This window comes from Leptosomus discolor, chromosome Z (genome assembly GCF_034619465.1).
Source record: "Leptosomus discolor isolate bLepDis1 chromosome Z, bLepDis1.hap2, whole genome shotgun sequence".
Lineage (NCBI taxonomy): Eukaryota > Metazoa > Chordata > Aves > Leptosomiformes > Leptosomidae > Leptosomus > Leptosomus discolor.
The window spans coordinates 46398919-46471007 of NC_141419.1; the positions used below are offsets into that span (position 1 = coordinate 46398919).

Below are 72089 nucleotides of genomic sequence, written 5' to 3' on the forward strand. Positions count from 1 at the left end.
GGTGTCTTAAATGGGCTTCCTTTTTCCTTTATAGCAAGATAGGTCTATCTGTATTAACAAAATATGCCGTAGCAAGTTCTTACCTTTCTGCTATTGCTGTCTACAATGAATACATTTGGATACAAATTACTCAGTTATTATGCAGAATGCATAACTGATACTTTGTTAAGTTGGCCAGATTCGAACTTACTAAAATAACAGAATTTTTTTTGCTAACAGGGTTAGATTTATGCAATGGCAAGGAAGCAGTACTCAGATTCATCCAAAATCTGGATGAGGAGGGACTCTTTGACCATTGACCCTCTCTATCTCAGGTCAAGGAACAAGCAGGGAGATGGACCCAGACAGGCAGAGCGGGTGCCACTCCTCCCTCTCTCCCTGTCCAAGGCCTCACAGGCAGAGGAGCATGACCGCTAGGTCACTGTGCATATATAAAGGTAAAGGCTGGTAGCTGCTTTCTTTACCTCACAACCCATCTGTCCTTACCAAGTGACACCTGTCGTCTGTGGCCTTTATCTGCATCTTAAGTCTGCTCATCTCATCATATATTACCTTGGATCTTTTTGCATTTCAAATTCTCTCTCTTTTTTCCCCAGCAATTCCAGGGTCAGTCTTTTCACACGTAGTATGATTTTTCTTCTGAAAACACTAAAGTATTTTTGAGTACCTGCCTGTGCTTGGATGCTGCTGCCCTGTGGAGGAAAACACTTCTGATGGCAGCAGATCTTGGACTATGGGTTTTTCCTCTCCTGACTCTGGTCATCTTCAGTTTTCACAAACTCAGGAAGGGACACTTTCCAAGCATCACCAGCTGAATGTCAGTTAGATTCACTGACCTTTCATGTGCCTTTTAATCATACAGCTCCTGTGTCAGTGGCAGACCAGGCTGCTTTTAATTAAGTCTGTGAGGTATGGCACCACCACAAATATGAGGCTCTAGCCCACCTAGAAAATCCAGCATAGCATTTTTTGCTTTGCAGGAAGAGAAGAGGGTATGATGTGCTACACAGTGAAAATGTCCAGTGATCCACATTACATTGGCCTGAAACAAAGATGTACTTTTTACCCAGCCTGAACAGCAGAAGCATGTAAGAGCATTTGTAAAACATCTCTTTGGCACTTCACATTGCAAGTAATGTGTGATTAGTACTCATACGCAATAAAGAAAAATGTAACTTGTGCTAGAAGCGAATAGGCCTCTTGGGTTGTACCTACAACACCGCACTATAAAGAAATGTATTGACAACTACTGAAGTATTAAAGATTTTAAGTGAAGGCTAAATTTCCTTAGCCCAATTCTGAAACATTTCTGCCCATAGCAAGTCTTCCTACTACAAGCCCATTGGCTCAGACAAAAGGCTCTGCCTGGCATATGGGACCTTCCTTTCCTGCAGCAGAACTGAACAAGGTCATCTGATCTCTAGCATCTGGAAAACATTTTTTTGTTGTTTGTTTTCAGCAGTTAAGGAGCACTTTCAACAAGAGCTACAATGGATAAGGTGAGAGACATGGAAGTTCATGCTAGGTCAGCTTTAAAAATAGAGGCATGCATTAGGTTTCAGATAGAAGGTCGGAATTCAAGGCATTAAAAGTAAACTTCCTAGTATGTAAAGAGAAAAGGATGCACATTTTTGTAAGACAAAACCAGTTCAGTATTCTAACTTTTGGATGAGGTTTAATCAGTTTCTCAGTTCAGTGTTTCAGAAGTATATTATCTGCCTGATTCATTTTACTTGTTTATTTCGGTCTGCCTGAAAGCCTATTACATGGTCATCTTCTGTAGAACAAAACACAACGTCAAACTGAATCTATTAAAATTATGCCCTCCCCAAAGTAGTCCATTGAGAATTGTAGTAAAATCATGTATAGAGTGAGCCCTAGAGAAAAATATTTACTGCTCTGGTAATGCCCTCTCTATTGGTGAGAAAAATGTGAATGGTGAGGCATATACAGCAGTTAACAGTTTTGTGCTGTGGAAGTCCAAAGTAGCAGGTAGCTTTAAAATCAGAGAGAGCTGATAGATTTCTAATCATTCAAAATCCTCTTTGGCATAGCAACTGCCTGAAATTTACACAACATCTGCAACAGGAAGGAAGCCAAGGAAAAGGACTTCATAAACTGCCATGCATATATACACTGCCTCTCTGTGCAGTTTAATTGATTGCCCATTCTTTCAGTGTTACTCAGTTCCTCTGTGATTTTTCAGAATTATTTTCATCTCACATCCACATTACTGCTTTTATTCCCTATGAGGGCATGTCACAGATTACATTGTTAAAGCAATAACGTTGCCACAAAAACCTTTGCTAGATCTTGCATCTTGTGCTGCGAACCTGTGTTAAGCTACCTCGTAGCAATGTAACCACATTATCACACAACTCAGCAGAGATAGCTGAGTTTTGCAGTCGTGGCTTTGCAGTCCCAGCTGAACTCTCTGTTGACTTTAATATATCTGGCTAGATCTGCATTGTATTTTAAAACTACCCTTGACACTGGGCTTACAGCCAGATTTACTTGCTAGCTATGCTACATACCTGAGATAGTGTCCTTTGCACCGACTCTGTAGTAATTCTGCTGATACTGCTGGGGGGAGGACTTTGCAGATGCGTACTTTGCACTTCAGAGTTGTGCCAACTGCAATGTGGACTTGCCTCAGCACCCCACATTTGGCACAGCCACTTCCATTTATCTCATCTTTGGATGAGACAGGAAGGAACATTGTCTTAACATCACACAAAATCCTCTCTAAGAGATGTCTGTATTTCTGCTGCAGTTACCTATAACGGTAATGTGTGTATGGAGCAGTGGAGTCTGGGCATTCTGCATGTCAAACTGACCCTAAGATCAGATGACCCAAGCGTTTTGCTCATATGTGAGCTAATTAGCTTACAACTGTGTTGATGCTGTATGTTCAAATGACAGACAGGTTTTAGCAGCACTATGGGTGGATATAGGTATGACTGGCAAAGAGCTCCTGGAGTTTCCTGGAAGAACAAAGCCGTTTTCACCTGGTCAGTTTTGCTTCCTTGCAAGGTTTGGAAATGAGTTAATACTAATAAGGTTTTTAGCTTTGCTTCCAACGTCATCTGTCCATGTCGCGCCTTTTATCAAGAATTATCAGACTATTTTATATCTTTATTTTTAAGATTGCCCACTACCTCATGATATCTGAAAGTAAAAAGTGCATTATTGAGACAAATTTCTGTCCACCATCTGATTTTGCAGCTTGATAGGTATTTTAAAGCTCCACTGTTAATAATCAAGTCAATACCACATCACTTAGGCTGAATTTTGATATCCTAAATTCCTTTAATGTATAACAGCAGTTGGAATAGGATAGTAAAATGTGAGAATAGTAACTGCATTGATAAAATATGTAAATATAAAAGATAAAATATTTTTTAAAAAAGAGCTTACTCACTGAATAATCATATGATCGTTTTCACTGAGTTATGTGAAAATAAAATGTCTTTTTTCAAATGTGGTGGCCCTCACATTTTCATATTTCTACCAATATGAATAATTACATCCTTCTTCCTTACTGGCATTAAATGTGGTATGGTAATTCTGTTAAAGCACACTCTTAATGATCTGATTATCTTTTACCTTCGTATGAATCACAAAGTGCAACAAAGTTGTCAACATTTAGGCATTATTTCTTGAAAATCAAATATTGCTGATATATCTTTTCAGGGCACAGAATTACTTGGAATTACAGCAGCTGTTGGTCCAAAATTTCAGTTCAGTTTTCTTTTGAGACAGGTTTATTACCAAAATTTATTTACAATGTTAATGTAAATGTACAAATATTTGCTTTGCCAGTCAGATGGAATCTCACCAAATAAAAGAGGGCTTTTTTGCATCTCCTGGCTTCAAGCAATCTAATGACAGTGGTAGAGATGTTAAGTCATACCTGGTAGAATCTATTTTGTTGACTGAAGGTTGATGAACCTGAAAACTTACAGCATTATGATATAATTGATCTGCGTCCCTTGCAGTAACTCTTCCACTATCTTTAATATGCATTAGATTTTGTGGGTTATTTAGTTTCTACTTAATTTTTCCTTTGAATCAATAACATTTGGTCACATGGGACGCTAGTTGCCATAGTGAAGGTAGTTTTGAGTGTTGTCTGCACTGTGCCTTTTGCTTGACCCACAGTTTATTTTTACGTCTTTGTTGACTTGCATATTTTGGATCAATTAAGCATTAGTCACAAGCTGCTCTTGAAAGAACTATCCATGCAAGTCCTTGTTTGGATTGTGCAGTTTCTCTCCAGTTCAGCAGAACTCTTCTAGTTCGTGTAATTCTGTCGTATATTCAGAAGTCACTTCATTTGTTGTTTTTTTTATTTTGTTTGTAAGGCAGAAATGATTTATAAACAGTTGTGTTTGGAGGATATGTAGAGTTTCCACAATCTCAAGAAACCTTTTGCACTCATACTTGGAAGAGTTCACTACCCAGCAGGCAATATCTTTTCATGTAGTCCCATATATAAAGTGGCACCTTTTTATCTTCATTCATGCTGTTAGCAGTTCTGGACCTTTCCAGTTTGTCTAATTGGTTGGTCAAAGATCTAGAGAGTTATCAGACAAGTCTAGGTTCCCCAAGTAACCAGGTTTTTCAGTTTGAACATTTTTTCTCCTGCAATGAGCTGTTTATTCACGAATGAGTGGCTGTCAGTTCAGATTGCTTCCCAGTTTTGTTGCCATCTCTGCTGTTATACACTCTGCTTCGTTGGCTTCATACTTTGTGTGTTCATATTACTAGTATCTAATAGTACACACTCGATGTAATATTATCTGTGTAGCTGTGGTAGGTTAGACAAGATTTCCTGAGCAGTCATTTGTGTGGAGTGTGCAAGCCATGAGCATATGGAAGCTCAGCCATGACTCACAGCAGTGCTGAAGCATCACCCCAGAGGAAGGGCTTACCCTAGAAGGAGGAAGGATTGCAGACAGAGCAGGTCACATTTAGGGGTGGAAGAGTTATGGTGAGATGCCTTGTTCCTTGAAGAAGGAGCAGCCTCTCCCCATCAGTAGACAGCGGTAGACTTTTCTACACTGGAAGATGTACAATGTGATCAAGGACTTTTGGTAGGATGTGACACTTCTTCCACAAATGGAGTCGTTCAGTTTTTTGAGCTGTGCTGTCTGGTTTGTTCTTTGTAACTGATGTGCATGAAATCACAAATGCTATTCATTTTCTCAGATAATCACTATTTTATTATGTTAAAACCTACTTTGCTTCTAATTGTAAACTGTATGACCTTTTTGTAATAACTAAAGCAGTAGTTTACATTTACTGATAAAAAAGGAAAGCATTTGATGCATTTTAATCATAGAATCATAGAATCATTCAGGTTGGAAAAGACCTTTGAGATCATCAAGTCCAGCCATCAGCCCTACTCTACCAAGTACACCCCTAAACCGTATCTCCAAACACCATATCTAAACCGCCTTTAAACACACGAAGGGATGGTGACTCAACCACCTCCCTAGGCAGCCTATTCCAGTGTCTGACAACCCTTTCAGTGAAAAAATTTTTCCTAATGTCTAGCCTAAACCTGCCCTGGTGCAGCTTGAGTCTGTTCCCTCTTGTTCTATCATTAATTGTCTGTGAGAAGAGACCAGCACCTACCTCTCTACAATGTCCTCTCAGGTAATTGTAGAGAGCAATAAGGTCTCCCCTCAGCCTCCTTTTTGTAAGGCTAAATAGTTCCAGTTCCCTCAGCTGCTCTTCATAAGACCTGTTCTCCAGGCCTTTCACCAGCTTTGTTGCCCTTCTCTGCACTCTCTCCAGCACCTCAATGTCTTTCTCGTATTGAGGTGCCCAGAACTGAACACAGTACTCGAGGTGTGGCCTCACCAATGCTGAGTAGACGGGGACGATCACCTCCCTACTCCTGCTGGCCACACTATTCCTAATACAAGCCAGGATGCCATTGGCTTTTTTGGCCACTTGGGCACACTGCAGACTCATATTCAGCCGCTTGTCAGTCAGCACCCCCAGGTCCTTTTCTGCCGGGCAGCTTTCCAGCCACTCTTCCCCAAGCCTGTAGCGCTGCACGGGGTTGTTGTGGCCCAAGTGCAGGTCCCAGCACTCCACCTTGTTGAAGCTCATCCAGTTGGCCTCGGCCTATTGATCCAGCCTGTCCAAGTCCCTCTGTAGAGCTTCCCTACCCTCAAGCAGATCAACACTCCCACCCAACTTGGTGTTGTCTGCAAACTTACTGAGGGTGCATTCTATCCCTTTGTCAAGATCATTGATAAATAAACACAAGCATCCCTAGTGCTGACCCCTGCAGAACACCACTTGTGACCAGCCGCCAGCTGGATTTAACTCCATTGGTCACCACTCTCTGAGCCCGGCTGTCCAGCCAGTGTTTCACCCAGCAGAGCGCATGTTCATCCAAGCCATGAGCAGCCAGTTTCTTCACTAGAATTCTGTGGGAAACAGTGTCGAAGGCTTTACGGAAAATAGTCAGGACAATGTTAACAGTCAGGACAATGAAACTCTTCAGGTATTGAAGATGAGTTTAAGTCACCTTCTGAGAACAGAACTGAAATTGGAATAACTGTCCTTTTTCTCTCCAGTTTTACAGAGTTCTTATTAATGAAGACATTCAATCCAGCCCATAGCAATATTTAAATTAAAAGAAGCATCAAGAAATAGTAACTAACATTATTTTTCTTAATGCATCTGTCTTTATGGTCTGCATAACCCTCTGAGCTGTCAGTTTCAGGATCTCAGAAATAACTGAATGCGCGTGAAGGGTTTGGTCTGCACAAGTGGGCTATTCCACCAGGGAAATATTGCCTGGGAGCTGCAGATAGTGGCAAGTCAGCCAGAGGCAATGCTTTCACCAGCAAGGACATGGTCCTGCAGCAGTCAGACCAGAAAAGCAGAGCAGTTCAGGAACAGCCAAGTCTGTAGCGATGAGGCAGATTCAAGGTCAAGCCAGGAAAGGTGGGACAGCATGTCAGCAAGATACCTGTCTGGGCTCAGTGATAGCTATAACACAGCTCAAAGGCCTGAGGTTAGAAGCAGCTCCCTGGCAAAAGCAAGAAGGGCCCTGGCAAGGCAACTCACAGCTCTTCTCCCACAGCCTGGTGCAAGCCTCAGCGGCTGCAGCGTGCCAAGGCTGCCCTCCAGCACAGGCACCCAGACCCCAGGGCAACCAGCTCATGGAGCCTGTTGGTGCATGCAGCGTTTTGACATGAGGTCTGTAATTGTGTAGCACGAAGTATGAAGCCTAATTTTGGCAGATATATCATCAGATGAATAAGTTACCCTTTAACCTTTAAAAATACCAATAGATTATTTAGAGCTAAACTCTGTTGTATTAATTTAAATACAAGCAAATTCGTGCCCTTTCTGCTCCTTTCTTCATGTGAATAGCCACCGGTATCTATCATATTTTGCCTTTGCATTTTCTTTTGACATGCTTTCTGACCTGCATTGGAAAGTGTAGTTCCACTGTTACGAGGTATTTCAGCAAACTGTAACACAGAGGAAAATATTAGAGGTTTTTATGGAGAAAAGAAGTACCTTCTGCCTGCTCTTTCACTGTCAGCATTCATCTCCATTGTATGTATTTTTAGATCAATCACTCCAGTCCTCAGTTTCCCAGTTCTAAATATTTTATTTTGAGGACATAATTTACTAACTCAAGAGCTCTTTCAAAAGCTTTCTAACTTGATTACTGTCATTTGGAACATCTGCCTGACAAGCTTCTGCATTAGCAGCTACACTGAATGAAATGTGGTTTTCATTCCTCAGGAGATTCATAGTTTTAATTCCAGGATTCCTTAATCCATGAGCGAATTTGCATTAACTGAAGAATTATCCCTTTCCTCCTGTTTCCCTAACATTAACTTTTTTCCTTTTTTTTTTTTTTTTTTCCATCGGAATAACAGAACATAGAGGAAGGAAGAGCTCCAGAGCACATATAGCTACAGTCTATTGTCAGTGTCTTTGAGAGATCAGAATGAATGGCCTCATCATCACTTCAGGTCTGGCGACACTTGCACAATTAATAGATCATATTCATAACCACGAAGCTGAGTGGCAATTGACCCATTTTGCAAATAAATACATAAAGATGTCTGAGAAATTTAGTAGCTACAAAACTGTTTCTTCAGTCAGGCTTTAGTGTTGTAGCGTACAAAAAAACCCAAAAGGTGAGAAAAAAACTAAAGCAAAAAAAACCCCCATGCTTTTTCTTTTCCTTAAATTTCTTTGCCTTTTCAGGTATTTCTGCTACTAGGAGTAGGGTTTGTGTGACTATTTGTTCAACAATGGGCTGTAAAATGAATAGTTATTGAAAGCTAGGCCTAAAAAGTCAGTAATTTGAACAGAGTTTTATTAACAAAGAATGATGCAATGGAATATGCAGGGCCAAAATTATTCCCTGCGTGTTTTCAGTGGGTTCAACTGAATGGCATCAGCAGTGTTACTAAAGTTTCAATAGCTGAAATCCTTTCTCTTTTTCTTAATAATCCTTGGGGGTTACTTCAAAGTGGAATGACTGTATGCATTATTTGGGGTTTAGAAAAGGAAAGGGAAAGCAGAACTCCAGTGCTGACCGCAGGATTATGGCTTTAAAACATCCGTGTCGCTAGGCACCATGCCATATCCTCTGTAAGAATGTACAGTGAGAGAAGCTCCGTGATCACAGAATCACAGAATGTGATGACCAGCAGCTGCCAGATGTGTGAATTAGCAGTTGTAATACAAATTCTAGTTGTCCAGAAAAACTTGTAGTAAGATTAAAAAAACCTGGAGTTTTGAAAACCAGACATGAATTTTTCAAATAATTGCTTCTGGGTGACTCCAGTCTTAATGTCACAGCAAATATATAATTCTTTTGCGGCTCAAGAATCATCTATGGAGAACTATGTTTTCAACAAAGTGACAACAAAATGAGTCATACATTTGTGGTTTAAAATTTTCTAACTGCAGCAAGCCCTATGCTATCTGGTCTGCTGATTTCACTGTACAGTTTTAAGGTCCTGACAGCTCCTGTTCTGAGAATACCTAACAGCTTTTTTATTAAACAGAGACGGGATGGCGATGACACAATGCCAGATACTGTGATTTATGGGATGCGGAAGGAATTATTCCATTTAAATTCTGCAGATCCCTGAATATACATGTTCCGAACATAATTGTGGGAATTGCCAACAGAACATGTACAGTGCAGCTGACATGAGGGTATTTGTCATCCGCTGGCTGGCTGTGTAAGTAAAGACTCATCTGAAGAAGCTACTGGTTATTTACTGACAGTCCTCATTCAGTCCCAGAAACTTTTTCTCTAGAAACAGTTTTTAGAAACTCCTTTTCTGACACTGGTCTTTGTCTACCAAAGCAAGGCAGAGATTATTTTAACTAGGTTATATGTCATCTAAGGAGGACAATGCTTGTACTGACCATCAGAGAGAGAGGTTCAAGAAAAATATGGATCAACATATTAATCAAGAAATGTGGATAAACATGAACACCATTTCTCTCTCAGAAACAAGAGTGCTGAGCCTCTTTCCCATATTAAATACAGACTATAGGATCAACATTTTAGTTAGGGAGAGCTTCTTTTCATTTAATGTTGTGAGCTTGCTGAACAAAGTGAGTGATTTCAAAAGTATTTGACAATATTTTGCTTTCTTGTATGCCACATTTCTCTAAAGAAATTTAGTTTTAATATAGCACAAGAGGAAGCCAAACTGTTTTTAAAAACAATCTGCACATCTGGAGAAATCTTACTACCTCAAGCTAATTCAGAATATACCTGACAAATGGCGTAGGATCTCCTCATTGTAGCAGAGATATGCCAATATAAAACCAGACTAAGACAATGGTGAGTCATACTTCATGTTGTTTTGAACTATTAATTTCCCATCAAAACCAGTTTGTTAACGGCAGATTACAGGTATTTGGGTAGATGTAAGCTTCTCTTCACAAAAATCGGATTTCTGTGGCCAGCAAAATGGAAATGGAGTCATATTGCTTATACTGTAAAAGAGGTTTTCCTCATCTTACGACAGAATATAGCTTTGTTACAGCAGTGCTATATGACTGATTACAGTGCTTTCACATGCCATCAATAAATAATTTCCTCTGCTATCTTTAATTTATAATTCTAGTGAAATGCTTGGATAGAAACCGAGATAAACGCATATGGCTATCTTTTTGCTGACAATCTGTAGAATTACAAGCACTTGCAAAAAATTTGGTTTTGTGTCATTCCAGGAGAGAGCTCAAATATCTCTGTGATCCCAGCAAATGAGAATTAGATTTCTACATGCTGGCAGGAGACAGATTTAAGACATAATCCTCTTCCCACTGTTCCCCACTAGTTTAACTTCAATCAGAAAATATCTTAATGCCCATGAACACTTTCATTTTTAAAACTGTAAAGATCTGCACCTGTATATAACCCTCTGATTAAATATTGTTAACATAAGTAGTGTTGATGTCAGAGTTTGCCAATTACAGACACCTTCCATGTAAACTAGGTAAATTAGCTTGTCTGATTTGGAAACCAGTCAGTATATTTTGGCCATATATAGTTAACAAAGATGCACAAACACCTGGCAAAAACAGATGAGTAATGAATTTTACCAGAACAATAACTGTATTACAAAAGCAGTTGTCTGGGTTTGGATCAAATCTGCTGTTTTAAACAGTATTTTAAAACTAAAGTTTTTAAACCAAATTTAAAACCAATGTATGTCCTTCCATACAGTAAGCACTGTAAAAGACTGACAAGTCTGTTTATCTCTACTCAGCAGGTTGCACTGAATGAGCAGGACTTTTCATACTAGAATTCCTATCAAGGCATTCACTTCTTTCTTGCAAAACATGCTTTAAATAATTGAGTGCTCAGTACTCAATTTGTTACAATGGGTTTTTTGTTTTATTTTGTTTGTATTTTATTGTTGTTGTTGGTTTTATTTTAAGTGAACTGAGATCTAAAACCAGAACCACCACAAAGAGCAACTTAGCAGACTTGGCCAGTCCTATACTAGAACCATACATACTTGCAAAAACTACTAGTTTTGTCAGCATAGCAGTATCAGTTACTTGAAGAAAAGGAGACAACAGTAACAACAAAAAGTGGGGTTTTGCCAACATAAGTGCCCTTTTTATAAGTAAAGAATTATTCCTATATATGGTACCACTGACATAACATAAACCCTGCCACTTCTAATGCAGGATAATGTAATAACGGGATCTATGTGAGCCTTGTGTTACCAGGAATGGCTCCAGATGGATATGGATCAGTGTGTCTCCTGCTGCAAGGCAGCAATGAAGACTGCTTTGTTATACTGCAAAAGCAATTCCTGACTGTTTAAGTTGAGCTGTGTCTGATGCAGTCTTTGGAGAAACTGAACGAAGACAGTTTTCCTAAAAGATTCTCAGACTGTGGAGAACTTGTGGATTTGTTAGTGATACAGGAATTTAATTTCAGTCTGATAATGACCTAGTTTATTTAAAACTAGCATTGCCATCTACAACATATAATCTATTTGTCTAATTAAGGGTATAATGTGTAAGGTATTGTGTCCCAAATACCAGGACACAATCTGATGATCTTCTGATGTTACCCTTATGGCAAATTAATTATCAGACTGTTGTCAGTTATTGACAGTACTGCTAATAATATAGATCACACTAAATCTATTCCTAAAATTACTGCTATTCATGTGCAACTTTCTTTGGCTGTTTGCTGAATGTTTGCATCTAATTTTACTGTAAATAGCATTTTTTGAGATAGCAAATTTTAAACAGAAGGACATTATTTGCTTGAAATTAGTTTTCACTTGATGAATAAGTTTCATAAATACTGGTATGTGTCTTATAATTTCTGCTCTGTGTGAGAATGCACATCAGATTACTAGTTGCACTGTTAGCTGGGGAAAGGCTACTGAAAATGAATCATCACACTTTCAAGTAAAGGGTCTTTTTTGTCTTTCCTCCCATAGCCATCCAGTATTTTTTAATTTTAAAAATGCAAACAAGACTGCTTTTTCCTTTACCTCTTTTTTATTCCACAAAAGTAATACAAAACCAACAGTAGAAGATGTTTTCTGTATGTCACCTGGAGGGAATTTGTAGGTCAATTGAAATACATTCTTTACGGTGGCTGTTACAGGTATGGGAATGCTGGCAGGAGTGTGAAGGACAGTTTAGATGCTTCATCTCTTGAAAAACTGTATCTACCTGACTTGGGTGAGGAACGTAAAATTCAGGCCATGATCTGCTTAGGAACTTTGTATTTTTCTACCATTTCCTGGGGACCCTGAGAAAGAATTATGAAAAGGAATACAGACTACAACTGTATTAACCATGCCAGATTCACTAGGAAAAGAAAGTATGTGTTTACCCTTGCAGACCTTCCCTAAATGATAATTCCAATCCGATTTTTTAAAAATAAACATTCCTTACATCATTGACCATCTCCAATTGCAGAGGAAAACTTCAAGATATATATGCTAAATCTCAAAAATAATTACCATTATTTATTTTAATAACTCTGTCTTCTTTTTTTAACACGTGAAGTTAACAGTGCAGCTCTCCATCCACACCCCAGCCACCCTCAGCTGCTTCTTTGCCCCTGCTACATAAAATGAAACTTCCCAGGCAAATGCTGGGGCATAATTTTGCAGTGATGCTCAAGCCCTCAGCCATTCCACATGTTGATCTGGGTATAAGGGTAGGAAACAAACAGGTTGATCCAAGTATTTCATCATTCTGAAAGGAAGGCCCTTCCTGCTGTTTGACATGAACATCATTATCATTCAGCCTAACTTCAGTGCCAGTTCAACAATTTATATATCCATGGGAAATGTGACATTTTGCTGCAACATGCTGCAGTGCATCTGCTGGCAGCTAACCTACTGGCTAAAAGAAAGAAAACTACTGGTTTGAAAATAATATACTCTTTTCCCCTTAGGAAATAGAAAGCCTATGGTTCTGTAGATTTTCCCTTTATTATTTTCTTCATGTCATAAGCATCCTGTCTCTTGAGATAGTGCATGGGACAATAGTCTTTTACTAGCCTTTGAAAACAGGCAGATTGCCCAGGCTGTCTTAGTTACACTAAGGAATACAGGGGAGTAGTTGGCATTCAGTATATTTAATGGTCACAGCTGGGAGACAAACACCTGTAGGCTGCTCAAGCCAGCAAAGTTTGGAGAGTCCTGCTGCTGCTGAAATATACCACAGAGCTCAGAAACACCAACACATTGCCCTGGTAGTGGACAGAACATGGAAGTTAGCACACTTGCATTTTTCTTTCTCTAATGCTATCTCTGTCCTCTGCCCTAACCACACAGAAACAATCTTTATCTTAGATACTTTACAAAATAAGCCACCAAATGGTGACAGTCACAAACAGGTTTTTGTTTCTTTTGTTTGGTGGTGGTTTTTTTGGTTTGTTTTTTTTTTTTTTGGTATGGAAAGCCATTTACTTGTTTCCTTTTTATTTTTTTTTTCCCTCTCATTTCTATTCCACCTGACTGGTAGAACCTTTTCGCTTGTCATAAATAGTATCAAGTATCATAAAGCAAAATAAATCAAAACAGTGGTACATCTGATACAAAAAGTAAGCATTTGATTTCATTATATTCAGTTGTATTCTATTACAAGATTAAACATGCTACTGTGGATCTCAGGGTAAAATTCTTTAGAAAATTGTTATAAAAAAGTATTATTTGCACAGGAACTGCATAATTGTTACTGTTGTAATTGAAGAAAATGGTTCCTGAAGAGTATTTGGCACACACTTATGGTAAGATGGGCATAAGAGAGAAAATAGTTTTGATTTCAATTACCAATACTTTGCTCAGAATTATAACCAAACTTGCAAAGTTGGGTTTAACTTTATGGTAAATATTTCATTCTTAAATTTGTGGTTCTTGACTAGGAAAGTGCAACTATCTGCAGAACAGAGCAATGGTACTTTCACCTGTCTAAATAAGCAGCACACCCCGCCACACCTGCCCTCCAGCTTTCTGTCATAGACAGCCATTTTGGGAACTACATAAAGAAACAGATATAGAAAGTAGGACTGCTCAGAAAGTGCTAGACCCTAGTGACCCATTCCATCCTTACCCAGCAGTCCTGCCCTTTCACCATTATGCACTTAACAATTACATTAACATCTACCATAAAGCATGATGTTGGTGTAAGTACTGTTTGGTCCTGCTGCTTTGTAAATTGCAAAATTGCAAATTTGCTCACTTATACTGGTGGTCCCATAAAGAATATGGTATTCAGAAATATAAGTAAGCTATGAAACTTTGTATTTTTTTTTTACTGTATCCTTGGTTGGGTTTTTAAGGAAAATCAATGAAGGCAATAATGAGAGAAACAAAAGTTTACACAAGTTCTAACATCTTGTTAGATGTAAAAAGTAGAAAGAAACAAACTTATTTTTTTAAGTACGTTACATCTTATTGTTTTATGAGAGCCTGGTTTCATACCACAGTTAGGGTATGAAGAGAGACTTATGATGCCCAGTGTTGAAAAGAGTCGCCCTTTCAGTATTTATGATACTGCTTCTGGCTGACAAAAGCTGGCATCGCAATCCATTAAAGGAGGACACTGCAAGAGGTGTATCAAAACAGGCCACAAAACAGACTTTATGCAATCACACTTAAGTCAAACTGAGACAATGCAGAATTTGGTTTAAATAATCTTACACTTTACTTTAAAACTTTTTAAAAGCAATACATTAGAACATATTCTTTATAATTTTAAAATTTATGCTATATTTTATATGCACAAAATAATAACCTCTAGAGTAAGGAAGATATTTGTTAGTCAATATGCATGACAAAGTACTGTAATAATTCTTTTTATGCTATGTAAGTGATTTTCCCCATTAAGTGTGCACATTTGCTCTGCCTATTGTTGATCTGCTGCTAAACATTTCACAAAAGTTCGCTCTGTCTTCAGAACCTGACACTCCAAGCAGACAGTTTAACAAGTGAAAGAGCATGGATTATGACAAAAAATCTCATCAGTGATGTTAGTATAAACCAGTTCTTTGGATTTGTTTGGAGAGCTTGCTTCTGCTTCACTCTCTCTCATGTTATAATCCATCAGAAAAGTCCTCTGCAAAAGAGTTGTTTCATTCTTCCAATCATTGTCAAGTCTTTATTTCTTAAAATATATATTCAGAAATATATGAAATGTAAACTACATTAAAAAAAGACGTTACTGATATATTTCCTCTCTCTACAATCAACTTGTGTCACAATATCTTTATATGTTGAATGTTTTCTTACTGTATTTCATACCACATATTATTCATGCTCATTTTGTACTAAGAAAAACTATCAGATTGAGCATTTATACTGCAAAATGAAGATAAAATGGATTTCAGTCATGTTTTACAGGTAATTTACTTAGAAATCGGTTTCAAAAGGTAAAAAGCGATTAGTCAACAATAACGATCAAATAAGGAAAGATACAAGACATATCTGAATGTAAATATCAAGTATATAAAATATTAATCTGAATAACTATGTATAAATACTGGTAATTAATGTTACTCATACAGTGGCTTGTATAGACAGTCCCTTAATAGCCTATTATCAGGTTAAAGTTTCATTTTCCCAGATAAGATCATCTCATGTATTTCTTTGGTTAACAAGACATATGCTTTCTTAGAATTATCTAAAAAATAAAGAGGATCAGTGATTGTAGATGGATTAAAACCTTCATCCACCAGTCGAAATTTTTGTTGTTTGAACGTTCCAGTCATTTCCATTTTTTCCTATAGAAGAAAGATTTATTATTCAATAGAAGAGCTTCTTTTCTTTTGCTCACATTCATGTTTGTTTTTGAAAATCTTACCTGATGTAAGGTTACTACTGTTTATTCTCATTATGCAGAAAAAATAGAGCTTTTGTGCTGCTACCCAGAGACATGGTGCAAAACAGTTACAGCCCACTGCTTTCTACATCACTGTCCAGTGTCTCATCACAGCGTCTTATTTGGTGTAGCTCCAGCGTGCCTGAGACAATCTAGCTTCTTCATCTGTGTGCATTATAAAGCTGCACATCATAAAGAATCTGAGAGTAAAAATTGTCACTATCAAGATCTCCTTACTGATAAAACTGAGGAAATTCTCTGTATCTAGGACTATTGTCACCTTAAATAAAGGGCTGAAAGAATCACATGCTATATCAGCCATATTGATACTCAGCCACGTTCAAATAAAGGCGGAGCTTTACCATACATTTTATAATGTTTTCAACCTGATACTCAGCCACGTTCAAATAAAGGCGGAGCTTTACCATACATTTTATAATGTTTTCAACCTTTTCAGTGTCATGGTGTCCCTTGGAAAAAGTAGTAGGAGGCATCTCTAGTGAGACTCTTTTCTCTGCCCTCCCTACCTCTTCTCAGCTCGACTTTATGACCTCTCTCCATCATCTTCTCTTCTGTCTTTACATTTTTCTATACATGCAAACAACCTCCAAAAATGAAAAATGAAGCATTACCTCCAAGAACTCAGAGAACTACTGTATCTGCTCCATATCTACCTTCAGATCATAGCTACTTGCTTTGGCTGGTCTAAGAAACATTCTGATATCTTCTGAAGTATGATTACATGTCAGATCAAGCTCAGTAGGTTTTTAATTTTTGCCCTTGAAATTCCACCCACTACCTTCTTTCTTGGTTATCAAAAGCAGTACCAACAGCCATTCATCTGTAATATAGGCATTTAAATTCTAATCGAAGTTCCAGATACTTGATATCCAGGCTATGTCCAAGATTCAGATTCCTTCTGCCCAGCATAAAGGCTTTTTTGTACATCTGTACAGCAATAAACCTAGATTAGGTTCTCATCATTTCGTAAATTGACTACTGCAACATTCTCAAGTGTAATCTTGCTTGCTCTTATCAGAATGCTGCTGCAAAAGGTATCTTCCTGGACTTAGGAGACAGATATAAATACATATACATGTATTTAAATTTTGAGGTCTTTCATAGCCTTTTCCTTTTTGCCTCTTTATTCTGAATCAGTATTCGATCTTTGACTGGCCCAGGGAACCAATTTCCATTAATTATTGTCTATTTTCTAACAATGATTATCTCTTTCATCTTCTCCTCAGACTTAGGAGACTTCCTTCATAAACATCTTCAAAAACATTTTTCAGTTTGCCTTTGTCATGTTGTTTTCAAAACACCTACCAGAAATGAAGATGCTCATCAGACTTCACTTATTACAAAGATCAGTATTGTATGTTTTCTATACTCTCCCATTTTTTTCTAGACATATGTAGTCTATTGTATTACATTCACATTTTTAACTCTTTGGGGGAGGGATTATTTTTTTTTCCAAATTGGACAGTTACTACAGCAAAGTACTAGTAGACAAACAGGGATGATTCTGATGATTATGCTGAAGAAAATAATAATGTACATTTTTAATTCAATTTGCCTAGTACCTTTTCAAATGCTTTCACTTTTGTCATGGTACTATGCAGCAAATAACATTTCATTTATTGTGCACAATCAGTGACTCCTGCTTTAGCTCTACTTCTCTCTTCTCTCATTTCCACTGAATAAAACAGATTTTAGATTTTCTCCAGATGCAATTGTTCACATTTTACTAATCTGAATCTTTTTGTTCTCCTGTGTTCATGCTTCTAATCTCCCTAAATCCTTTTGTATGATCTCTATCCTTACCCATTTGTACAATTCCTCCCTTTTAAAAGTAATCTGCAAATTTTATTGCCCTTTTGTGTAATTGCTTTCCCAGGACTCCACTGATGAAGACACAAACAGGACCCGTTCTAAAACTAACCAAGTGATACAGGAACAAGCACTTTCTGATATTCATTTAGCCATCTCTGTGTTGAAATGAAGTAGCTGTTTGTATGCACGGTGCAATAATGCAGCTTACCTGGACTCTTAAAAAAAGAGGACAAGCATAACTTGGTAGATAGGTCACTACTTGCTTATACATTTGCTCCAAGTCTAATGATGTGTTCTGCTTTAAAATAACAGAGGCCATTCCTGCTTTTCCTTCATGATCTGGGGGAAAGTAAGTGAGATGAGAATTTTGAAACATGAATAAAGTTGACATTTTAGGGATGAACGTTACAGAAAAGAATTGTAATGCATTAATAAACTGACGGCCATATATATCACCTTCTGAGTTTCAGTAAACCTGGAAGATTACTTTCATATTTTACACGGTATTACATATATTTGGAGATCACTCAAGTGATCAGCTAAGCAATAATGCTGTAAATGAGTTTGGCAGGTAAGAGTAAATGGCGTCCTATGCTCAATATTAATCAAGAAATGTGGATAAACATGAACACCATTTTCTCTCAGAAACAAGAGTGCTGAGCCTCTTTCCCATATTAGTCAATTATGTCTTCCTTCCGTTTTAGCCTTTCTCTCTTGCCAGTATCTTCTCTCAAAACTGTGGATCTGAATGTTGTTAACAGAGGAAAAGCTTAAAGGTTTTTACTGGTTTGCCTATGGGAAAGACCAGAATCGGTAAAATATAAAAGCAATGAACTTCATCAATCAAAAATAACTGCACACTTAACCATCAGCTAGTAATAACAGCAGAGACATTCTGCCAACCTTATCTTTTGTCTCCTTTCTATATTTTTTTTTGCTAATGCTACAAAATCTGTTAGGAACTTGATTTGTTTATATTTAAGTGCAATTATCAACACAGTTGCATAAACTGGGCAGGAATCTGCAGGTAAATGTGTAAGAAATGAAAGCTGTTGTATTTTTGACTCTGATTTTCAGTCTTCTTTATTATGATCTTTCTGTTGTGCAGCTTTAAACTAGAGTAAGTGACACCTTTTTCACATTTTAAACTCTTATCATTTTGTGGTGGGTTCACCCTGGACAAAAACTAAACATCCAGCCAGCTTCTCACTTCACTCACTCACTTCTTCCATAGGATGGGACAGGAATAGAAGGAAAGCAAGATGACCCAAGTATGAAGATAATGGCAGTATAATAAGGAAAGCAAAAGCTCCATGCACAAGCAACAACAAAAGCAGGACTTAATTCACTATTTCCCATCATCACACAGATGTCCTCCTAATTCCTTCAGGGCAAGGCCTTACTCAGCACATGTGCTGGTTGCTGGGGAAGACAAATGCCACAACCACAAATGTCTCACTTTCTTCCTTTCCCCAATCTACTAATGCTGAGTATGGCATCATATGATATGGAATATCCCTTTGGTCAGTTTGGGCCTGCTGTCCTATCTATGTCTGCTCCCAACTTCTTACCTTGTTGACATTTTATTTTGACACATGCATTTTCCACGGATGTGAATTTAAAAAAATCTTCAAACTTTAATTTAGGTTATGTAGCTATCACAAATTCATGAAAGGCAGCTTTTCAAAAATATACATCACTGGTGGACAGCAGGATGACCACGAGCCAGCAATGTGCCCTCATGGCCAAGAAGGCCAATGGCATCCTGGGGTGGATTAGAAGGGGTGTGGTCAGGAGGTCGAGAGACGTTCTCCTCCCCCTCTACTCTGCCCTGGTGAGACTGCCTCTGGAATATTGTGTCCTGTTCCGGGCCCCTCCGTTCAAGAAGGACAGGGAACTGCTTGAAAGAGTCCAGCACAGAGCCACAAAGATGATTAAGGGGGTTGAACATCTCCCTTCTGATGAAAGGCTGAAGGAGCTGGGTCTCTTTAGCTTGGAGAAGAGACTGAGGGGCAACCTCATTAATGTTTATAAAGACGTAAAGGGCAAGTGTCAGGAGGATGCAATCATGAGATGGGCTCTTCTCAGTGATGGCCAATGACAGGACAAGCGGCAACGGGTGCAAGCTGGAGCATAGGAGGTTCCATATTAACATAAGGAAAAACTTTTTCACTGTGAGGGTGGCAGAGCCCTGGAACAGGCTGCCCAGAGAGGTGGTGGAGTCTTCTTCTCCGGAGACATTCAAAACCTGCCTGGACGCAATACTGTGTCTCTAGGTGATCTACTCTAGGTGGTCCTGCTCTGGCAGGGGAGTTGGACTAGATGATCTTTCGAGGTCCCTTCCAACCCCTAACATTCTGTGATTCTGTGATCACTGCATACACATAAAAATGCATGATTCATTATCTCATTCACCATCTGGTGGTATTTTCATTATCTACATCTACACTTTAGCTAGGTATTACACAGATGACTCAATCAGCAGTGATTCACAGGTTTAAAACATGAAATAAAAGAGTTGTGACGTTAATAACTAACCTAGAGGAAGAAAAACATACAGCTGAAGCTTCTGTTACCTGGTACAGATACACCATACACGTTTGCTTCTTGTATGAAGTCCAACATTACAATGACATCGGAAACTTCTGTAGTTGCAACATTCTCTCCCTTCCATCTAAAACGTGAAAAAATAGTTTAATCCCCTGAAAACATATGGACACCTCCTTTTTAAAAACATTAACTTTAGCAGGAACTCCATTCATTGCAGACTAACACCACCTCAAATTTGTTCCCACCTATCATGTTGGTATATTGATCTGATCACCAGAAAACAACGCTTGCAATTGAAATGATACTGGATTATTAGCTATCACTATAAAGCATAATCTGACATAATGATTTTCAAAATTTTGACATGTATTTACATGTATCAGTTGTAACCAGTCTTTACAATTCGATACATTTTCTCCACTTCAGTATTCAACTTGCTCATAGCAAAACCATCACTAGTTACTATGCTTATTTGAAGGACTGATAAAAGGGCTTTAATTCCTAAACATTCTGGAAATGAGCTATCCAGCTCCATGGGAACACTTTTTACAGAATTAAGCCCCTGTCATCCACTTTGAGATCATTATAAACTACATCACAATAGCAATAAACCGAATGCTTCTGGTTGAAAACGAATAGAACAGTATTATTGTATTCTGCATGTCCATGGTTTTTTAATGAAGAAATGTGAAAAGAAACAATGGCTATACCTGAAGGTATCTCCAATCCTGTCCCAAAAATAAAGAAAATTTTCATGGTCTTGAACCATTAGATCTCCAGTGTTAAAATAAAGATCTCCCTTCTTAAATACCCCACAGAGTAATTTCTTTTCTGTGTGTCTCTTACTGCCAGCGTAACCAAAGAAAGGGTTCTTCGCATTGACTTTGGAAATGAGAAGACCAGCCTCACCTATATAGAGAAGTTAAAAGAGTGTAAACCTAACGTATCGTTGAACATTTCCAGTACTTTACATTAATATTAATCTGGTACCTATGATTTTACAAGACCAGGAACCAGTTTGACCAGTATGTGGGATACAACAATAAACACCTCTTTCTACTGCTTTACAATTCCTGTTGTCACCTCTACATCCAAAGTAATCATAAAGACACAGTACAATATTGTCCACTCAAATTCCCAGTCCTGTGCTTCTTCCTGGTGACTCATCAAACAGTTTTCTTCCAGAACTGTCATCTATCAATTGGGAGTTCACTAATAGGTTTACTATCCTCTCAAAATGCACACTTCAAGTGAATATTATGTCCCACTCCCCACACCTTACTGAATTTCCAGTGATGAGTCTCAACTTCACCAGCTTCTTACTGAAAAACTAGTGGTAATAAAAAGCAGGTGTTCAACCCAGGCATTAAGTCTCTATTTAGTCTCCTTTCGGAATTTCTGAGAACACTTCTTAAGAAGTTTCATTAATGTGATATAGCCTCATTACTTTCTTTTTGGAGTAAAATATAAAGTTTTAATATACTTTTTTTTTTTCTCAGAAAAACAGGGAGAGATGGGGATAGGATTATCCTCTTATGCAAGTAGAGTATCAGGGTGTTAGTTTGCTGAAAGTGGAATGAAAATGAAAATGAAAGTATGAACTCCTTTTGGGAAGTACATTCTGAGCAATAAAGCTTAAGAGTTGCATTATGTTGTATCAGAAAAAAAGAATTATAAATATTAAAATATATAAAAATAAAAATGTGTCCAAAGGTATGCACAATTTTTAACTTAAGACTGCCTCCTCTTAAAAGAGCTGTGCCTTTCTTCCATAAATTGGTAGTGTTTAAGGTGAAAGCATTTACTTCACTGGTAGTGTCACTGCAGCCATGATGCTCTGAAGATATAGCGTGTGGGTAAGACAAATCAATAGATATAGATAATACTTTTTATTAGACTGATTGGTATAACTGGAAAAAAAAATAGACTAGGTGTCTGTTTAGAGCATGTGTTCCCTTCACAGGTCAGTACGACATCCCTACAGTTAAATTTCCTATAAAATTTCATGGTTTGGGCACCATATTTTCCTGAAAGTGCCCATCTTTGATTAAGACCTCTTAGAGAATCTCTTAACTTGAAACATCTGCTTCAGCTCCCTGTTAAACCTGTCTGTATGACCTTTAATATTTTCTTTTATTTCTTTTTTTAATAGTTAAGACTTCCTCACTTCAGCTTCCAAGCATTAATTACAGCTATTACCTGCCTATAGTATAACAGAGATGCTTCAGTATCTGATAAACACTTTGAAAACAGGTATAATGAAAAGATATCAGATATTTGATAATTATTTTGAAGACAGCTATAAGCAAGCAACTTCTTTAAAAAAAAAAAAACAAAAAACTGATAAGCTTAATCAACTCACTTAGTCAGGAACACTCTCATTAAAAAGCATTTGCTATAATCCACCAGTCTTTCTTGTAGATCTCTTAGGCAATCATCTCACTATGTTAACCTCCTTTAAAAGCCACAGATGTAATTTTCCACACATTCAGAGATAACATCACATCCTTACTTTTGAACATCACTCTTCTGTTAATATATCCAAGGATCTCCTAAGTTCTTCTGGTGTCAGCACAGGCATGTTTAATACTGTTCTGTCTTATATAAAAAAAGTATTGTTTTTGACAGAGCAAAGAGTAATAGATGATGTTTGCATAGTACAGTAACATGATAGCAAGGCTCCTTAGAAAAATTCTCTGGAGTATTTGTATTATAATCAAAAGGCCATTATATCCTATTAAAATACATACTTACCTTTCTTAACTTTTTCACACCAACCATGTTTATTTCTAATTGGTTCATCTTTTTGGAAATCATACTTGATTAAATCAAATGGGAAAAAAAGCTAAAAAAGGGAAAAAGGGTCATCAGTTATTTATCTACACAGTGACACCTTGTGGCAGCAAATATAAGCAAGGAAACCTTTACTCCAGTCTTGCTCATCTGCAAGTAGAATGTAGTTTAATTAAAAACTTAAAATACTCTGTATGTAAACTTATACCATTTCGTGGAGGTAAGCAACATCAAAGCATTTCTATAATCTTTCAAAAATGCTTGGTGAATACACAGAAGTGTAATTTTGTTAATTTTCATTCAAATAAGTTATGGTATCCACATATCAGTGGAAAAGCCTACATGAGTCAGGATAGTAAAAGCATTAAGAAGCATTAACTGACATTTAATAGTGGTGGCCAATATCAAAAGTATTCTTGGGTTCTTCTGGCACCTAAAAAACCTGACAAAGCAAAGGCCTAACTATCCTTACAAAGGGAAATCTGCTTCCTGATGGGCTTTACTCTTGCTTAACTAGCCTCACTTCCCCTTGGTGGAAAGTCTTATCATGAGCACCAGCAGAAGGATACATACTCCCATGTCATTTGACATAGTTGTGTCTGTAGCTGTGCACATTATACAGTTATGTCAGGGTTAGTTCTGTATTTTTCTGAAATACCGTGAACCCTTGAGTCCTGACACTGATGACCAGTTATGTTTTACAAGTAACCTTCCTCTTGCATAAGGATCATAAAGATTGTGTCTCTGAGTAAGCTGATGGAGAGGGCAAGATACTCTTATTGACACTAGAAATATTCTTTTTCTCCAATATACAGGGTCTGACCCCTATTTTGCTCCATTTTTCTACTATAAATCCAAAATTAGACCTTTGAGAGACACTGACAGATAACATATGCCTGATACTATATGGACCATGGTTTGCCGTTATTATCCCAAGCCTTCAGTTTGCCCAGCTTGGGATTCTGATTTCCTTTTTCATAAAGAAGTATATCAGCAATTTATTTAACAACTAGTCAAACCAAGGATATACAGTTACCTTCTAGAGAAATATTGGCAAGCAGAGAAAACAATTTTAAGAACATATGGATATACAGCTACATTCTTCACAATAAAGAACTATAATTTAAGGATGATGTTATGAAACTGACTAAAGTAAAGGATAGGATGCTAAAACATAAACCCCTTTGCTTTTCTGCAATTAATTTGGATGAAGAGGTGCACAATTATTTTATCTGAATTTGAAATGTTGCTGTAGCTATATAAAACAATTTTGTTTTCAAGGAAGTCTGAATAAATAGCATCTTGAATCAAACATCAAGCACAAAATTTCAGCCTGATAGGGACAAACTCGTTTCACTGAGACTTTTCAATGTTCAGACTACCCTAAGTCTGAAACAGATATTTTTAACAGTTGATCAAAGGAACAAAGTCATAGCATGACAAATCAAGTCATGATCTTAGAATCAGACAATTTTTGAATAAAGTGAAGGGTATTTTTTTTTAACAACTACAGACTATAGCATTTACCAAAGTCATGAATGTGAGAGCCAAAAAGTTCTCCTTAATTAGAAAATAATTGTATTATTCTTGATGAACAGAATGGGAGGTATGAATAATAAACACAAGTCATTTTTTCTTAGAGTCTTTTGACTGTCTACATTTAATTGCTGTTCTTTTTCACTTTCTTTTTTACACTGATATTTAGTACTTTAATAGGTTTCATAAGATGCACCAAATCCAATGAATAATACAAATAATAAGAATGAAATGGTGTAAAATCAAATGTTATTCTGATTTTTTTGGGTTAGAACTGCAGCGAGCCCTGTTCAGTTCCATTTTATCTGTTCATTCCTTCAGAGCTCACTAGCTGCATCTTGTCAACATATTTGTCTGTATGATGCATTATTTAAAGTTGTTATAAATACTCAGAAACTTTTCGTTAGTCTGAGATCATCTAAAAACTGTTGAGACTTTTATTATTTATGTTGCTGTATACATTTTTATGTGCCTGTAACTTTAAGCGTACTAACTGTGCCTACTTCAGTTAGCATTCTGAAATAAGTCATGCAAATACATAATTAAAAGGAGGAAACACCACACATTGCATTAGACATGCATAATGAAACTGTGCCAATATACATTCTGTGCAAACAGCTGTTTCCAGAGCAAAGCATTTAGTCTGGGTAAAGGCCTACATTTGTTTTATCTCATTATTTAAAATTTATTAGAAAAGAGGGCCTGAGCTGTTGAAGCGTTACCATATTATTTTCATAGAGTACTGCATGCAGCATTCATCATTTTAATCTACATTTTACTCCCTAAAGCATCACATAAATGTACCAAACAAAAAAAACATCATTTATCTAGCTGAAACTTAAAATGAGTTAAACTACACATTATTGTCTGTTACTGTGGTGCCTGGATGTTATCAAGTAGCAGCATCCCTCACTCTTTTTTTAATTGACTGGAAATATGTGAGTTTAAATATTGTTTCAGAAATAGTTTTGAAATTCTTAAAGTTTCAACTTACAATGACTGCTCACAGAACCTTCATCAGAGAACAAAGATCACAAGGTACTGCTTTTATTTAGTTACTTGTTTTCAGGATGAGATATTGTTGAATTCTCTAGCAGAATATCTTTATAAAACAAATTATTAGATTTACTAGATTTAGACTCCAAGCACTTTAAAAAAGTGAAATGCAAGAAAAAAGAAATCTGGAGCATAGTATCATCATATCTTATAAATGTTTTAAAAATATATAAATACACACAAAATGTATGTCATATATAATAAAATTAATCATTAACTACCTACATATATATGCCAGATGTAAATATTAAACAGTAATTTATTACATTATTATGTTAATCTAGACACATTCTTCTTTGTAGAACACTTGAAGTTTTACCAGCCAAAAATCTATTCAGAGGCTTCTACTTTTCTGTTCCTTCATATATGAACATCCTTATTGAAGGATTCATTCACATACCACAGTGATGCTTTCAAACACATGAACCAATCCCTCTTTTTATACTAAAGAGTATAGTGCAAAAATAAACAAGTACAAACAAGAGCACTGCTTCAAGTTAACATCTCACACACAGTGGCTTCTTCAATGTCTGGAAACTGCTATAACATGCATCTGTTTCTTCTTATTAGCTTGTGTCTTACAAAGTATTTATGAAAATGTGTTATGTAGAACCTTAATATTTTTCACAAGTACTTGTTCCCAACCCTTGGTAGTTACGGACAGAAAAGTTGCTTTGCTCATTCTGAGCACTCAATTTGTCTTTTAAAGCTGTAACTTCTGTCTGCGGTTCACCTTTAGAAACTGTGCCAATTGCCATTACCTACAACAGAAATGTCTTCCCATTTCTCTTTCTTTTTTCCCTGAAAAATATATTAGGTTTTGAACCTACCTACTATTATTCCCACTATACTCTCAATATCTGTATGTATGGGTGTTGATACTACATTTACTTCAATCCAACTGTGCAATTATGCCAGTAGAAAGAGAGTAAGTTTCTTCCTTGTCCTTTACTGCATCACATATATGAACATATAAGCCTCTTTTCCCCTTTCTCAGTTCTCTTACTTTCTATTCCCAGTCTAAGAAACAGGTGTTTAGGAAATCCCTACAGAGTATGCCTAAGGGTATCACCTCATATTGTCCCATGTGTCAAGAGAATAATGTTTCAATATGGTTGTAGCTTTTTGAAGAAACGAAAAAATTGGGGAATTGGATGGCTGGACCTTGCCTATGCCATTTGCTGCTTTCCAGCAGGAGACATTCTCCCTTTCCGACTTCATTTCAAGATCTTTCATCAGTCAGCAGATCAGAAATTAAGCTGCTGTCCTTTACTTATTGCTAGACATGCAGCAGATGTCATTCAAACTGAAGTACAATAAACACATTGGTTAGTTACACCTCAGAATGCAGTGTTTAATAATCTGTAACCTGTAAAATGTATTTTAAAAAAAAACACAACAAATGCCTGAATGAAGTCAAAATGAACTTATCTATGGCATTAAAATACATAGTATGTGTCACAATACTCACAGATTGCGGAGTAATCAAAAACTTATACAAAAGGTCCCCTAATTTAAGTTGGTTTTATTTTTAAAATAAAATAACTAAAAAGTATATCTCATGGTATTTTCAACATTCCTTCTCTCTCTCAACCTCTTCTAGACTTTTCTGAAACTGAACTATACCTAAGCCCTTGTTCATGTCAACACTACTGTACTTCAGCATATGAGGGAGCAAGCTGCTCCTGCAAACAAGTGTCACGAAGCAGACTGAAGGAACTGCCATCCAGAGGAACTGAACTGGTGACAGAAGCAGAGCCCCAGTAGTTAACAGACTGTAGAACTGTTAATTTGAGACATGTAACTATTGGAATATTATCAATATGCCATGTTGTTCCACTGACACAAATTCTTTCAGAGAGAGAGAGACCGTGTATGTCACACAACCATAAATGCTCTGGATCAAAATATATTACTTATGAAAAAGCTCCTAATGGAGCTTTGGAGTAGTTGCTAAAACCTGCTCGGCTTCAAAGAGATTTGGGGCAGTTCTCTTTGCAACCCACTGACCTGGCTAGACATGCCCATGTAACAAAGGTGAGGTAGTTTGTCTCTGCATTGAATCTGGTTTTCAGTGACAACTTCTTTGCTCAAACTCCACAGTCATAGAATGGCAAATGTATATACACTGGGGAGGGGCTGGGAAGAAATACACCCCATGCCCCTTGGAGAATGGTAGTAGGTAACTATTAAGCCTGCTCACAAATAATGCGCTTTAGCTATTTTCCTCAACGATACAAACTACGGAAATAACTGAAGACTTACTGCAGATTTATTTCTAGGGAAAAGAATATTGAAAAAGACAGAATGAAATTGATTTCAAGCCAAGCCAAAGGGATGAATGGCTTTTTCTGCTTCATAAAATATCTACCTTTCTGCATTCATACTGAGTAGGTAAGGGGACAATCCATAATTATCTTAGCAGACTACACTGATGTTTCCATAGATTATAATAGTTCCAACTTGGAATAGTATATAAATTATAGCAAAGATGTGTAGTGATATCAAGTATTCCATTACAACTGCATTTATTTTTTAATTGCAGTTTGCATGAGCTATTTTTTCTCCTAATCTGCAGTGACTAACTCAAATCATAAATCCAATCATCAAAGAGGAAAAAGTAGCATGTTTCATGTGCAAAACCCCCCAAAATACTATTCTTCCTTTTGGAAATACAAACAGCAGATATTATTGACATATGAAGTGCCACTATTAATACAGGCAAAGCTGCTACACTACTTGACTAAACCCATAGAAAATTAAATCAATAAATAAGTAATTTCAAGCCTAATTCTTATCTGCTGTAACCCTTACACAGTATTTCCAAAAGGTTAATGACCTGTGACAAAACTCTGTCAAAAGTTCTGAAATACTGAAGACAAGTTTACTCAAGTTTGGAAAAAATGTAAAATTTCTTAAGATTTTTTTTAAAAAAAGGTTTAAAATAATTAAAGCATGTGGCTTAGAAAAGTCTGAAACAAAAAATAACACAGCTCTAAGGTTCCAGGTTCACCGACTACTCCTCCTTAAATTCCAAATTCCTGACTTCATGTAGTGGATCTGTATCCTTCTAGAGACATCCATCAGCATCAGATGTCCACTGTAGATACTACAGAGCATTAGTCACGTAGAACAGAGAATCAGCAGAATCAGTCCACTTAAATTCCTGAGCTCTCAACTGTTTCTGAAAAATACACTAGCACTTGTGTTTTTCTGAGTGTTTCCAGGTTGCTCCCTGCAGTCTGGATTCCTAACCCAGTAGCATGTTGTAAAGAAGTCTGCGGTGATCGTAATGTGGTGATGCTGTATTGAAGTTGTGGACCCTGGAATGTATGCTGCCTAGAAACCTATTTGCATGTCATCAGAAGAAACTTCTAATGTATTTCCAAACAATATTTTTACATCATTCTCTGAAAAAAAAAAAAAAAAAAAGTTTTGTCAGGGCATTTTACTATCAGTTCTCCTCAGAAGCGCGAATGCCACTTAAGTCAACAGGATCTGTATATATAAATAGGTATCTCAATATAGATAGGTATCTCAGTTAATTTGCAAATTCTACGAAATGCGTGCAGTCCTATTTATTTCAAGAAGACTAAAAACTGGTGTAAATAATAATACAATGTTAAATATCTAGTCTCCTTGCTAGAAAGCTTTAATAAATAATCTTTCATATTATTAGCTAAAATTTGGGACACATGTTACTTACTGACTTCTCAAGCCATTTAAGATATGGTACTAACAGGACCCAAAGGAAAAAATCTATCTGTGAATTTCAAGCTGAAACAAATTCTTCTTCATTTACTCAGAAGGATGAAGGAAAAGCCACCATGTGTGATAGAAATAATACATATTTCTTTTCCCCAAGACATATGACTTCCATTGTCAAAGCTGATGAAATACAAAACAGAGACTATTGAATAAGCAGTGAAAAAAATGTATTTTTAGTTTTAGTAACCTAGAACAAACCAAATAAATATAGCAGGCTTGTAGATAAAGAGGCATAGAATTTTTAAATTAATACCCTTGGCAAGTATTGTCTGTCACAACTACTCAACAGTGATTATATGTGTATTGTGTTATCTGAAATTTCTGAATAATGTTACAGACTACATATAAAGTAGTTTGAGTTACTTATGCTTAATTGCACCTAGGTATAAAATACCTCTTAAAGTTATATCTGTCTATATGTTACTTTCTTTTAATTACTATTAATTCCCATTTATGCCAAATATTTACATAGTAATATGCAATATAAATATACTCTTGTGAACTTTAAGAAAAATCTAAGTGTTACGACTGAAAGTATAATGTATAACGGGATTGGGTGCTAAGCACTATCCGCAACATTTTGACAGCCCAGATTTTACAGAGGGTCAATTAAACTTGCAGCAACTAAGAAAATTTACCTTGGACTTATGACTGCAGGCCCATGTCCTGTGGTCAGACTGAGAAACACATCTAGCTTCAGCACTCCCTTTTACAAAGTACAATGTAAATAAATAGTCACCTTATAAAAGAAATTGGTGCGCCCAACAGATCCAATTTTTCCTGTGTGGTTCATGAAACAAATGTTTCCTTCAGTAGCACCATAAAACTCACAGATCTTAACAGCACCAAATCTGTCTAAAAATTCTCTCCAAACATCGTTTCTTACTCCATTTCCAACAGCTAATCGGACTTTGTGATTTCTTTCTCCAAAATTCTGTTAAAAAAAAGAAAAAGTAATTTAAAATATAATATACTGATAACTGCATTTGATTGTCGCATGTATTGTAGGGAAAATGCACCTTCTTTAAATATATCAAGTATAAATAACAACAAAAAGACAACAATTAAGCAGTTAAAGAAAGCTGTCAAGGGATTAAAGTCAGCAGAGATTAAGTTACTTTCTTGTGTCAGACTGATCAGATTTCACACACTTGTAGTATCTGTTCCTTTCTACACAAAGCGTAAGAGTCATCTTTGTATTTCTTTCAATACTAAGACTTGCAAGGTTTTGTTCAATGTTGCTTGGAATACATTATTTCTTGGTGATCTCAAGTCTTTACTGTTGTCAACTGCCACGTTTTATCACAAGAAACACAATAGTAGGTGTTCATCCATTTCAGTAAGACTCTTGATTTTATGAATACATTCCCAAACCTTGTAATTGCATGGACCACTTTTAAAATACAATCAGGCTGAAGTTGAAGTATAAGAAGACGAAAGATTTAAATGTTGTGGTTTTGTTTTTTTTTTTTAATTTCACCCATTTTAGAATGACTCCGTTTTTAATCATAGCAAGTCACAATACAGAATGCCCTTGAAGTGAGACAGCACAAAATAAATACAGGTACAGTTTGTTACCACATACCTTTAAAATTGCATAGCACTCTGGTACTCCAACACTGTCTGCATATATCTCTATATATGTACGCTTATACAAATGTATACAAACACCTTTCTATATATGCACATATTCACAGTCTTTATATATGCATAAGTGTGTGTGTGTGTATGTATGTGTGTGTGTATGTATATATATATACACATGTCCACATACATATACTACAGAAAGTAGAGAGTCCGTTTTCTGTTCCTCTTGTTTCCTTTTTCCCTCCCAACTCTAACCCAGTATGAATCAGCTACGTCTTATAGTGAAAATCCATTTTAGCACCTTTAGTCTGGCATAAAAACACAGAAAATTATTTCTGAGAAGAGATCTAGTCGTCTGACTGAAACAGGAATCTTTAAATATTTTGGATGTTTAAAACAGTGAAGCTTCTACTGAATACACGAGCAGGAGTGTTCCTCAGAGGCTTATGTCTTGGTTAAATTCATTTTTTTTTAATAAGGATCATGAATTCTCACTTCTGTAACAAAAACTGCAATCACAGTGAAATTTTAAGTTCCTCCTCTAAATCACAAAGACTGACAAAGTTTTTTTCTTCCCTCTTCAAAACTAGTAACTGATAGAAGGATAAAAAAAATTCCTTTATTAAGCTTCAGAGTCCTTCTTCTGGAAATTAAGTCCTCTTGCTAGAATGATTCAGCAAGGAACTCATCTATTTTGCTAGATGTAGAGGCTCTTGGCAGATTACAATCTGAGGTGTTATTCTGCTATTTTACCTCAAGTCTACATCACTCACCAGCCTCCCTCGGTCACTAACCATTCTGTTTTTACGACAATGCAATTCTTTCCTTTTCCCTTCTCCTCTCCTACCATATTAGATGCAAAAGTTATTTCTGAACACTCAAGCACATACTTCACTGACTTCATCCTAAACCATTAATAACGAGTGCTGCATTACACAGTCAATGAAACTGACCATGGACACAGCCTGGAACGAAACGTCTAAAAATTACCCATAGATGTAATTTTTGGAGTGGTTTGTTTTTTCAACTTCAGATGCAATATCACAATGAGACAATGTAGATTTTCATATATCTGAAATAATCAGGTCTGTTATATTACACATTCAAAATCATTATACTGTGAATGAAAAACAAAAGTATTCCTTTTTTTAAGAGAAAGAGTTCCAGTGTTACTTTGAACTTTGTCAGGAAAGCTTTTAACTCTTTTTTTTTTTTTTCCCAGAAAATTGTCCAACATTTTTAGAATACTCCAGTCAGCTCAACTTAAAATTTTTCAAAGAAGTGGGTTATTTTTCTTACAGTTTCATTGCTCAACTGAAATGAACATGTCAGTAACTGAACTGCAGTTACCCCTTGCTGGTGCCACTGAATAATTCAAATGTACTGACTCTGCTGAGATATGAAAAATAGAACAAGAGATTCTTTCACAGAAATCCTTTGCTCCTCAATGAACAGAAGAGACAAATATGTGCGTATATATATATATACACACACACTAAGTGGGTCATTCATCAGACTAGGAACATTCAAAATCCCTAGAGATTAAATTAATAAGCAGGTGAGTTTGCCTCTATTATTTATACTTTAAGAAAAATAAAAGCATTGATGGTTTACTGAAAAGACACAAACTAGGATGAACCAGAAAACAATGTTCTACATGGATTATGCTTTGTTTTTTTTTTTTTCCAAAAGGACAAACACAGCGTTGCTTGTAAGTGTAGTTACTTCAATACCTTCAATTCCTCATGTTTTTTGGGCTGGTTTATACTACCATAGCACAAAGTTGTTTCTCTAGTGCAACAGACACAAAGTAAACCTGACAGGTCAGCACTCTACTGTGCTTGCAGTGTTAACACTTATCAACAATACAGTGTATGACCATCTCATTTTAGGAAATATTCTCTTAAGGCATTCAGCCCTTTTGCAAAAATACAAAGCAGATGTATGATGTCATCAAGAATCAATCACAGAAAGCTTATTTTCTTAAAAGACAGGGCAGTAATTCTTCACAACTAAGGTAAATTTTCTGTTAGACTGCATAGCTGCAACTGCCTTATTTTGGTTTAGTCAGCTCCATCATAGCTGTACCCACCTGTTGATACAAGATTCCCTGAAGAGTACTGCAGGGCTTTCTGGGGAAAAGGCATTAAAACTGTCATGCATTTATTAGTCTTTCAACTGTAAGAATGGAAACTATATGTGATTTAATCTCCCAGCATGTTTAATAAGCATGAAGAGAATGAGGGAAACTTTAAACAATGCTAATTTACATTAGTTCTACATGTGAATAAATTCATATAGCTATTTTTAACATATTTTTACCTAAACTTTTTTAGCTTTACATGTAAATTAAACTGAGTTAGCCATTTTCACATGTTTTTCATGACCCAATTTATATATTCATCATCTGTATTATTGTCCAGATCACTGCCAGAATCCAACTCTAAGGCAGGCATGTTGGTATCCACAGGCACTGTGGTCAAAAACTTATGAAGTAAATAAGATGCAACAAATAAGAGAAGTGAAGGAAAAGGGATGATAATTCATACAAATTCTAGAAACACAGTTGAGTGATGCACACTTACGTTGTCCTAACGTATAAAAATTGAAATAAATTAAATACACAGGAATTTATGCTTTAAACAGACTACGGCACCAAGCAGTCATACTTTGAATTTCTGCAATATTCAGATGGCATTTCATCAACTAGCTTCACTTTGGTACAGTAGACAGAATTATAGAAGTAGGAGGAATTCCAAGGAGTCACCTGGTACACATGTCTTCTGGGAGTTAAGCTCTGCTATCCCTGTGCTATTCTTGACACCTGAACAACTGTGGCACATCAGTCAGCCAGTTACCCTGCAACAGTTGGTATGCAGCAATTGTCTGTGAGTGTATTCTTAGCCTGCTGCAACATCATAGTACCTAGTTAACACTTCCTTCACTAAAAGCTGTGTTTCCTCACAGTATCTCATTTACAAAGGACTCAGTGCCTTGCCCTGGTCAACTATCACCAGTAAGTGGATGGAGATGAAACCAGACTTGCCAGAGCAGAGACTGGATGCAGCATATTGGTGCTTGTGGGTTGGTGCACTGGTGTGTTCTTTCAGTCTGACATCTCAGTTGAGGTGGGGGATGGTGACCCATGCAGCAGCAAAAACACTAGGCTTGTTGATAAGTTAGTAACCATGGAAGTGGCTGAGAATGGTCAGGTAGGAATTTAGGGCTTCTCCTCCCAAAATGTTGGCAGGATCATTAGCTCAGCTGAAGTACATTTATACTAATGTACGCAGCATGGGCAACAAACAGGAGGAGCTGCAGACCATTCTGCAGCAACAAAACTATGATAAAGCTGCCATCATGGAAATGTGGTGGGATGACTCCCACAACTGCAGCGCTGCAATCAATGGCTAACAACTTTTCAGAAGGGACAGGTAAGGAAGAAGAGGTGGTGGGGTGGCCCTCTATATTAGGGAGACATATGAATGCACACAAATTAATGAGAGTGATGATAGGGTCAAGTCACTGTGGGTAAGAATCAGGGGAAAGGCAAACAAGTCTAACATCATGGTGGGAACCTCTTACACACCACCCAACCAGGATGAAGAGGTGGATGGAATATTTTATAAGCAGTTGAGAGAAGTTTCACAATTGCTACCCCTTGTTCTCGTGGGGGACTTCAATCTTCCTGGTATCTGCTGGAAATACAATACAGCAGAGAGAGAACAGTCCCAGAGGTTCCTGGAGTGTGTGGAAGATAACTTCCTGACACAACTGGTAAGGGAGCCAACTAAGGAAGGTGCCCTCCTGGACCTGCTCCTTGTGAACAGAGAGGATTTTGTGGGGGAAGTTTACTTAGAGGCCATCCAGGGCATAGCGATCATGAAATGATTAGAGTTTTCAATCCTTGGGGAAGTAAAGAGCGGAGCCAGTAAAACTGCCATCTTGGACTTCTGGAGGGCAGACTTTGGCCTGTTCAGGAGACTGATTGACAAAACCCCTTGGGAGGCAGCCCTGAAGGGTAAAGGAGTCCAGGAAAGTTGGACATAATTCAAGAAGGAAGTCTTAAAGGCGCAGGAGCAGGCTGTCCCCATGTGCTGAAAAATGAGTCATTGGGGAAGAAGACCAGCCTGGCTGAATAGGGACATTTGGCATGACCTCGGGAACAAAAGGAAAGTTTATGAACTTTGGAAGAGGGGGCAGGTCTCTCCTGAGGATTATAAAGAAGTAGTGAGGCTATGCAGGGAGCAAATTAGGAGACTCTAAAGCCCAATTAGAACTTAACCTAGCTACAGCTGTTAAGGACCACAAAAACTGTTTCTATAAACATATCAACAACAAAAGGAGGGCTAGGGAAAATCTTCCTCCTTTACCAGATAGAAGGGGAAACACAGTGACAAAGGGTGAGGAGAAGGCTGAGGTGCTCAATGCCTTCTTTGCCTCAGTCTCTAGTAGTAGAACTAGTTGTTCCCTAGATACCCAGGCCCTTGAGCTGGAAGACAGGGAGGCGGGGCAGAATGTGGCCTTCACAATTGAAGAGGAAGTGGTCAGTGACCTACTACACCACAGGGCCAGATGGGCTACATCCAAGAGTACTGGAAGTTATGGCGGATGTGCTCACCGAGCCTCTTTCCATCATCTACCAGCAGTCCTGGCTAACTGGGGAGGTCCAGTGGACTGGAGAACAGCAAATGTAACACTCATCTACAAGAAAGGCTGAAAGGAAGGTCTGGGAAAATACAGACCTGTCAGTCTGACCTTGGGGCAGGGAAGGTCATGGAGCAGATCATCCTGAGTGCCATCACAAGTCATCTACAGAACACCCAGGTGATCAGGCCCAGTCAGCACAGGTTTATGAAAGGCAGGTCCTACTTAATGAACCTGATCTCCTTCTATGACAAGATGCCTGCCTGATGGATGAGGGAAAGGCTGTGAGTATTGTTTACCTCGACCTCCGTAAAGCACTGTTTCCCATGGAATTCTAGTGAAGAAACTGGCTGCTCATGGCTTGGATGAGCACATGCTCTGCTGGGTAAAACACTGGCTGGATGGCCAGGCCCAGAGAGTGGTGACCAATGGAGTTAAATCCAGCTGGCGGCTGGTCACAAGTGGTGTTCTGCAGGGGTCAGCACTAGGGATGCTTGTGTTTATTTATCAATGATCTTGACAAAGGGATAGAATGCACCCTCAGTAAGTTTGCAGACAACACCAAGTTGGGTGGGAGTGTTGATCTGCTTGAGGGTAGGGAAGCTCTACAGAGGGACTTGGACAGGCTGGATCGATGGGCCGAGGCCAACTGGATGAGCTTCAACAAGGTGGAGTGCTGGGACCTGCACTTGGGTCACCACAACCCCATGCAATGCTACACACTTGGGGAAGAGTGGCTGGAAAGCTGCCCAGCAGAAAAGGACCTGGGGGTTCTGATTGACAAGCGGCTGGATATGAGTCAGCAGTGTGCCCAAGTGGCCAAAAAAGCCAATGGCATTCTGGCTTGTATTAGGAATAGCGTGGCCAGCAGGAGTAGGGAAGTGATCGTCCCCGTCTACTCAGCATTGGTGAGGCCACACCTCGAGTACTGTGTTCAGTTCTGGGCACCTCAATAAGAGAAAGACATTGAGGTGCTGCAGAGAGTGCAGAGAAGGGCAACAAAGCTGGTGAAAGGCCTGGAGAACAAGTCTTATGAAGAGCAGCTGAGGGAACTGGAACTATTTAGCCTTACAAAAAGGAGGCTGAGGGGAGACCTTATTGCTCTCTACAATTACCTGAGAGGACATTGTAGAGAGGTAGGTGCTGGTCTCTTCTCACAAGTAGTTAATGATAGAACAAAAGGGAACAGACTCAAGCTGCACCAGGGTAGGTATAGGCTAGACATTAGGAAAAATTTTTTCACTGAAGGGGTTGTCAGACATTGCAATAGGCTGCCCAGGGAGGTGGTTGAGTCACCATCCCTTCATGTGTTTAAAGGTCATTTAGTTGTGATGTTTGAGGATATGGTTTAGGGGCGTACTTGGTAGAGTAGGGCTGATGGCTGGACTTGATGATCTCAAAGGTCTTTTCCAACCTGAATGATCCTATGATTCTATAATTCAAATCCAAATAAGGTGTGTCCTGTGATAATTTGCTCATGCTTTATATTTCTGAATGTGATTAATAGCTCCCTACAGATAATTAGGAAGACAGATTTTAAAATAACAGAATGTTAGAACATCTTTCCACGATTTTTTAAAATATCTATTTGTTTTCCTGCACTGTGATCTTCTTTTCTTACAGAGTGATTCTGACATAAAATGGGGATTCAGTCTATACCCACCTTTTTTTAACAGTTAAGACAAAACATCTTTTCAATGCTTTCTTTAAGCATTAATAAGCAAGAACTGTTCTTAACCTACAGCCAGACTGTTCTTCAGTTCATTCTGCTAAGATCTTTGAACCACACACCAAATAGCTGCATACATCATAAATCAGTTTCTGTCACACTGTTTCTCCAGTTTGAGTGCTTTTTTCATTTGTGTAGTAATTAATTGACAAGTCAAGATCTGCCTTATTACACTAAATACACATACCTGGGATTTTTCGTCTGCTAGTCTTTCCTCCTTAAGTGTTCTTGTAAACTATGTGGACTATCTATATGATTAGGTTGTTGATAAAAGAAATGCCTTTTAAAGTGACATCAACAGTATATTAATTGGTCCAGGAAGGATTAATGACTGCAGCTATATAAAAATGTAGTTAGCAGTTGCTTTAAAATAATACAAGGAAACAGGTTCATTGTCCTACTTATGTCATTTCTGCAGCAGGAAAAGCCAAATGGAGAGAAGTAAAGGCAACTTCAAGCAAAGGAGGCATGAAATGTTTCCTGTATTATGGCCTTGAAGAAACTAAAAGCAATGTAAGGGCCTGAGAAATGCAAACATCTGTTAAATATAAAATACGATGGACAGACCACACATGATTTACATTCAAGTATTTAAAAGGAATGCATGTAACAACACATTCACCAGTTCTCTATTGACACATTAGCCCTGAAAAAAGGGGCATCAGGTAGTTGGTAGAGAGATGAGAGATATCTTACTGCCATTATTATGACAGATGTAATAAGCTCCTCAATATGCATGCTTACATTCAGTTTTCAGTAATCACATAATCACAGAATGTACTGGGTTGGAAGTGACCTCTGAAGGTCATCTAGTCCAACCCCCCTACAATAAGCAGGGACATCTCTAACAAGGTCAGGTTGCTCAAAGCCCCATCAAGCCTGACCTTGAATGTCTCCAGGGATGGGGCTTCCACTACCTCTCTGGGCAACCTGATCCAGTGATCTACCATCCTCATATTAAATACATACCCAAATTTAAAAATGCAAGTAAAAGAAAACAGGAAGGGTACTGAAGGGATGCACCATAGGAAAGTAACAGGACTTCTAAGAACAGGACACATCCATCCAGTTCAGGAACTGGTTGTTTGCTATTTAGTATAGCTCACTCTCATTACTCAATCTCCTGATAATCTGATAGGATTAGATTCTCACAGGTATTTTCTTCCTTTAGCTCTTCTAAAAGGAAATGTTTTCTTTAGCTGTATTTCTATTTCCTCAGAAAATATCCAACAACAACAAAAAAGTCACTTTTCTCTGTGTTCCACCCAGTAATATGAAGCAGATCACTTGTGTCTTTGGTGGTTGCCTCAGGAGCCCATGAGTCAAAACAAATTACACAAAACTTTCCAAAGGTCAATTCAGAGAACTAAAGCATGCACAGGTTATTTCTGGTTATTTCTTGTACTTCATATTGTATACAGTATTACCTGAGCAATATGAAGCTTCCCTTTGTAAACGTACGGTTGTGATTTCTAGGCTTCACTATCAGGACATTTTCTGCATGATTCCACTTGCTTAACCCAAAAGATGAGTATCTAGGAAAAGAAAGGAAGGAAAAGAAGGCAGGCAGGAAGGCAGGCTGGCTCAGAAAAGTCTTGAGCTACCACGCTAGAACTAGTAGCTGACATCACAACTAGCCTTCAGTGCTGTTTTGGATATGGAAAAACCAATACTTCCTAAGGTCAAAGGAACTCTGCGAACATTACGGAAGCCTTTTTCAGGAAAAAACCTGAAAACCTTTACCATTATTAGTGGGAAGAATGAGAAAACACACAGAATCACCATGTAGATGGAGCCAAGAGAGGTATGCCAGTACATTTAAATATCAGAAGGTAGAAGCCAAAATGGACAGGATTATAATCTCCTTTTAAACACACTTTTTAAAAGTAATAGTGTTGTTGTAGTCATGGCAGTTTAAAGCACAGGCAAAATTTGTTGTGATATACAGTATATTTTTTATTAGAACAACTGATATAGTCTGGAGGAAAAAACATAAGCTTCCAAATCCCAGGTTCATTTCTAAGCTTTGTTTCAGATGTGCTGAATACACTCTTAGTCTAAAAGTTCTGTTTTCTCTAACTGCATGTACAAACAGTATTCAATTCTCCTTTTAGGCACTGTTAATACTGTAATAAATCAGTAACAACTTGGATTAAGAAAGATGTCTACTTATGATATACACAAGCGATCACAGATTTTTTTTAAAAAAAATACAAGTTACTAGAAGAATAAATAAACTGCAAAATTTCCCCCAGTAAATAAAAGTGTAATGACAGACAGAGATTATTCAGAGAATTCAAATGGAAGGGTACAGATGTGGTTGTCTGTAAATGTGACACATTACTGGTTTAGGGCACTTAATAAAATGTTTATGCTGAAAAACTGCTAGAAGCTTGACAAATTTGCACTCCACATTTTAATGATAAGAGAAAGAACATAAATTGAGCTAAACTTTAATGGGGAATAAAATGCAATGTCAAGTAAACCCTGTTTTGTAGTGAAGTGCCTGCTGATTCATTTTTCCTTCCTTACCTGACTACCAAATTCCTTTCCTTCAAAGAAACCTGTTTCTAGGTGGGAGACAGTGTCATCCAGCATAGATAAACCTCAGTCTTACACCACTTTCCGCAACACTTGAGTCAACAGTAGGGTATTAAGTGTTCATTCTGTTTGCTTATTGCAGCAGCATTGACTTCCTTGTTTTCTCCTTCTAAATTACTATTGTTCTAACACAGAAGAGTTTTAACAAAATAAATCCTTAAGCATCTTTTCTAAAGTCACTTCAGAGAGCTTAATCCCATCCAAAGAAACCTTGGCCAAACTGGATCTAGTAGAGAGATTGGCTTGCTTCAGCTTAACAAAATAAAGTCTGAAAGCTGATATACATGGTCTTACACACTTGTGGTAACCTCAATGAAACAGGAAATGTTACTGATGCCAAAGGATAACACTGGCTTAATACCAAATGGACATAAAACGGGACAGATGCTGAAAGAAAATTTCTAAGCAATGATATAATTAGTTGTGAAATAGACTTTGAATACAAGTAGAAGTGCACTCTGGTTTTAATAGTGAGCTTACCAAGTTTATGGAAGGTATCATAGATCATATGATTAATGTCATAAAGTATGTAAGCTTATGAGGGTATAATACAGAACATAATGATCAAGAAAACTGATTTCTAGCCTCTGTTTTTAAACCACTTCAGGATTCAGGTCTTCTTTACAGAAAAGCAGGGAAAGAGACTCTGCCTTACTATTCATAACTTTCCAAAAGCTTCAGGATGCAATGTATTATTTAAATATCTCATTACTTCAAATTTGAAATAAATCTGCATGTGCATTAGGAAGATTTTGTATATACTTTAAATGTTCAATTTTAAATGTGTTGCAACCCTCTAAGGAAAATACATCCACAGATTAGGAGGAAAGTATTTCCAAGGCCTTTGCTTAGAGAGGATATAGGGAGCTATGCTAAGCCATACTTCTGAAATTTTTAGATCACTGTTAATACAGACTTTGAGCAACGCCAGTCAGCAAGACCAAGTTATTAATTTGCTGAATATTCTCTTTCACTGGAGTAGTCATGCTAGTATCTTAAAGCAGGATCTGTTTTGTAGGTACTGATAGCTACTAGCCATCAGTGCTGGTTCTTATACTTTCATTGTGATTAAAAGACTGCACAAAAAGAGCCTGGAAGAGGGCAGGCATGAGGATTACTCACTTATTTAGGAGTCCAGCAAAATCTATGAATGTCACTTAATGCAAAGTCTTTGTACTCGTACATAAGGAAAAAAGACAACCTCCTTTTCTAACGAATATTCTTTCCAGTCCACAGGTTACTAAACCAGACTGGATGCAGAACAAATTTCAGAAAAAGTCTACTGCAAAAGACTGTTGAAGAGCTGTTGCAGATGTGAGTGGGAGGCAGAAAGATCAAACAAGACAAAACTAATTAGGAAAGCTAAGCCAAGAGTCTATACAGTACCACAGAGACTTGCCAAAAGTTCTGTTCAAAATCTATTAAATAAGAGGCCACACTGAGGCCTCCAACTGTTAGAAATATACCATTTATTTCAGATTTAGTGTTAAAGAAACAAATGAAGCACTTAAGATAACTGCTATGGTTTTAATCTATGTTCATTAGTATGGCTTTACAGTGCTCTAACTTTGAGAACACTGCCCACATAGTATCTTCATAGAGCTTTAAAACTTGTATTAGCCTTATTTTTCTCATGCTGCCGGTATATATAGTACTTCTAAGTTAATGAAACTTAAAGAGAGATAACAACATGGCAAATTATTTCACCTACTTGAAAAATAATAATGGATTGTGTAACTTTTTTAAAATCCTTCCACTTACTTGTGTGAACATGCTTCTCTTCCAGTTTTAACATGACAAATACTTAACATTTTTCTTCAAGTACCTAATTGTCAGACTGATTCATTTAATAATTTTGATTTTTCTTGATAAGGTACATTAGGTTTCTCTTTAGCCAGCTAGCAAAAAAACGCCAAACCCAAAAAAACCCCATAGCCTCAGAGAACAAAGAGTTTAAACATACAGCTCCTAGAAAGTATGCACATAAATTAATAAACAGAACATTTATACAGTTAATGACTAGTTAATGAAAGTATAAATATAGTATATAAATAGTTCATGATGGTGTATATATAACTTTATTTGCAAAATTTAAAACTCCTTTAATTTTACAATGGCTTGGTAAAGACTTAAAAATGAAAGAGTTTGTTTTAGAAAATGAAGGATATTAATCTATTATTCTTGCTTTAAGATACTGAACAGGCTAAAATGGATAAAACAAAATGCCATGCTCTAACTGTACGGTTAAAGGACAGAAAAGGGAGACAATATCTCAGGCTGCAAACTCAGCAAAACTTGAGAAGTGTTGGAGAGAAGGGAGATGACTTTTGGGAAATCATGTTAATGTATAATGAAGAAAAATCACGACTTATTAAAGCTAGGCCCTTTATATGTTTTGATTTTCCACATGGTCTTTAACTTGATTTTTTGTTAATCTCTAACTTTGTTTATTTTATTATAAAGTCAAAAACCCAAACAAATAAAAATGAAGGGAAAAAAAAACCACACCAAAAAAAAAGAAACCAAGTGAGAAAGGTATCACTATGCTGGTTTCACATCACAGCCAGTGGTGGTCACTGGGATATCAGCCATGCCTTCTTTAATTGAAGAATGTTCTTGCTGAGGCATGCATGGATAGTGCTGTAGGATCTATGACCCACCACTACACTACTTAAAAATACTTCTGAAAATTTTCAGAAGAAAAAGAAATATCCAATGTCTTATAAACATTGACCTTTTCCATGCTTTGGTCAGCAACTTGAGATATTAATGCAAATTGTTATTCTGCTGCAAAACAAGACTGATTTGCATTCTCATAGATCACTGCTCACGGAGGTTATTCTTGAAAATCATAAAATGAGGACTTCAATCAGAAAAGAATTTTCAGATTAATGAACTGGAATTATTGGCACCACTTCCTAAGAGATCATAGAATCATAAAATGATTTGGGTTGCAAAGGACCTCAAAGATCGTCTAGTTCCAACGCCCCTGCCATAAGTCATTTCAATAAAACTCACTGAAAAGGAAATAAACTACTGATTAATTTTTTGAAATCACAAAATGAAATTTAGATAGAGGCAAGGGAAGAACGTTCAAAGACATAACAGTTGCATTGTATCCAACTTCTGTATATTTTCACAAATCTCTTTGTGTTCTCCCAAACATTTTTTTAAATTTAAAGAGGATACATGTTAAGAGATATTAGTTAATTTGCCTTAAAAAGTAAGTTTTAAATAGAATTTATCACTTACAGTAGTAATGTTGTGTGATTTAGTATGCTGTTTGCTTAGTTTTACTCACATAGCATGAGCAGCTAGATTTGCTGAAGCTTTAGGCTGCAAGCTGTAAACTTTTGCCGAGATTTATCCATTCAAGCAAAACAAGGTCTCCAGAGCCAGCACAAACCTGAAAATAAGGGGGCTTCAAGGCTACAACCATCAACAGCAGCTGCAACTAGTCAAGATAAAGGCCTGCCTGAAGACAGTGGAACAGGAATCCAACAAGGAGTCAGAAAGTGTCGGAGGATCTCAGGCCAGAATCACCATTGGACCAAAGAGCGTATGAACAGTGTGATCGCATGAATGGTAGATGCATAGTCTGTAAGGGCATAAATGGCCATTGATTTCTTTGGTTGGGGTCCCTCTCTGGAGGCACTCAGCTCAAGCTGACCCTGCTGCTGTATCATTCTATAAAATGATTTATGTTCGTAAGAAACTCTTACAAAAATTATTTATTTTTGCCTGAAACTCTGCTTTGGCAAACCTAGGGTTCAGACTGGGCTTCTTTAGCTATACAGTTATTTTTGCTTAATGTTAAGCAGGTACTTGGAAGCTGTTATTTATTTTTATTTAGTATTCAAAATAAAAGCTGTTTATGATCATAAGTAGTTGTGTAAAGTCATTTATTAAAATGCTTAACCAGGTAAGATAATGTATGATGTAATGATTAGGATTTATTATATTGATATGCAATAGAACAACCTGCAGCTTGTAAAGGGGTGGAAGTAGCCAGCATTATCAAGATGAATTTTAGTTTATACTGGACTACGAATGTCTGTTTCATATTCATTTTGACACATTTAGCACAAGCATTTGAGGATAGAAAGTGAGTTGAGTTTGCTATGCAACAGGTTATGTCTGTTCCGTCTACATTATTCTATGTATCTTGAATTAATTCCAATGAATTTTAGGCATTTAGCTTAGCCTAATCATCTTCTGCTCTATCGTCAATGTGTAGATGCAGAAACATATCAGAAAACAGACAGATGAAGAGTTAATTCGGTTAAACTGAGTCAGCTATACTCAGTAATTACAACAGGTTCAGCATACTTTGCACTTGATATGATGTACATAGACCATCACACCATGACTGCCAAGAGAAAAAGTTTTTTCGAGTTAAGGCTAATGGAATGTCATTTTAACTAGACTAGCTCTGTTTTCTGGAATAGTTTTCCTTCTTCCTTTGAGCTGCTAACCTAAACCAAACCCCTTCCAAATCTTAAAATATGGTTTAAATGGTCTCAAAACAAGCACATTCCACAAGCCAAAACAGTATGACCTACAAACCTTGAGACCTCCGGTATACTTATATGCCAAGAAACAAAGTTTTGAAATTTCTGAAAAGACACTGAACAGTAATCCCGGTTTTCTGAACTTACATTGTGAAACTCTGTGAAATAGTATTTTTACACCAAATGATACTGAATTAATTTTTAGTATCAAAATCTTTTTCTTTAATATTTTAACTTCTTTCTGATTCAAGCCATTTGCTTCTTGCACATCTACGGATCAGAAAGTATTTGAAGAACCTCACATAAGAAGGGCAGAGGGACAGGTTCAGTACAGTTTCATTTCTCTTTTATCATACCCACATTAAGAACTTACCACTGGCTGGCTGCAAAGGTAACGGCAAAGTTCTCCAATGTACTGGATGACAGTCACATTGTACTTTTTGCAGTCACTCCAGAACTGACTAGCTGAGAATTTCTTTTTTAACACACAAGTCGCACCTTTATGGAAATAGCAGAAAAAGAAATTAAGCATTTTCTCTATATGTCATCTTAGCTAGCTATGTTCACTATTTCTACAAAATACAACATAAGAGGAACTAAGAGCAGTCTCGTTCAGAGAACTATATGGTATTTAAGCTGTTTCATTAGAAGATGTATGTTCAGACCTGGTAGACAAAGAAAGAAGAACTCAGTCTCCTCCGTGGTGAGACAGTAAACCAACAGATAAAATGTTAAAAGCAAGAAGATAGCTTCTCTTTGTTGGTGTTGCAACATTATTCAAAAGAGGTTAACTGAAAACATCCAGAAAAGTGAGCCTGAATTAGGGTATCACTGAAACCTCCTTTTTCAACAAAGAAAGTACTCATCGATGCAGTTTCAGATAGAATTAATACATAATCCAACGATCTTTCCCTTGCTCTGACTTGTCCTTGATGCTTCAGGAAACAGGAAATATTTGCCATCAAGTTCCAAATAAATCTTTTATAGAAGAGTCATTGAGGACTCTTATATATAGTGTATTTTATTGTCCATGGCAAAACAGCACACAAATTAAATAGAAAAGAAGTTATATATCATCTAATGGTGTAGGACAAAGCTGAATATAAACATATCTGTCAGTCTTTTCAATTTTGCCAAAATACATTTTTGTTCTATTCCACTGTACAATGCTTAGTTTGTACACACAGTAATGCACCATACACGCTGCCAAAAAATTACATACATCCTTAAATTCCTTTTTACCTAAATATAAAAGAAAGTAAAAACATTTGTGACACAAATTACTATAATTAATTCTTCTTCAGTACCACAAAGATAGCTTGTAAGAGATTCTTCATTATTACAACACCGCCCCATCCCCAAAGTACAGAAATGTGAAGCTATTACAAAAATGAGTATTCATTTGATTTCCACAAAGCATTAGTTTCCCTAATGGCGTGAACCTAAGTGTGGTTTATACATTTTAATAATAATCAATTCTCTATTATCAAAACAATTAAATGAAACAAGCCCTACCCAATTCAATGCATCCACCGATGCCAAGAAGAGATGCTGCACTGTGATAAAGAGGCAGAGTAATATAAATGACGTCTTCTGCAGTAGCACCAAAAGCCCACAGTCCAGCAGCTCCTTTAAGAACCTGCATGTGACTGATGACTGCAGCCTTTGGAAGACCTGTAATGAAAACACAAAACCATGCATAAAGCTCCTCTTAAAGAGAACTCAGTTTATTTTTTTTTTCCTGTGTACGGTCTCTAAAGTCATAAAAGAATCAATTCTTTCTTCCATGACCAAATTTTCAGCCATCTTTTAGGTAGCCATTAATAGACATCTGGCTGTTTAATACAGTATTGCATCTTTGTTCTGTTCACATAAAGATACATAAGCCAATTTGTAACCTCATCTGTTAGTTATTTAATCTGATGTCAACTCAATTCAATAGGTGGAAACATGAAGAAACTCCATGGTTAGCATGTTATCAAATTATACAGAGCCAACAAAGGGCCAAAAGCATTTACTGTGCATATGGACTGCCTTTAACACAAAGAGGCACCAATCACTAGTTCTCTTTCAGGCAAGAGTCATAGTGACTTTAATGTAATTAAGAAAGGTATGGGATCTACACAAAGTAGGTCATATAGTGGGTGCTTATCTAAATTGTGTATGTCTAAGCCTACCTATTTTTTTTAGAACACTATGAAGACTGTGTAGAAAAAACCCAAAAAAGTCCAGCAAAAAGTCCACTTCAGTTAGGTTCTTCTTAATGAGTTTCTTCAGGTTCAGCACAGAATTTCTGTTCAGCAACATGCAGACTCATGCAAGAGCTTCTTGGGCTACTCTCTGGTACCCATTATTTTGAGTAGGGCATCTGTCCTTGCTTCAAATATGTTCTCAAATACACACAGAAATTTCAGGCTGAGTCCTGATGATGAACAGTGAGAACTGTTAAAAATTTCAGAAAATTTAATGGTTCGGAAAGTTTTCTCACCTATTCTAGCAAAGCTACCATTCATTTGAAGACCGAACTAGAGCTGTTAACTGGATGTGTCATCTATGGAGATTCTAGCTACACTTCAAAGCTGTTCCAAAACCCATCACTATCACACTAAAGAGAAAAGGTAATAAGCCGATGTGCCAATGAACCACCTATAGCAAGAAGTGCTCTACAGAGTCTTGAACAAATTAATGTAAATTAATGTAGTACATACAAGCCTTCAAAAATATTTTAAATTCTACATAACTAACATTTGAGACTTCACAGAGATATTCTGCATGCAGATACAAGAACAAAATCCTCCCACCTGGAGAAATCTGTAATATTTTTTAGCTAAAAGCCCTTACTTCTAACCAGCAAGCTCAACCATATTTATATTACAAACACACCTGACCTATTGACAGTATTTGTACCTTCCTAATTTTTTTATTCTAGATTGATATTTTTATTTCCTAATTTTTCTCCAGAACCTGAAGCAAATAAATTAAATAATTATTTGTATGAGAGAACAAAGCCATAAAACACATCTTCATTTTAAACCTTCTTGTGACTAAAACTGTTGTGTTCAGCTGAATGAGAATGCCAATCTGCTTATCTTAACAACACCATGCTGCTTTTCATGTCAGTGATCAGTTTTTTTAAAGTCTTAGCTTCTTAGCTGCTGGAGCACTGGTAATAAATTCAGCCATCTGTTTCTAAACTAAAAGGCTAGTAACTTAATCCTATTTTCTGTCTCTACAGTGACCTGCATAGAACATGACTTAATGAAGAGAAAACAAATGACTAGTGGCTTGTTTGAAGATTGTTTTTAAAGTTCTCGGTGCAATGTTAGCTACATTGGCTAGGCAGTGGTATGTGATCACAAAATAACATTTATTATCATTTTAAACCCACCAAAAGAGCAAAACATTTTATAAACACCTTAGCTGTGAAGTAATAAGAGTTAAAGCTTTTCATAGTATTTGTACAACGTGGCAGGAAAAAAAAAGAAGAGAAGCCCATAAACCACTGAATATAAGCAGTCACTGACAAGAAATGTGCTTATTTTCTACCGTAATACTTCTAGATAAATATATGATATTCTACTATGAAAAGATGAACCAAAACATTAGCTTCAGAAAAGCAAGTTTCTAGATGAAAGTTGAAGGAAAATGCAGACTCTTTAGCAGACCTGTACCTGTTGTTCCTGAAGTAAATATATATAAAACAGATGACTTGAGGTTGTTGGCAGAGCGTTGATTAACTGGAACAGGGTCTTCAGATGCAGCCTCTATTTTGTCCAAAAGGGTATGCACACTTGGAAAAGTGGAGTCTTTGGTCATTATCCACACAGTAATATCTTTTTGGAGGTTAGGAAGAATTTCTTCCACTGTCCCAAGCAAATCTTAAAAATTAACATAAAATAATGTTACTTACATCACAAAGAACTTTACAAAACTAGAGAATAAAGTATTTTTCCTCTGAAAGTTTTCCGTTTTATAATAGAAAGAAGGATGAAAGCAAGCTCCATGGTCGTATATAAATTCAGTAAAATAAAGATGAACTAGAATGAAAATTCACTGAAAGCAGGACATAATGTGGCAAAAATACTGCTGACCCCACAAGGTCTAATCATCTGCTATCCCTCATGGCAAAATGGTGAGCCCTGATTACTAGCTCTATCTTCCCACCTCATTTAGCATAACCTTCATTTCTAAGACCAAAATGAAGTGTAGTTAAGCTTCAACTTCAAATAAATAATGAAAAATCTGTTAAAGATGCAAGGCTAGTATATATGCATAGCTGGTAACTACAGTGCAGGTTTCCTGGATGCCCTCAACAGCAGTCTCTCATTCAGCAGTATTTTTTTCAAAAGCACAGAAGTGACTAATTTAAAACAAACACACAAACAAAAAACTGTTATCATGTATGTAGGTACCTGAATTTCACAGAATAGAAACATGATACAGGCCCATGGCTTATTCAGACACTGCCAAAGAACCACGTGGCTATTTGAGTAGTGCTTTGAGTGTTTTAGATACTTTAATGAATCTGATTTTAGGGACAACAGACAATTTTATTTTCTTATGATTACATCTTCATTCACTGAAAGTCATTCCTTCTATTGGCTTTTATCTGAATAGGAATACAAACTCAGTTTTATAAAATAAAACCAGCAGCATAAGGAAGATCTGTTTTGTTGGCTTATCAGGAAAGAAACCATAAAAGTGAGTCCCAAATTAAACAAAAAGAAAAAATATAAATAAAGGCCAATCCTTAAGTAATACAGTTGGTATTTATGCTTATATTTCTAAGCATTTTTATAATCTGTCACTTTCTCAGAACACTGCACAGGCATTAAATCCAGTAAAATTCTCAAGAACAGGCGTAATATCACTTTCAATAGAACTATTCATATACTTAAAGACTGATTTACACTTAAGTGCTTTGCTGGATCTCAGCCTATGTAATTAATCTTGCAAATATCCCTGTGGGTATAAATATATGTTATTATCTCAGTTTTTATAGAAGGATAAACAAACAAAGTTGACATGACTCACCAAGAACCTCATAATGAGGCATTGCCAGAGCCAGCATTTGAAATCCTGATGTCAGTTCCAAGCTCATTTCACAAATATTAAATATACCATTAATAGAACTCACTTGTATAAATTTTACTCCAAAATAACTGAACATTTTTAATCTTTCATAAAACTACTTTCCTAATGACAGACTGCTGTATATATTTTAATGAATGACATACTAACAAGAGATATAGCTTACTGTCGCCAACTAAACATATGTCTTACAAAACTAAATCCTATGAGTTCTATATATTTTATGAATGTTTAGCAAATAGATATGATGGAGTGTGACACTAAAATTTTTGTTTTCTAACTTCCTTGCACTGCAGAATGATTTCAGGAAGGAATCACCCAAATAATTATGAAAATCTAAAACACAGATAGCCTCCTGTTTGAATCACTGGAGTACAGTTCCCTTCCACTATCCATATGTGGATATGGATAGTGGAAGAATAGAATGAAAAAATGTTAATAAAAAAATAACATTAAGCACTACAAGAAACCAAATGCACTGAAAGTCAAAGTTCACTGGCATATTAACTACATTTTGCTGTTGTATTATAAAATTAAGGTATATTTTTCAAGTATAAATATGAAAATACATCAGTATTACTTCTAACAAAAAGCAGCTACTAATAAACGAAGTGTGACAGAATAACTATATACTTATTACCTTCTAATACTGATTTTTGTCTTTCTGGTTTTTGTCTTCCTGTTATGCATAGATATACATATATGTCTCCTAAATATACTAATCATACTTTGTGTAGGTAGAAGTTAGGCTGAGAACCTAGCAAAAGAAACACAGGTGTCACAAGTGGCTGGAGCTCCATTTCTGTCCTCAAAACCAGTAAAAGAATATAGCATTTTCTGTCATTCTTTATTGATGCACTGGCTTCAACTACAGTGCCAGCAAAGGTATCAAGGATTGTTAATCTTTAAGGATTGTTGAGAATTTCTTGGCTCCTCCAGGTTCCAGTAATCATTTCAACCAGACTCAGCTGACCATCCTGTGTAGTGTCCTTACCAGATAACAAGCATGATGTACACATATCGAGAAAAACTGCACAATAAAAGTTATCATGTAAAATTATCCTGCGTTACTAAACTGTAATTCTAAACGTAATGTTTAATTGAAAACTATCCTTTTGCAAAAGGCCTGGCAAAAAAAAAAACCCTTAGTAAGTATCACCCTTTACTGCAGATACCAAAGGTATCACTGTGGCATCTCCTTATTTTCCATAGATAAATTATTCCTTCTTGCATTTCCTTAAATTGTTTTGCTTTTAACATTTCTTAGCAAGATGAAGCTGCATCACCTACCAACTCTTAACTTCTCTACAGAAGACAATTTTGTTTAGGACTGCATGACATGAAGTTCACAAATATTTCTATTTTTTTAATATTCAGAAGTTCTAGATAAGGTGTGCACCGTGTTCATTGTGTATTTGAGTAACATGAAGTGCAAGTCTGTCAAAAAGGACTTACCTCTTTTCCTTTTCCCCCTTTTTCTTTCCTTCTTCCAAAGTAAAAAAGATGGCAACTATTAATTTCAACTCTACAGACATAATCATTTAAGACTGAAGAATGACAGGAGGGCATAGCTGCCTTTTAGTAAACTGAAACATATTTACTCTAAATAATTAAGATGAGTCTTCAAATTAAACATACACACCGTTTATTGTTTCTCTAAACGCTCATAAAACCTAAGGTTTTTTGTTGTTGGACAGAGGCTTGCTTGTTTTTTTTTTAACTACCATTGAACTAAAAGAGGGTAGATTTAGACTAGATATAAGACTAGATATAAGGAAGAAATTTTTTACAATGAGGGTGGTGAAACACTGGTACAGGCTGCCCAGAGAGGTGGTAGAAGCCCCACCCCTGGAAACATTCAAGGTCAGGTTGGACAGGGCTTTGAGCAACCTGATGTAGTTGAAGATGTCCCTGCTTGCTGCAGGGAGGTTGGACTAGATGGCCTTTAAAGGTCCCTTCCAACCCAAACTATTCTATGATTCTGTGATAGAATTTTTCTTCTGTACTCAGGAATCTAGTAACTTGGAGCAATATGTGAAGAGCTTGTAATTATATGCTGTCTTGAAAGACATTTCTAAATAGCAGAGAAGCGCAGAAACAATAAGTGATTTCCTGACCAAGAAAGGGTGATTTAAAATAGCTGTATTCAAAATGCCAGAAACTAAAAATTACTTCTGGAATGCACAGGAGCATGTGGTGGTTTGGAGATAACTCAGTTGTACTACATGTTTCCAAAGAATAATTCTGATGATAGTCAACCGATGTTTTGTTCCATGAACAAAGAACTTCTGTGCCAGATGTTGCATAGGGCTTATTAGTTCTTACATATCATCTTGTCCATGTGTCAAGAAAAAGCAGCCCTTTTGGAGGAACTGTAGCTTGATTATTTCTAGAGGTACCTGGTACGTGTATTTCACCATATAGGAAATCCATTCTAGTAAAGTAATTTCGCTATTTAACCTTGCAGTTTCTCTCAAGTACTTCTTTGCTTTTTATGCTATGACAGTATATTCATGGTTTTGGTATATTTGTTTTGGAAGAAATGACCGCTTATCTAAAGTTTGGCAATGGAGTCAGCAGTTCTGTGTATGTTGTTTAGATAGTTTGTATACGAATAGTCACCATTGTCTACTATTTGGCTTCTACTGGGGAAAAAAAAAAAAAAAGTATGTGTTATTGGTTGAGATTAATATGCTTCTCCACTTTTTTTGTTTGTTTGGTTGGGTTTTCTCCCCTCTTGCTTTTAAGGCATTTCATTACACAGCAAAATGTCTGTGAAACTGTTACATTAAATTCACATTAATACATAATTCAGTTACATCTTTCCAGAAAACAAGGAAAATATGTTCTGGTTTTGAATAACTGTCCTAGGCTTCAAGTTGCACAAAAGGTTTTTAATCTAGTTTTGTAGCAAAGAAACAATGCTGCCTGTTGGCAAGGACACAGTCCTACACTGATGAAAGGAATACATCAGATTATGAGATCAGATTGTACTGAACAGAAAGTTGCTCAGAAGGAAAACTGCATGAAACAGTTCTTACCTAACTTTGATGTGCACCCTGATTGATATGGTCAGTAAACTATGGCAAGTCCAAACTCTTCCCCATGCTGTCTGGCCTCAGAAAATAATAGTTACTTGTACTTGATCCCTCAAGTGACTCCTTACACTCAGTACTCATTCTCACTAAGTAATAATAAAAAAAATTACAAGTCTGTTGTGGCTCAGGATCAGTGTTGGTATTTTGAAATGCCATTGAAGACAATAAAGGTAGTAGAACAGAAACTTGGCTTGGGAATCACAGTTGGCATCGTTTTCTACTCAAAGGCTGTCTGGGACAGAGACACAGCCTAGGTAAAAGAAAGGGATCAAAGGGACATGGTGTCTAACAGAGCAGATAAGAGTGTCTTCTGCAGGTCTTCTACAGTTTCCTTGTCCTAAATGTGTAGGTCTAAATAGCTTTTTATTCCAAATACTTAAGAAAAGATGGTTTTGATAAAATCCATTATTTTTTTCACTCGGTGACTAACATATGAGAGATGATACTGTTACTTGTACATAATACCATATGACCTTCACAAATACCAAAAAAGACTTTGTTTACTCTCTTTCTCCAGGACGCACATGCATTTCTGTCTCAACTTTACTCCTGCCAGCATAAACCCTGGTTCCAAGTTCAGATAGTGATAAGTTCAGAATACTCGGCAGCAGCAGAAAGCACTATTGGTACCTCAAGAGTAAAGAATCCTGGCCAGGAAAATGCTATACCTGCATAGCTGGCATGTGTAATTCTGTACAGAACTGCAGAATCACAGAATGGCTGTGGTTGGAAAGGACCTCTGGAGATCATCTTGGTCCAGCACCCACACTCAAGCAGACTCACGTAGAGCAGGCTGCCCACACATGTCCATGTGGCATGTACACTTCCTGAATAGCCTTTGCTATCAGGACTGATGTAAACCAATGTCATGGAATTTAGAAGGCAATCTTTCCACCAGAAGTCATGATGGCAATCATGGGATGTCCTACTGAGAGCTGAACTCTTCTGAGTAGCAACATACTATAAATGCACTGTCAAATTCCATTTGTACCTTTCTGGTGCGTCACTGCAGTCTAAGTGTTGTTTAATAGTACCCCCGTTAAACAGGTACTGTCTAAAAGATAAAATGTAATCCGTTATTCAAGCAAGACCCCAATGCATAGAAATATTCCCTAGAAAGGTGCCTTCATTTTAAGCACTACCTTACTCCTCTGTTTAACCAGTAGTTTTTAAAAGAATAAGGGTGGAATAATCTGGTAACAAATGTAGTACGGATGAACACCTTTTAAACAGGTCGGATTGCTGTTAGAGTAAGCTAATGCTGGCGGTCTGTTAGAGAAAAGGGCATACAGCTTCTTTTTTCCTCCTTTACAGGTTCCTTGTTTACTTACATGTTAGTTAACTGCTGTTTTATTAAAAATGCAGTTTTAGACTCCAGCTTTTGAATTGCTTTCAACAAACATTCCTCAGAATGGGAGTGGTGGCAGACAGTGTTTCTGGAATGGAAGTGTGAGAATGTCATGTAACAAATCACAGCAAAAGCTAAATGCTCTGGGAACACAACAGACAAATGAAAATTGCTAAAGCAAAAACTCTCACTCTACACAAAGGCAAGTGGAAATACTGGAAAGGAACACAAAGTCTAAATATTGGCAAATCAGAAAATCTCTATTTGCCTTACAGCCTGCAGTTGGATGAGAAGGAAAAAACCAAGTTACTAGATTGTGCTAAATGAATGAACACTGCTTTCATAGAAAAATGCAGCCTTTTAGAGATAGCCATTTCATACAAGAAACCAACAAGAGGGAGAAATTTTGAAGTTTTTATAACATAGCTGAGGCTTAAAAATAAAACATTCAATTGCATAGAGCGATAGAGTATGTAAGACAAAACCAACCCCCCAATGTACTATCGGAAGACTCCCATTTAAAGTTAGAAAAAGCAATCAAAATATCAGAGAATTGTCAGATCAGAAGGAAGCCTGACTGTAAGCGCTGAAGGAAAGACAAGATGATATTAATTGGACAATCTTACCAAACCACAACCTCTGAAAAATATGCAGGCACAAAATAAAAGTGAAGAGTAGAAATCCCACAAATGAGGGAGATCTGCAAAAGGCAGCTTGAAAGACTGAATAAGACATGGAAGAAAACACAACCATAAACAGTACCCAGACTATTTGGATAGAGATATCACATTTCTGAAAAATAAAAGCATTTTTGAAAAATAACACGTACAAAAAGAAGCTGAAAGATGCAATCATCTCCTTCAGAGGAAGGCTACACCACCATTCTGAGCAAGGAAGATTTAGCAATAAACAATTATCTGTGGGAACTGTTCCAGATACCAGCAGAAGGTGGAAGGTTCCCTTCAGCAAAAATGAAACCTTAATACTGAGTGGATTTGAATACAGGTTGCTGATTCAATGTGCCATTACAAACAAGAATTTCAAGAGCAAATTTGGTCTTGGTGAGCACAGACAGTTAATGGTCAAAATGTAATTGGGCAAAAGAAGATGATTTCTGCTGTGCTGAAGTATATGAACAAGATGGAAGGTCATTCGAAATATTGCAAAGGTATTTTTGTAACTGTTACAAGAAATATTATTGCTAAGTCAAGCCTATATTTTTTTGTGGAGAGTGGAAAACCTACATATTTTTGAAAATCAGAATTTCCACTACCCACAAATAATACCATTACACAGTAATCTCTGATAAAAAAAAACAAACCAACAATCTCAGTTGCCAAACATGACGACTATGACAATGACAGATAGTGGACCAGAGCTTGATTGTTTTCAGTGGAAATATTTTGCAAAACATATACTATGTTCAAGCTATGCACATTCCTGTGGCAAATGGGCAAAGAGCACAAGAGCAAAACACTCAAGAAAGTTCAAGTCATGCCTACTCATAAGGAAGAATCCCTTGAAACACATGCTACCACTGGATGAAAAGATATTTAACAGACCTCTGAGAATTATCTGACTGTTTAACCTCAGTGCTAAATACTGCCCCGAAATTTTTATAAACAATAGGAGGAAATTATTATGTACAATAATTGTATAATGTTTTTTAATAATGTGTATAATGTTTTTGTTTCAAGAGTAGTAGTCAGCTGTCACAGTCACTGAACAGTATATAAACCTTCAGTTGCAGAACCTAGACTTCCTTGGAGGGGCTCCTTTTCCATATGACATGGCAAAAAAACAAGGACATAAGAGAACTTCAACTTCTTTCACAGATAGAGATATGCAGGAGCCTCTAAGTCCTGAAGAAGAATACTGTGAAGCCTTGAAGACTCAAGGTAGTGACAACGCAGGGACTAAAACTCATGAATAAAATAAGAAGACCAACACATAAAAGACCAGCTCAGAGACTAATTTGTTGGTATCTCTGTAGTATTATCTGGCTTCACATAGCTCTTATTTTCTGAGCAGAGGCAGACTCCTAGAACAAGTTGGTTCAACACAGTCACTCTTACCATCAGCTGCTGGTAACAAATTAAGAGTGGAGAAACATGGTCCCTGTTCCTGCTTTGCAAATATTTTTTTCACTCATTACTTAACCTCTCATTTTAATAAAGACTACTTTTAGATACAAACTTTGGTCCAAAGTTGTTCTTCACCACAGTCAATGAGCAAGAATTTCCTGAACGTTAATTCCATTCCTCAATCTGTAAGCTCAAAAGCACATATTCATGAGAGGGTTTTAAGTGAGAATTTTTATTATTATTAAATAAGAACGCAAAATTAAAAACTGTCAGTTCAGAAGCACTGTTATCATGTGTTTGGGGATTATATTTAAATTGGCTTTTGTTTATTTAGCTTGTTCTAATTACCAAGCATTCTTAAACCAGCATATATACAATCGGAATGACAAAATTTATTATTAAAAAATATGCAAGGGAAAAATCTTGAATACATTTTTGAAAACACAAATTCACAGCAGCAAGAACAGGTGTGAGAAAATCCCACCACTTAGATGCCATGGATGCAAAACCCACAACCTGTGTAATAGGAATAAGGCAAAAAGTTGTGAAATAGAAATAAGGCAGAGTAGACTCAGAATAATTTTAGAGAGGTGGGACAACATTAATTTTTAATATTTTGAAATCTCCTCCAACCAAACGTTAAGGTTGTAAGTGATCTTTCAGCATTGCAGGTTCACTGCACTTGATCATAAATGCTGAGGCAAGTTCAGGTTTTGGATCTGTCTTCAGTTTATACATCTCTACAATTGAAGCCCAACTGTAACATACAATGCACAGAATGCCTACACCAAGAATCTAAATTCTTTTAAAGAACTTAATAAAAATGTAATACTTCTGAAACTTACACAATTATCTCCTATTCAAACACAGCAATTTCTTCTACAATCCAACACCAACAGTGAGTTGGTTATTATAAGTCAACCTCCTATGTACTACACCTGTAAAAAAAAGCCTCTCAATTTTAATCCCTAGAAAACTACCATAACTTTGCAAAAAGTTGTACAGCAGCGTTTGTACAATCTGAGCTTAGACCTTCTAGTTTGCAGTGGTTTTGATCACTAGGAAATATGGTGGGATAGTACAGGAGAGTAAAGTACATGACTTAAGATTAAAATCTACTATTTAAAAAGGAATGGGAAATTATTCTTAATAGTTCATTTTAATGTTTTCTGATACACATTCAGCAACTACTGAAGTGATTAAAATGCTTGAAACAGGCTGGACTTAAGTGTTGCAACTTTTCCTTCAATGCACATTTTTTAAGAAAAGGCTAAATGGATGTCCCCAAAGCATGGATATACTTGATTCTGCCTGAGACTTAAGCTTTATCATCCCTTAAGTCCCTTCTAGCCCTAGGTTTCTTTAATTCTGTGAAAATCTGAAAATAGGGTTTTCAGTAAAGGAGCTGGAGAGACATACATGGGGGGAGATGTGACATTAGAAGCTTCGGATGCACGAATCAGGTGTATACTCTACCTGCTCCCACAACCAGTATCTTGGGCTCACAGCTACTGACACAGTGCAGGAGAGATCTGGAGCGGACATTGAAGTTGAGGAAAGCCACCACGCAGCCCAGCTTGGCCAGTCCGAACCACACGTGGATGAAGTCTGGCTCGTTGCCCATCAGCAAGGCCACCGTGTCGCCCTTCTTCAGAGCCCCGTGGTGCAGGAAGACCTGTGCTACTTTGTTACTCCTCCGGTCCACATCCTGGTAGGTGTGCACCTTCCCTTCGTAGATGAGGAATGGCTTGTGGGGCTGCTTCTCAGCCAGCTTCACAAACTTGTCCAGGACGGTGACAATCCTCCCTTGCAGCCTGTACATCTCCACTCTCAGCCCATACATCAATACTTTTAGCAGGTATCTCAGGTCAGCCCAAAAGTAGGGGAAGAGGAGTTTCTGGATGAGGTGTAAGGAGACAATCCCAGCGGCAACACCCGGCACCCAGGAGGGCAGCATTGGCAGTGGATAACGGTCGTCCCAGCCACTCATGTCCCTACAGCCAGGCGGCTTGACACACGGAGCCGGGACGCGGGGAGCAGCCAGGCAGGGTGTGGAGTCCGAGTAGAAAGCCGGTAAGGGCTGCGGCTTTTCCCGCCCTCTGCCCCTCCACAGAGGCACGCCGTCGCCTGGGAAGCCCGCACCAGCTCCCCGTCAGGCAGCAGCAGGGCAGGGGCAACCGAGCAGCCGAGGGCGACAGCCAGCCGCACACCTCGGCCCCGCCTCAGCCTCCCCCCGCTGCAGCGGGCCCCGCACCTGCCGGGCAGCACGCCCCGGCGAGAGAGGCGAGGGCTAGCAGGGCGGGAGTTCCTGCCCTCACCACGCACGGCTTAAGGCGAGAGCCTCTACCCCCGCCCCCCCCCCCCCCCCCCAGTCACCCGCCCCCGCGGCTCACGGACGGCACCGAGCTGCTGGCGGGGCGGCGGCGGCTGCTCCCTGAGCCGCTTGCATAAGGCGCGATCTGCTGCCTCACCCCACCCCCAGCGGCGGGGCACCGGGAGGTTAGCTCCTGGGTACGGCGGCGGCCGAGCGCAGGAAGCCTCGCCCCGGCATGGCCCTCGCCGCGGCGGGCGGTGGCAGAGCGAGGGCCGGGGCCCCGCTCCCTGGGAGGGCGGTGGGACGCGCCGGGGCGGGCGGGCAGTAGCCCCCCGCCGGCCTGTTCCTTGTAGAGGTTGGGCCCTGGGGAGTCAGTAAGCAGCGCCGGACCCTGGGGCTCGGCTCCGTGGTGAGGCGTCCAGCAGGACTGGGCACCCAGGCCCTGCCACCACAGGGCTGCAGGCCTGCCCGCGCTCACACACACCGCCTGCGTCTCGGGAGCAGCTCTGGACTGCTGCAACCAGCCCAGGTCTCCGAAGCTCTTTCAGAACCGGTTCAGTCCATCTGGAAGCTGGGGGCTGGCCAAGGCTGTGGGTCAGCGTACCGGCGTACTGTGCGAATGTTTTCTTCGTGCTGAAGGATGCCACTGGCAAGAAGCGGTCGCGCGCTGGCACAGTGCTGATCCCACCGCTGCTGAGGTCTGTCACTTCAACACACTGATGGCTCCCTGCCATCCAAAGGCATCCACTGCCATCCTTGGTGAGAGACATCACATGGTGTTCATGTGTTTTAGAGCAGCTGAGCCTGGAGTTAACATAGACTGTGAGAAGCTGGGGTCATTTTACGAGTGACACATTTTCTGCCCTTGTATTGGCCGTAAACAATTTGAATCCATAACTCTAGTGCATTGTGACAAAAAATCAGAAGGTGCTTACTTACTTTATACTGTAGCCTGTAGTAAATACATTTTTTAGAGGATATGAATGTGCTTTTGAGTAATTCTGAATTTTCTGTAGTCGTAAGACTGTGAATACTGGTAGTTCCCAGTATGAACTCCTCTGGCTGCCTGTTGCCACGAGAATAATCCAGCCTCTTGTCACACCCCGTCCTATGTTTGCCCATGTACTGGGCTAGTGCTCCAGTGTTGTCTTGACTAGTGCTCCAAAGTGTTACTGAAATACCTGCAAGAATGTGCTTATTCATCCAACTGGCACTTGATACATCTTTTTCCTCCCCAAAAGGGTCTGTCTTAATCGTGAGATTTGAAAGCTGACAGTGTAGCTCTTGTTTCTATTCTTCAGATACCAAGCCAGCCTGCTGTGTCATTTGTGCACGTTGGAGTCAGTGAGGGATGTCTTCCTTCTTTAGATGAACAAATTTATATACCAGAGGGTACTTCTTCCAGACTCATCTTGAATTTTATGAATAGCGTGGAGGGAATCCCATATCTTAAAGGATATGCTAACCTTCTTGAGACTGTCTAGCACAAGTGTTAGTAGAAACCCTGAACAGAGTAGTAAAGCCTGAACAGTAAAACTGACTCATCACTCAGTTCTTTCTAGGGTCTTCCCTAACCACATCCAGACAATGCCTCACAATTTCTGTTCTGCAGGTCTTAAGGCTGCTGCTCGTACTTCCACACTCAGAGCATAATGGCCTTACCAGACCTTTGCTTCACTGAAACCCTTACTTGGTATCCCATTCATCCAGCCTGCATCTAGCCCATTGGCCCTGTCTCTTGTTCTGCTAAACCCCCAGCCATTCTCCTTTGCTATCATCCTACCAGTCTACAGCTTCTTCTCTTCTTTTTTTTTTTTTTTCTTTCTTCCCTTTTTTTCTGTTCTTTTCTCTCCTGCTTTGAATATCAGTCATTCTTTTAAGCCTGTAACAGCTTGTCTGTCTAGGGCAGAGGCAGTTTGCATATGGCAATTTAAAATGTTTAAGTATTGGAAATACGTGTGATAGTTATGGTTTAAACATTTCATATGTTAAGCAAATGGTCTAAATTTGTCCATAGTCCTCCTTATAAAACTTGTAACTTACTTTGAACCATGGCATTTTTCCTGGAAAGCTTGCATTGCCTGCTTGGTGGGGTTTTAGCTAAAAAAACCCCACCTGCTTGGTGGGTTTTTCATCACCTTTTCAAGAAACTCCTGTCAGCTTCTTCCACTCTTCTGCTCAAGTCTTGCTCTTTGTGTCTAAGGATCTCCTTATCCTCTTTTAGAGACTTATGATAAAAGCAAGAAAATTGGTATCAATGAAGTGGGAATGGAAATGTTTATGGATGAGGAAGCAACAGCTGAAAGAGCTGAAAGGATGATCTGTACTGATAATGAAGAACACAGTTTCCAGGCAATCAAATTGAGGAATGTATTGTTTCTGGCAAACCCAGGAGGCCTGCGCTCTGATTAAACCACAGCACGAAAGACTCATTGAGGGACAAACCTGCCGTCTTACAAAAGGAGGATGACAAGAAGGTTGCAGCATATCACATATGTCATTGCTCTCCTGTTACCAAATAGGTAGTAGGAAAGCAAGGAACTAATAAAGAACTCAACAGATGTAATTCAAATGCTGCAAATAGATTCCTCAAATTATTGTGTTATTACAAGAAGACTTTTCTCTCCACAGTGTGTGATACAGATTTCTGTTCTACAAACTCAGAAACTTGTAAATCACCCTAAATCACAGTGCACACTGCCTTCCTCAAGATTTGAAAAAATGACTACAGAAGGATAATGACAGAAACAATAGATCATCAATTTCTCAGGCTTTTTGGCATATGTTCCGCATCATGCAGTTAGAGAATGGATACTTTGCCAAGAGAAAAGGCTTGATTCAGCCAGAACATTTGAAGGCGGATTTTGTACCAATCCCCCCCTAATCTTAATAGGAAAAGTTCACTTTATTCTGATTTTTTCTGCCCTTTAAATGGAGGAACACAAGTAACAATGGAGATTTAATTCTGGCCATTTGACTCAAGCCAAAGCTCAGCTTCATGCTCATTTCTTCATATCATTTGAAAAAAACATTTTAGCTCTTGCCTTGGAACCTTGGGAATCATACGAACACTTTCCTGTGGTCCTGTATGTGCTGAGAATTGAATGAGGGAAACGGTGAGCTGAGGCAGCAACAAACACGTTGAGAAGTGGCAGGCAACAGCTTCTTACGCTGCTTTTTAATACTAAGAATACTACTGGGACATCTCGCCTTTAGGTCGTTGTGTAATCGAACTATGTTAAATCATGAGTGGTCTTTCTTTGTGAGCTCCAACTGCAGAGACAATCAGTTTAGCTCAAAACTCTATGGTTTTGACTCATTTTCATCACAGAGTTTTTAATCTAAGCTAACTCATTTGGCTTTCCCCATAGTAATGGAGGAGAATCATAGAACCATAGAACAGTTTCGGTTGGAAGAGACCTTCAAAATCATCAAGTCCAACCTTTGTCCTAGCTCTATCAACACCACTAAACCATGTCCCTAAGTACAACATCTACCTGGCTCTTAAGCACCTCCAGGGATGGTGACGGCACCACCTCCCCGGGCAGCTGCTCCAATGCCTGACAACCCTTTCAGTAAAGAAATTCTTCCTAATATCCAGCCTGAACCTCCCCTGGTGCAGCTTAAGGCCATTTCCCCCTGTTCTATTGCTTGTTACTAGGGAGAACAGACCAACCCCCACCTCACTACAACTTCCTTTCAGGTAGTTGTAGAGAGCGATAAGGTCTCCCCTCATCCTTCTCTTCTCCAGGCTAAACAGCCCCAGATTCCTCAGCCATTCGTCATATGAGACATACTCCAAATCGTTTACTAGCTTGGTAGCCCGCCTCTGTACCCTCTCCAGCACCTCAGTGACCTTCCTGTAGAGAGGGGCCCAAAACTGGTCACAGTACTCGAGGTGCGGCCTCACCAAAGCCGAGTAGAGGGGAATGATCACCTCCCTACTCCTGCTGACAACACTGTTCCTGACGCAGGCCAGGATGCCATTGGCCTTCTTGGCCACCTGGGCACACTGCTGGCTCATGTTCAGCCAGCTGTCTGTCAACAACTCCAGGTCCCTCTTTGCCAAGCAGCTCTCCAGCCACTCCTCCCCAAGCCTGTAGCTCTGCTGGGAGCTGTTGTGGACAAAGTGCAGGACTTGGCACTTGGCCTTACTGAAACTCATGGAATTGGCCTTGGCCCAGTGATCCAGTCTGTCTAGATCCCTCTGTAGAGCCTCGCTACCCTCAAGCAGATCGACACTTCCAACCATCTTGGTGTCATCTGCAAACTTACTGAGGGTGCACTCCATCCCCTCGTCCAAATCATTGATAAAGATGTTAAACAGGAGTGGCCCCAGTACTGAGCCCTGGGGGACACCACTCATGACCGGCCGCAGACTGGATTTAACTCTGTTGACCACAACTCTCCGGACTCGGCCATCCAACCAGCTTTTCACCCAGCGAAGCGTATGCCCATCCAAGCCAAGAGCAGTCAATTTCTCTAGGAGAACGCTGTGGGAAACAGTGTCAAATGCCTTACTAAAGTTGAGGCAGATGACATCCACAGCCTTTCCCTCATCCAACAAGCGGGTCACCCTGTCATAGAAGGAGATCAGGTTTGTTAAACAGGACCTGCCCTTCATAAACCCACGCTGACTGTGCCTGATCACTGAGAACAGACAGTTAAAGAGTTCTGTTCTCAGCTGGCTCTAGTAGTTACTTTCTGGTTTATGGTGGCCTGATTAGGTTGAGAATATACAGATACAGCTTTGTTATGTGAGTGCTGTGTGGACACAGGAGAACTGGTCATGAGGTACATGGAGAAGGCTGAGGTTCTCAATCACTTCTTTGCCTCAGTCTCCACCAGCAAGAGCTCTAGCTGCACTGTCCAAGCTGCAGAAGCCAAAGGTGGCGATTGGGAGAACAAATATCCACCCACTGTAAGTGAAGGGCAGGTTCGTGGCTAGCTAAAGAACCTGAAGGTGTACAAGTCCATGGGACCTTATGACATCCATCCACTGGTCCTAAGAGAACTAGCAGACCAAGTTGCTAGGCCGCTTTCCATCATATTTGAGAAACCATGGCAGTCTGGTGAAGTGCCCACTGACTGGAAAAGGGGAAACAGCACCCCCATTTTCAAAGAGGGAAAAAAGGAAGACCCGGGCAGCTACAGGCCAGTCAGTCTTAACTCTATGCCTGGCAAGATCATGGAGCAGATCCTCCTGAAGGCTCTCTTTGGCACATGGAAAATGCAGTGGCAACCAACATGGCTTCACCAAGGGAAAATTCTGCCTGACGAATCTGGTGGCCTTTTATGATGGAGTAACAGCACCAATTGACAAGGGAAGAGCAACTGATGTCATCTGTCTGGACTTGTGCAAAGCCTTCGACACTGTCCCACACAACATCCTGTTCTCCAAATTGGAAAGACATGGATTTGAGGAATGGACCACTTGGTGGATAAGGAATTGGCTGGAAGGTCACTCTCAAAGAGTTGCGATCAATGGGTCGATGTCTGAGTGGAGACCAGTGACAAGTAGTGTTCCTCAATGATCGGTACTGGGACAGGAGCTGTTTAACATCTTTGTCAGTAACATGGACAGTGGCATCGAGGGCACCCTCAGCAAGTTTGCCGATGACACCAAGTTGTGTGGTGAGGTTGACACGCTGGAGGGAAGGGAGGCCATCCAGAGGGACCTCAACAGGCTGGAGGGGTACGCCCAGGCCAACCTCATGAAGTTTATGAAGGTCAGGTATAAGGTCCTGCACCTGGGTCGAGGCAATCCCAAGCACAGATACAGGCTGGGTAGTGAGTGGATTGAGAGCAGTCCTGGGGAGAAGGACTTGGGGGTGCTGGTGGATGATAGGATGAACATGAACCAACAGTGTGCGCTCACAGCCCAGAAAGCCAGCCATATCCTGGGCTGCATCAAGAGAAATGTGGCCAGCAGGTCGAGGGAGGTGATTTTGCCCGTCTATTCTGTCCTTGTGAGACCCCACCTGGAGTACTGCATACAGCTCTGGAGCCCCCAACACAAGAAAGACATGGAGCTGCTGGAGCGAGTCCAGAGCAGGGCTACCAAGACGGTCAAAGGGTTGGAACACCTTTCCTATGAGGACAGGCTGAGATAATTGGGCTTGTTCAGCCTGGAAAAGAGAAGGCACCAGGGAGACCTTCTAGCAGCCTTCCAGTACCTGAAGGGGGCCTACAGGAAGGCTGGGGAGGGACTTTTTACAAGGCCCTGCAGTGATGGGATGGGGGGTAATGAATGGTTGGAAGCTGGGAGAGGGCAGGTTTAGACTAGATACAAGGAAGAAGTTCTTCACCCTGAGGGTGGTGAGACACTGGAACAGGTTGTGTAAGGAAGTTATGGATGCTCCATCCTTGGAAGTGTTCAAGGCCAGGTTGGATGGTGCCTTGAGCAAGCTGGTCTAGTGGGAGGTCTCCCTGCCCATGGCAGGGCAGTTGGAACTAGGTCACTTCCAACCCAAACTATTCTATGATTCTGTGACTCTGTGAAAACTAGATTACAAATAGATTTCATGGCTCTTCAAAGGTGATAGTGGCAGTAGGCTGATAGATTTGTTTTGATGCGGTTCCTTACCTGTAAGATGCAATGGACATATCTGTGTATGTTGTATCCTATACAGGTGTACATTTACAGGTACACAGAATTATTTTGTTTTGCAGCTAGTGAGCATCACTTCTTCCAGAAAGATGTTTTGCGAGGAGACAGAATTTTAGCTTGCTTTTCTTAGGCGGAGGTAGCTTAACGGATCATTGTTTTAATTTTTTCAAAAATAAATAACAAGTAAATTAAATGCTATCATAATCTGTGCATAAAGTAATGTTAAAAAAGAAACAGTATACAGTTGTTTGGTTGACTAGAGTTTGGCATTGTTAACTGCTATGTAAATGTGCATAAATAATGAATAAAGGGGAAGACTGTGAGCTTTAAGGAAGATGTATACTTACATGTTGATTTGAAAGAAGATAGAGGAAGGCTGAAAGATACTCTTGTTTGCAAGGATTACTTCAAAGAAGGCAGAAAGTAAGCAGAAGGGGAGGCATTCTGCGGTGTAGTATAGATGTGACAAGAAATGAGAACAAAATACTTGAAGAATCAGATCTGTGAAAAGCTCTTTGTATACTGATGAGAGTGAAAGGAAAAGCAGTAGGTGATAGGTAATTGGCAGAGCACAAAAGAAAGATAAATACAGAATGGCCTGTGGATGAGAGAGATGTATTTCGAAGATATTGTGCTGTGAGCTGAAAATCAGACAGGTAAATGAGCAAGGAGATTGCATTTACCAGGGTGACTATTGACTAGCGTGTCACCAAAGGCTTTAGTTATGAGAAAGAGAGGAAGAATTTTGTGCTTTAGATGTTATCAGTGCTGCTAATCCCAAAGAACAGAAATGGTGAGCAAGATCCTAACATAAAGACTCTTATACTCTGAAATACTTAGTTTCAAAGGAAAATTGGGTTTTGTGGTCTCTGAATTGTCCCTGTTCCTCTCAACTGTGCTCAGATATTATATCAATCATTTGTACTCATTTATCCAAGTTTCTTTGTAAAGTTAACATTAATTTACTTCTTGTCATCCTCCCAAAGGGAGTAAGGAAATTTCTGTAGTGAATGAGGGTTTTTTTTCAGTAATTTTCTCATTTGTTAGAAAAATGGACAAGCTGGGGCAGGAAATTTCAGTAGACAGTGAAAGAGTCACATAATTCAGGTGAAGCAATACTGGAATTGGGTATGATCCCTGCCTGTGCCAGAATTCCTGTGTGATACTGGATTAATCACTTACGCCCTCTCCAAACTGGTTGATTTAGTCAAGCTATGTGCCTAACCTTAGACTTTTAAGACAGTCTTAGACTTTTAGTTTGGTGGTTGCTCAAACAACTGTAGATTAAGACATGAGGAGCCAGGCTTTGTATGCTGTGCTAAGTGGAATGTTGAAATATCAAACCCTTAAAAATCATCAGACACATTTGACTGATTTTTCTAAGTCAGATTCAGCTCATATGTATCTGTGAGGTAGATGGGTGTCTGCATGTGACCATTGGCTATAATGGGAGCTTGCACCAAATACTGAGTATGACTAAGGGAATTTAGAGTCACTTGTCTGACCAAATACTGATGTCTAATTTGGGATGAGCTGAAGCTTCTTGCCTATCCTGACAACGTCTCAACTGTAACAGCAGTGTAAGAAGGTGGCTTATATGATTGAATCAGTTGCCCATGATTAGGGTCTAGTGCTGTTCTATATTCCTCGGCAATAAATGCCTGACCTGGGTCAATGAGTGTAACATAAACTACTGAACTGTTAAGTACAAGCTGCCATGTGCATTGAATAAAGCAATAGTTTTCTGGTAAAATTCTGTGTTATTATGGGATTAAAATTAGTAACATAACACGTACTTGCAAATGGTAAATTCATATTGTGAAGAAACCTTAATTAAGGCTATTCCAAAGGTTAACTCTAAAAAACTCTTACATTTTAAATGTAGTGATACGTATTTTAAAGTAAATAAAACCCCAAAGTATAGCAAGAAATTTACCCATTAATTGGCTTCTTGTTATGTGTTATGAGCTAGAATCTGTTTTACTCTTGATGTTATGTAGAACTCATAAACTCATACCACAGACAAACCACCAAGCCCTAAATTATTTAGTACACTGTAATTATTCTGCTCAATTTACCTTCAACAGAAAACATTTTGATGCCTGAGAGTATGGCGTGACCCAATAATGAAATATAAAGGAGTTTAATTTTCTTCTGGTGAAACTCATATGGAAAAAAAATTTTTTGAAAAATGTGATTAGATAAAACTGAAACATTTCCCTGTAACATCTCAAAGTAGCAAGAAAATATACACAAAGTACTGAAATGCTTCTGTAGTGTAAAAAACACGTAGTTTTGATATTATCATTTTGACACATTATAACTTTTAATATCCAGATAACAATATAGTGCCGCATGTGTATTTGCATTAACTCTGAACCTGGCTAATATGCCTAAGGGAATTAGCTTGTGCTGTTTTAGTAGCATAAGCGTCAACAAAGAGGAATACTTCAATTTTGAAAAAAAAAAAAAAAGTTGTTTTAAATAAGGTGTTTCATATGTATGAAGTTTTTTTCCTAGGAAAAATAATAACATAACTTTTAAGGTGTCAGCTATTTATTTCAATTTTTTATTGAAGTAATTTTAAATAGTGACTTTTCTTCATAGAATCACAGAATGGTTTGGGTTGGAACGGACCTTAAAGATCATCTAGTTCCAACCCCCCTGCCATGGGCAGGGACACCTCCCACTAGACTAGGTTCCTCAAAGCCCCATCCAACTTGGCCTTGAACACTGCCAGGGAGGGAGCAGCCACAGCTTCTCTGGGCAACCTGTGCCAGTGTCTCATCACTCTCACAGAAAAGAATTTCTTCCTAATATCTAATCTAAATCTACTCTCTTTCAGTTTGAAACCATTCTGGAATAGACATTTTGAATTTTACAACAGAAAAAGGTGAAATATAAATTCCTAGAAGAAAATAGTGTCTGTGTCTTAGAAATTGACAGCTAGATTTACAGATTGGCAGAGAATGCTGTAATATGGAAAAGAAAACAGGCTTCCCAGTCTGAAGGTTATTTTGCAGATTGTCTAGAATCTTTTTCTATATTTTAAAAAATATAAACATATAATCTAGAAAATCTATGTAAAAATAAACATAGCTTGAAAAATGCAATTCCCAGCTCTTCAGATCTCATTATTCAACTACATTTCCACTGAAGTAAATTAATTATATCTAATTGTATCTATTAATTTCCACAGTTTATCTGTGAAACATTTCTAGCAAACTCTAAAGTCTTATATTTAAAACTAGACAAGTAATAAGCAAACCAGGAATGGATGGCTGAGTGGCCAGTCAGCAACACATAGTGCTGAAACACCACACAAAACTAACTCTTGACTAATAATGTCACATGGGGATTTGCGGAATGAGTGGTGTAGTCATACTGGAGTTATTGCAGGGACCTGAGGAGTTAAACACTAAAGTTGTTGTGGTGGCAGGGACAGGACATTTTGGAAGTTTTTGATCATTGGGAAGCATTTAGGACTCAAATCCATAGGAAATGAAAAATAATTTTTATTATATTTTGGAACACTTCTTTATTCTGTAGTCTTGTGAGGACATTAATTTAAAATACATACATTACATGACGTGTCTTGTCTCAAGTCATTCATCGCAGCGTGCCAACACCACAGACTTGGGTCAGCCTCTCAAGGATGTAGAGAAATACCATTTCTGGTAGATGTAATTTTATTAACAGAAAGCTTTACTATTGATGTAGTAAACCATTAAAAAAAAATATTTGTACTCCAGTAAAATTTAGCCATAAACCACCAGAGAAGGAAATTGAAATATTCAGATTTTCTTGGTCCTTGAGTAACTTTGTTAACTGCTGATGGAACAAGCTCACAACAGCGAGTTTTTTGGATCCTGCAAAAGTAGAGTTGGGGTTCAGTCTCACTGTCATCCAGAAGTGAATTAAGAACTGATAGCACTGTGCAAATATAAACCACACTTTTTTATTTTTCTTTTTTTAAATTTATTTTGTTGCCTGTTTATACATTTGAGATGAAAAGTAATAATGATATGGAAGAGTTTCACATTTTAGTCTGATAGACTCAAGGCAATGTTTTTGATTTTACTCCTTGACACAACTCCTGCCTTGCTAATGAAGTATAGGAAATGGCACTGGCCTGTCAAAGGGACACGTACCTTACTTGACTCTTGAAGATAGCTAATCATTTGTAGAGAAAGATCAGAAGGACCTCTTAAATAAGAGTCAGATGAAGATTTGAATTTGAATATGAATCCTTTAGAAAGGATATTCTGGTGCAGTCTCAGGTGTAAGGTATGCAAGAAGACTAAGTCTTTAAAGGATGAGGAAAACCCAGAGAGGATATGAACAGAATGGAGGGGGAAACAGACTTCTGAGTATCAAGTGCCATCATTTTCACAACCTTTGAATAGCTATTTTATTGACCACTGGTTTAACTTAAGTTATGTGTGATTTGAAAGAACCTAACATAGAGGTATTCCACCCCTTAATTTTTGGTTATTCTTGTAATTGTTGTTCTAGACTACTAATACAGAGCATGGTATTCTGATTTGGTTTTTAAGAGATGTCAATAACAAAAACATACTTCTATGTAATTGTATCTTGGCTTGGAATAGGATAACATAGGAGTCTAGCAGATAGTCTTCCAGTGATCGCTAGGGAAATTTTTTGGCATGTTGGCCCATGTAAAAGCAGCACAGAGCACATCTGAGGCATGAAGATCTTGAGCAAAACTGCAATAATGACTAAATGCAACAAACTTGCTCTAAGAATTTGTCTCTGAGGTAGACGCCTAGCATTTCCATTCAGTTTGCCTCTGCTTTGTGCGTATGTGCTAGGGAGACCAAAGTAATTTAAAACAAAATTAAAAATAAAATCTTTCTAATCATGGTGTTTTGAATAGCTACCAGTTGGAAGTATTCAGTCTTTTTATTATCCTGTTGAATTTCTAGGTGAAAGGGCTGCTGGAATCATCCTTCAAAGCATTAGAACAGGGTGTTTGCCTTCTGTGCCTTCAGGCATGCCTAAGATTGTTTTCAACTTGCCTCTGTTTTCTAAGCTTTCACGTTTCCATCACAGAGTTAATGTGCCAGAGAACATCTGTCCCTTATTTGTGCTTTCATAATTTTGTACTTTGATTGCATTAGAAATTTTACCTGATGACTCTGAAAATAATAATATCAATGTTAGCTGATACAACAGTTCATTACTGTGGCCTCTTCTTGCTAGTAATACTTCCATGTACTTGTACTCCCATTTCTGAATCTGTCTCTATGTTTTAAAAAATTGTGGCTTCTATATGGAACACCACTTTCAGACATACTTTGTCATATGGTATATCTGGACTATATGCTAAAATACTGATTTCTTTAAATTTGGTAGCAAAAACTTTTGTTCATTTTCTTAGCTTTCTCGTCACATGTTCCTTTTCTGCTGTATAGAAATGAAGAAGGGAAACAACTCTTCTTGAAAGCTGAAGAACCAACTTAGAACAGGTGAGGGAGAAAAGAATTTTAGGTGCTAAAGAGTTACAGGTACTTGTACTTCTCTGCATATGTTTAGGCCATTTCTTCTGAATCCTGAAACCACAGTCATTTTGTGGTGCAAGAGACTCATTTCTCAAGAATCTTCTACCTAGATATCGGTAAATGCAATCGTAAAGTAAATTATTCTTGTATTTAGTCTCCTGTCTTGAGTTGCTGTGTTTTTTCGCAGCTAATAACAGTTTCTGGCACACATGAATTTCAGGCTTGCTTGAAGCAATGTTTGACATGCTTTTTGTGCTCCCCTTTTTTCCTGGTGTTCTCCTTTGCCCCTTCACAAGGCAGCTTACTCTGAGAGATGACTGAAAACTGCCACTTCATATTACTGTGGCTCCATTTCACATAGTCAGTGTCACTATGCAGCAGCAGCAGGGCTACTGAACAAGCTGGGGGACAAAATAGGTGCTGAGGATGCCTACAACACAGGCAGTGATACCCTCCCTGACCAGAGGGCAGTTCTGCTGTACCTGAACACATCAGGGTATGCTGCACTTGAACACACCAGAAAAGGCATGGGGGTGAGTCAGGTCAGGGTCCATCCAATGAGTCCAGACAGGAGATGAGGCCAGAGGTAGGACTAGAGACAAAGATACAGCAAGATCCATCCACAGGACAGGACAACATAGTTCAGGTAGGAGTGGCTGCCTCGACCTGAGCTTAAAGAGAGCTCTTGGGCTCTTGGATGGAGGGGCAGAGATCCCAGGTGACTGTTGGTCAGGGCTGTTAAAGCCAATTAGTGACACTTGCCCATTGTGGCACTGCCGGGACTTGATTCTCAGAGGTTCTAAGAACTTGCAATGCCCTCTGACTCCAGTTGGAGCTAATGTCTTTAGAAGTTTTCTGAAAAAATAATAATTAAAAAAATCTCCTATATGTTCATTCAGGTAACTTGTCATATGAAATGTAGATAAGATCTGTCATATTCAACCACCTTGATTGATAAGCCTTATGAAGTTAATGAGGAACAAATAAGGTGGCTTAATCAGATATTTTAACGTCATTAACTTTGCATTTATGTGTTATAGTGAGTACTACAAGCACAGAAAATATTTTTTGTATGTGTCATTTTATGGTGTTTCTAAGCTGTAAGCCATGAACCTTTCAGACAAATTGGCTATTTTCTGAGTTTCTAACTGCCTGGGGTGTGTCTATGTTATTAAGTAGTTATCTTAAAAATGAGGAGGTAAATATCTAGGTATCTTCAAATGCTAGCCTGGTAATAAAAGAAAAAAAGAAAGTGGTAACAACAAGGCAAGTATAGACATTTACAAAAAGTTAGCATTATGTGATCAAGTAACTATGCTTTTGTTTCTGAAAGGGATTTTCTTGCCAAAAACTTGAGCTGGATGCAGTTTAATAACTTTTTGTATCTATATGGATGATCTTGTTGCAAAATGTAACTTACATGCCAGGATGTTGAAAAAGTAATTTTCAAGGATATGTCTGTGTGCCATGGCCAGTTTTTGGTTTTTTTTTTTTTTTAAAATGACTTATTGTAATGAACAATGCAATGT

At 38.2% G+C, this 72089-nt stretch overlaps 1 protein-coding gene across 1 annotated transcript; it reads right to left on the minus strand.

Annotated features, from left to right (window-relative positions):
- Positions 1 to 15607: 15607 nt before the first annotated feature.
- Positions 15608 to 58104, minus strand: SLC27A6 (solute carrier family 27 member 6). Its single transcript, XM_086479574.1, has 10 exons — positions 57591 to 58104; positions 48165 to 48371; positions 46009 to 46167; positions 44867 to 44991; positions 30158 to 30352; positions 23020 to 23110; positions 20976 to 21174; positions 20292 to 20389; positions 17924 to 18054; positions 15608 to 15784 (listed from the first exon to the last, which is right to left on the minus strand). The coding sequence occupies exons 1-10, from the start codon at positions 58102 to 58104 to the stop codon at positions 15608 to 15610; spliced, it is 1896 nt and encodes a 631-aa protein (XP_086335700.1).
- Between the last annotated feature and the right edge of the window lie 13985 nt (positions 58105 to 72089).

Excerpts from the sequence above, each read along its gene's own strand:
- SLC27A6 (XM_086479574.1), bottom strand. The coding sequence starts at position 58,104 with ATGAGTGGCTGGGACGACCGTTATCCACTGCCAATGCTGCCCTCCTGG. Across the intron at positions 48,372-57,590 it reads GATACTGGTTGTGGGAGCAG|ATTTGCTTGGGACAGTGGAA; the intron begins GTAGAGTATACA and ends TTAATTTTTAAG. Across the intron at positions 44,992-46,008 it reads CGGTGGATGCATTGAATTGG|GTGCGACTTGTGTGTTAAAA; the intron begins GTAGGGCTTGTT and ends ATTTCCATAAAG.